This window comes from Tinamus guttatus, unplaced genomic scaffold (assembly GCF_059628265.1).
Source record: "Tinamus guttatus ecotype Peru unplaced genomic scaffold, ASM5962826v1 Tinamus_guttatus_pri_ptg000198l, whole genome shotgun sequence".
Lineage (NCBI taxonomy): Eukaryota > Metazoa > Chordata > Aves > Tinamiformes > Tinamidae > Tinamus > Tinamus guttatus.
In genome coordinates this window covers 1,516,327-1,588,035 of record NW_028288732.1, presented here as the reverse complement: position 1 = coordinate 1,588,035, position 71,709 = coordinate 1,516,327, and the positions used below count along the sequence as shown (strand labels likewise).

The following is a 71,709-nucleotide window of genomic DNA, read 5'->3' as shown; positions in this document are numbered from 1 at the left end:
TTTCATCCACAGCTGTTGCTATTTCAATTTGTACTCATTTTCACGTATAACCCATACACCTTGGAGGTGCACGTACCAGCTGCATATACAGATTTATTCAACTTCATATATTTTGATTATCAGAGTTGAAAACTCAGCGAGGACTTTAAAACCACAAGTAACAAAAAATTTGAGACAAAATTTCACTACCATTAGAGGCAAGAGTGGGGTTTTCCTTGTGTGAAAGAAAGAGAAGGGGATGGGAATGGGCGGACAAGCCGGCTCTGCTGCCTCCAGGCGACCCTGGCTTGCACAACCAGCACTTTGGAGCAGATCAATGGGTCCTAGTGCCATAGCAGCATTTATAAAGTAGTCTGTGCTGAAGATCATTTCCTTTCCAGCAATTATCAAAGTGAGCTCTTTTTTAGTTTTCCAACATACTTGCCCTTAATTCATGTTTTTCCATACATCAGCAAATATGTTGATCGTTTTGCTTGGTGCTTGAAATTCTTTCTGTCTTTTCAGCCTACCATGAGGTCATTGCTGAGATCTCACAGACTCACAGAACGGTTGAGGTTGGAAGGGACCTCTAGGGATCATCCAGTTCAACCCCCCTGCTCCAGCAGGGACACTCAGAGCATGTAGCACAGGGTGGCATCAAGGCAGGTTTGGAAGATCCGAGAGACTCCTATGCAGACTGAACAGAGGCAGCGCAAGCTCGGTGCATGTGCTCCGTTACAGAAAAAGTTGAATCACAGGAATTATGGCTGTTATGTCTATGCTGCTCTACAAGGGCAGCCTTTGGAGCAGCCCCAAGCAGGGCACAGTTCTTATGTCACCTTCGGTCTGTGCATGTGCCCAAGAGTGTGTTTGGCAGGGTGCTACTAACCCGGGCATACGTGGGGCCTGCATACTACGGGGGCTGCATTTTGGTTCCGCTTCCCATTTGTCTGTGCAGACAGCAGGCGATCTGGAGCCTCAAGATGGTGTAGAAATGGCAAAGGACTTGCTAGTTCCTCTTTTTCTTGCCTATTAACTGTAACACTTTATGGAATTGGGGTTACTTCATCGTTTTACACAATAAAATTTGTCAGGCGTCCTTAGGTGATGCTCGTTCACCTGCCTAGCTAATATTTTCAGTTATGTTACTAGGACTTTAAATCTGAAGTAAGCTCCTCTTAAACATAACCTTGCAAGAAAAAAGCCAAACCAACACAAAACACCATTATTTTCAAATTACATAAAGAGTTGTGAATAAAGGTGATCAGCTGGTGCAAATTCAACCTACTTTTGCTAGAATACTTAGGGATATATTGATTTGTATCAGTGAGGATATAATTTGTTGTCTTTCAAGACGGTTTATGCAGCAGCACTATTGTATTCAGCAATAGTCATTCTGATAAAAGAGCATCTACTCCTCTTATCCTGCAGACAGTTGTATGCATATATACATAGGAAAATACTAGCTACTCCAATTTTTTTCAAGTTGGGAGGATAGCAACTGGAACAGGGAAGAAATGGGATCTCCTACCTAATACAGGCAGTTCTATTTTTTAAATTTTGGATCATGCTTGCTTAGGATCAGAACATTTATGTGTGTAATGCGACAACCTTGATTTTTGTACTGCCTCTCAAAACTGTTGAGTTTGTGATTTTATTTTCTGCAAGTCATCATCATTATTTACTCTTAGATGAATAATTTAGATATGTTACTTTTATGAAGACTGGAAGGAAAATTGAGTCTGTATCTCCAACGCCAGCAGAGAGTTTGTAAATTGTATTAGGTTGGAGTTTCTAAAATCCGGTCAGTGCTGTAGATTATTTTATATATGAATGGGAAAGAGTAAAGTATATTTATTCCAAAGCACTTTCAAATTTTAAACCCCAGTAGGTAAACTTTAACTTCTTAATATTAACAACATAGCATTGCTAAGAAAACAAACTTGTGCTCACCTTGTGTTTTTATATTTTCTTTAATTTTGGATGTTACAAACAACATAACCATGGAGGGCCATAATAGCCCATGATTTCTAATATTGGGTAAAGCACAAATATAAAATATACTTGAAGCTCAGCTTTAAGTAGATTATAAACATTTAATATAGAATGTTATCATAATATTCAGAGCACCAAATTGCAGACTTCTGTCACCCACTTTCAGGCATGCTTCTGAAGATCATAGTTAATTCTGCTGATTTATGGTAATGCTGCAGCACTATCATATGCAGCATCAGAAACCACTAACAAGCTTAGTATAAGCTTGGACTGAAATGGTTTGAGGTTTAAATTTCTGTAACGATTATAAACTAGAGGGAGTGAAATCCCACTTCAGCAAAAAAATAAAAGTGTCTTGTTACAATTCAATATTGCATCCTCTCTCTCTCCCCCTCTCATTCCAAACCCCCCTTATTTCTCTTCTCTCTTTAGCTTCTCTGAGGAGCCATATTTGAGAAAGTAATTTTAAATTGTGACTGGCATTTTTAAATTTAAAAATAATCCTTTTTGTATGGTAATGTGCTTTATAATTAGGAGATACAATGTTAGCATTTATTGGAAGTAGAAAAAAAGCTAGGCTGAAAAGTATTAAAATCAACTAGATTTTTTTTGCTCATTTCATTTGAAATGATAGCTATTTATAAAACAAATCTGATGACTTTGCCAACCCTTTCCATAAACATTTTAATAATGTCTTATTTGACTGTTTCAGGGGCGCAATGGACTGCGATTACCAAAAAGGCTGTTTTAAAACTCACTCAGAACTTAAGGTTAGTGGGATGCTAATGAAGGTGTGCAAAGAGAGAACGTTATGAACCAGAACTTTAATGGAGGTAAAATCATAGTGGTGCTTTTGTTTCATAATGAAATAATCAAAAGGTCTGTGATAAATAAGCTGAAAATCTAGTTTTGCATGTTTCTCCTTATCCACTGTGCTCTTCTCTTTCCTATGCCTTCATGAGAGCTGTGCTGAGTAGCCATCTTTGGCAAATGGCCAGCATTATACTAGAAATAAAAAAAATTCATCTTCCTTGCCATTGGGGCAGGCAACGTATTGCCGTTTTCAGATTACAGTTTCCCAGCTCCCATCAGCCAAAATTGTTTTTTCTTTTCTCTGCTCTCATCAAAATGTAAAATTGGCCAAAATTTTCAAGAGGATTTGAAATGCTTACTTTTTGGGCAACAAATTTGATACGATCATGACATCCAAGTTTCAAATCTTAAATAAGCTGCTTTAAAAAGTTATCTGAAGCTGGGCATGTAAGAATTATAACCTCTCCAAATCCTTCAAATTCATGAAAATTAAGGTCAAGCTAAACAATGCAAAGGAAAATGCATTTTCCCTTTTGCGTGAAACTTGTACTGAAGTGATTGCTCTACTTAGTGCCAGCTGTTTGATTTGGCAGAGTTCTAGTATTTTTGCCAATCCTTTAGAAAAATTATGATCATACATTAATCTAAACTTAATTTTATTGGGCCAAATTCAGGTATACCTGTTAATTTCTATGGGACTATGAGTTTTTTAAACTAAGAAAAAAGATGTGCTGACTATATTAATTCCTTGTACTTAATTGAACTGAGCCCCATCTGGTTTGAACTGGTACTAATTGTACCTCCATATTGTGTTTTTCATCCCAAACACTTAAAACAGGAATCACAACTTAAACAGAACTTCTAATTATTTTCGCTAATACCTTTTAGGGGATAAACTGCAGAATTTGCTGTTTTGTGAATCCTGCAGCATCAGGACACTGTACCATAGTTTGTTGTGCAATGAAGAGTGTTGCCTTCATCGGGGCAAATCTGTGCTGCCAGCCACGGTCAGTCCGGCAGCCACACAGCTCCTCGAGCTCGCACACTTCTGTACGTCTCTTACTTAGAGAGGCTTGTGGAGCCCACTGCCTTCCTGCTGAAAAGGTGAGCAAGTGGGTCAGCTCCTCTGGGGTTTGCACCGCTGTCTCCAAGTTGTTCAACTGCTTTGCATCTGATGCTAAGGCTACTGGCGTGGCTAATGGTCAAGGCTTTTTATGCAAAAAAAACGGATCCGAGCAGTTCTGTTCCCTTTTCCCCATCAGCCGAGCAGAGGTCTGAAAAGGAAAGCCCCAGGTTCTGTAGGATTTGGGAGGGCTCATCATCTGCTGTTGCAATACGGACTCCACACGCTACAGCTTTCTTTTCAGGATGTCACTCTCCCGCCTCCACACTCACCACCAAACAAACATAGAAATCTACTACTGTTCTCCCCATGCACTCCATTTTCTTCCAATCTGAGAGCCATTTGTGTGTATAATTGAAAATTAGCAGTGCAGCTGTTTGAAGAGAGTAATTTATCACAGCACATTGTTCGCTCCTGACACTTTAGACCTGGCTCTAACAAGGCAGTGGTTGCTGGGGGTTGAGCTGCAGAAAGTGATTCGGCTGTAATGCCGCGTTTCCCCTGCTTTGTTGCTAATTGTAGCCTCTTTTTCTCCATTGAATTGGGAGTTGAGTAAAAGAGCTTGTTTGCTCTGTGCGACGAGGCTGCCAGGGCCGCTTGGGCTATTATCACAAGATACTCTTGATCTTTTGAAAAGCAGGAAATAGAATTTTTCTCCAACAGGGAAAGTAATTTGCGATGCGTCCATTAGTTCTTCATTAAAGCAAGATTAAATTGCACGGCAAATCACATCTGTGTTTGGATGATTAAAGGGTGGCATTTTAGAGGCCAAAACTAATTACTAGCCAAAATGAATGGGAGTGAAAAAACAGTCATGTTTTTACATTAGATAGTGTGGCTTGTAATTAGATTCAAGCTAATTCCACTATTTCTTCTCATTTAATGAGATGAGCCTGTCCTCATCTTTTTCTAGGCCATGCTAACAGCCCCAAATGTATAATTTTGATAATACTGAGAGTTTACTTTATTGAAATTTCTTAGCTACCTGCCACAAGTGACTGTTCTGTCTAGTGGTGCTTCATTATACATCAACACAAGCTACTGTGCATGGCCCTAGTGAGCATCTTGAGCGCTCTCCGTGCATTTATATGTATGTATATATACGTGGGCATGTATGTGTGTCTATATACACATAGATACGTAAATAAAATGCTCATGATACACGTATATATTAAGCAAATTCAGGAATCTTTAAAGAGTATTCAAAGAAAGATAGATCTTTGCGTATGTGCAAAGTACAAATCTCCATGGAAAATTTCTTTAATTGCAGAAGTTTGGAGGAAGTTGTTCTTCCTCCAGAGAAGAATGAGGTAAATAGTTGCATCAAATGGTGAATGGTTGAAATAACACAGTTAAATCATTTACTGCTCTTTTAAAAAATGAGGTTCTGCTAATTGTTATTATAGCAGTAACTCTCAGTAGAAGCTTGAGAGAGAGAGCTGATTCCAAACGACTGAATAATAATTCATTAACTTCAGGATATATTACATTACTAAGATCAGAAGTTCTTATTTCTCATAAGCAGATGCCAGTGTGGTACTGGCTTCCTGTACTTCATTCTTTTATTGAGAATGAAATAGGAGTGAAAGGCTCCAGATGGGATGAACCCATTGAATTAGGCTCAGGGAATAGGTACTGTCCTGGATTCTATCCCATGAAGATCCTGTGGAAAACAATAACTGGGAGGTATAGATATTCCATAAAATGGCTATGTAGTTACTCCCAGGGACAGACATATATATGGCCAAGTGTCTGCTTGCAGAGCTCCCATGAAGCTGCTATGGGATAGTGAAGGGTGGCAGCTGAAGCAGCTGAAGGGGAAATCCATGTAGAGCAGAGACTACCGTATAAAGATGACTCTGATCCTCCAGTTCCAGAGAGATCATTGGAATTTGGGAGTACGCCCATAGCTAATGGTTCATGAGTGGGCATTTCTTCCTTTGAGGCTCCCAGCTCCATACGCAATAGAATGTTTAGGGAAAAACTTGGAGGACATTTTGCCCTGAGACATTTATAGAAAAAGTAAGCAAAAAAGCAGGCTAGAAATGTTGCAGTCATGAAGACAGACACCTTGAAGAATTTACTACTTAAAGGTCTGATCTGCAAAGATTTACCTTTATTGGCTGTTGATTTGCTGTCATGAACTTACCATTGACATCTTAGTACTTTAAACATGGGTATGTAAATAGATAATTGTGTTCCTCTATTACCATCTTTATAGCAGGCATTTGAAGAGTAAGTGGAGTGTACACTTCCTCCCTCTTCCAGCTTCCCAAGTGTATTGTACAGACCGCCAAACACATTCTAAGGGGAATTCTGTTCCAGTCTGTAATGGCCATTCTTAGAAATTCATAAAGTGTACATGTATGTAGAGTTCTATTTTCATTAAACAATTTCTTATTTCAGCAATATCAAACAGTTCCCACTACCTGCAAAATTCTCTTCTTCTGGGCATTTTTCACTGCCTTGTCTTTGGCTCTCTCACTGTCTGCTCTAAACTGGGACGGCCAACGTTGCGGGTTTGTCTGTTTGTCTGTTTGTCTGGCTGTCTGGGGAAAGATCAGGGTTGTATTCGCTATCGATGTTGGTCTAAGACTTGATGCTTAAATGTACCAGCCATGAAACTGCCCACAGCAGAATACCATAGGGGCATCCAGGCTCACTTATGATGAATTTGATGAGGTCTGGGGTTTTCTTTAGAAAAGCCATAATGTATTCCATGATTGCCACTTTTGTCTAAATTTTTTCATAAGATGATGAAAACAATGCAGTCAGGCCTAGCAAAGCAAAAAGTTAGATTCTGAATTGCCAAAAAAATAAAGTAAAATGTTACAAAGAAGAGAAATCCCCCTGGATCCTAGAGTCTTTTCCTACTTCTCATTTAGGGGCTTCCAGGCATAGGTTAGTTATAGGAGTGACAGTTGGATGTCTTAGTATTTTGCCCCCTGAAAGCTACTTTTCGGAGGTTACTTGCAGCTGCTGCTGGTTGCTTTTGTCTCATGGCATTTCTAACCTGATTTCCATTTTTTAAAGCATTCCTTAATGTTTTTTTTTTGGTTGATAAGAACATGTTTTTAGTGACTCAGCTCTTTGCTATGTATTGTTTGTGTTATCTCTAGAGATAGGCTGCAGACTAATGGACAAGAGACTGGCTACCTGGTTTTAAGGATTAGATAAAGTCAAGGTAGTAATAAAGGCAGTGGAAATCTGCTACAATATTTCAAACTTATAGCACTAATTTATTAGCTCACTCTACATATATCTTATCAAACTCATTATCTCTTTGCAGTAACCCACAGATTATACTAATAAAACCAACCAAAAGGTTGGCATTTGAGTATTTTGTCAAAATCACTTTTTCTTACCTTTGTTCAGTGTGAGGGACTCATTACATTGCACCTGTGTTTGAATTCTCCTAATTACAGGGAACCTTGCTTGCTAAAACAATAAGAGAAAAGTGTCCATTTATCATTGCTTGTAGGCAGAAGAGCGATGACTGACATTCCCACAGATACTCTGGCAAGCTGAAAGGCCTCTTGCAGCTAATGCAAGGGCTAAGAATTCATCTGAAGACAGAAGGATTCCAGCTTGTTCCAAAGGCAGTTTAAATTTCCCAAACTTGGAGTTGCAAATTTCAAAACTTTTAAAGTTGTCTGCTACCTTTGAAAGCTTCCTGCAATAATGGAATCAAAGTCTGTGATAAAAAGCTTTAATTTCTGCTTACAGATACTTAAATGACCTGCATTTTCATCTTCCTAACATATTTACGTATGACAGTATATGCAGCCATGGGTTCTATAATGTTCTAAGCAGTATAATTAGAAATGAAAGATCTGAGAAATCTGGAGAAATTAGTTTTGTATATGGTAGTGGCTCCTAGAGATTTTTTTACTACCTGCCACCCTGAGTAGCAGCTGATGTACATTTTGTTTGACTGTTTCCAGAATTCCCATGGCTGGTGTATGAAAATGGCAGCCCTGCGGGTGAATAACAAGTATTGTCACGCTCTGCTGTGTTTCTACATGAGTGGTAAGCCATAACTTTTGGACTCAATCATCCAATTTTATGCATGCAAATCAGTTGTCCAAGTAGCCTCACCACAATGAGCTCCAAAGTTCAAGATTAGGTAAAACAGAGACCAGAATTTTATCCATAAGCGGATGATCCATAAACTGCTACAATTAGTCCAAAGAATTAAAGAAATAGTAAGAGACCAGAGTGTAACCCTTGACTGCCTTCTTTCTCCAAGTGCACTGAGGTCAATCATCCAAATTCTTTGTTTGTTTCTGATTGTTTTCCAGAGAATGAAACACGTCTCATGGGGGGGAAGATAACCAACAGTTGAGAAATGTGGCTTCTTAACCTTCTCAAACTAGCGAAATAAATGTTTGTGTGATTGTGTGTATAGTTTGGTCATAGTTAGAGAAATACTGGGGGAAAAATGTTTTGTGAGGAAAAAAAAAGGTAAGAGGTTAGTTTTATAGCATGAAGCACAAGGAAAGGTTTTCTTGGCAAAGATGTCGTGCAAGGTAGAAAGAAGGTGGAATACCTTATAAGAAAGCAGCTTCATCAAGAAAAGAGCAATATTTAACAACTGGAAGCAATGAGGAGAAGCCGGCAGCATGTGGCTGTGCAGCTGAGGCTTGTTTTCACTGGCATTATCAAAAGAGAAATGTCAACAATAGACTTACTTGAGTGATTTATCTAAGTCATGATCTTGGCATTTGGTGGCTACACTAGAATCAGAAAAAGTTGATTAGATCTTCCCCTAACAAATTCTGTACTAAGACAAGTAATATTCAGCTCACACTTCTCCTTTAATGTTTTAATGGCCACCACAATTTTTTGTTAGTCACTCATTTATGTTTGAAGTAAGAGTGCAAAGCCCGGGCTGCCTCCATTTGTCTATAACTACTTCAGGAGCTTCAGAAGGCATTGAGCTCATAAAACTACAGGCTTCAAAGAGCGTATTCAGAGATCCCATTCTGCAGCTGCCACTCCTCAAAGGGCACTTTTAAAGTATATATGTCTTTATAATAAAATGTTTTTTAAAATATAAACCTGACAGTGGGGATAATTGAAACAAAATCTCCATTGGCTTCGATGACAGTAGAACTGGTTCCATAGTTTAACATTGATATTTCTAAAAAAGTGTTATCTTTAAGTGTATTCCTAATATAAAGAAGTACAATTCAATTTTCCCTCTTAATTTTCTGGAAATTCAGTATGTCTTTAATCTCAACCTTTAAATGAAGTTAATGTATTAGTTTTTGCACCATAATAAGGAATTGTAGGATGCAAATGATTGTCTCTTCTAAAGCAAAATAAAACAAAAAACACACTGCTTATAAGTAGAATTCATTCTATTGAGTATATATCAATCTGAAAAGTTGATGGAATGTTAAATCTAGATTGTAATTTATTAAAGCATAGAACAGGAATTATGTAATTTTTAATTCTCATTTCATAGGTCTCCAATGTTGTACATATAACATCACAATCATTTGCCAAAAAATAGCTGTGATGTTGCCAATTCAGCTGTTTGCCTTCACAGTGAGATCAGGGCAAAAAGAAGGAGGTAAAAAAAAAAACGTGGGTAGTAGGGAAAAAGGACAAAAGGGCAGGTCAGCTCTAATTTCAGACCTAAAATCTGGACTACTCCCCTTGACTTCAATGGGATAAATCCCCAAAGAAATACCTTTGAAATTATTACTTTTGGAGTTTATACACCTGGCCTGCCTAGCAAGCTAGTACCTCTGAGAATTGGAAAAGCCCCGTCAAGTCAGTTTGGACACTGCCCAGCAAAGTGGCGTGATTCAGGTCTCTGGATCTTATTGTAGACTAAATAATGATGTTATCATGAAGATGGCCTTGTAGCCATAGCTAATGGCATTGGAAATAGCCACGCAAGCACAGGACTTCAATGAATTATCTGCTTTTTCATTAATTAATCTGCTTCCTCAGCCATTTAAGAGCCTGCATCTGGGGCATATTCCGTTGATTCAGTTTGACTTCATTGAGTAATTGGCTTGCATAAGGATTCTAGAATAATTCTCACCTTCGGTATTCTGGAGTAATTCCTCTATGTAAATACTTTCTTTCCAATTATAAGCTACTTCATTCTGACATAGTTACTCTGCTTCAGAAAGCAATAGTTCATCTGAAATAAATGCATTAATGTTCTAGAATAAAAGTCTCTACAACAGAAAACATTCTGGAATAGCTAAATTATAGGTATATGAACAATCCCCCTTCCCCAAAGACAATAATAGAGGAAGAAATTAGAGGATTGCACTATATCTACCAGCCACTTCCGATACTAGCAATCATTTAATTGGCTTTCCAGACTGTTTTTCTGTATTCCTGGCTATTCCCGGAATGCATCGTACTGCTTGGAAAAGCACGAGTCTCTTAATGGTCTTTAGAGGTAATGCAGTTGCCAATCAATAGCAATTAGCATTGGTGCAATGTGATAAATATATATTTTTCATGGCTCTGTACTTCTGAAACAGGGAGTAAATTATGGGCTTGCTGGGAGTCTTGTACAAAACCCTATTTTTAACTTGGCAGAACCACTTAGGGAAGCCAGTGTGATGATACAGCGTGATGCTGTGTCCAGTGTTCTGGACTAGACTTGTGCTTAAACTAGAGAATTTACTTCTGTCTGGAGATGCAGCGGACTGATTATTTTTTGCTAACTGGACAAAAAACTAGACAAAACCTAATTCTGCAAGCCTTAGGGACATGCCTTGGATATCTCTCAAGATAATCTCAAGATAATTGGAATTTAAGGAATCAGAATTGGAAGGAATCCCCTGCTATACTGAGTCCAGTCTCCCACAGTCACAGGTAACCAGAGACAAAATTCACAAAATACTCACTGATAGAGCGGGCAACCCAAAACACACAGCAGGACCCCACATGGTAAAATGAGACTTTTAGTCCCTAACCCAAAAGTTGGAATTCTGCATTAAACCAGGAAAGACTTGACTTTGGGGACAGACGGTTTATTTTGAAGCAAATGTGGATACTCAGAAAGCCTGTATATTACATACATTAAAACTTTGCTCCTCTGTAAGACAACCCCAGCAGTAAATAACAAATAGGAATAATTCTGACAAAATTCCAACTATTCTGCCAAAAGACCAACTATTTGGTGTACAGCAGATAAACTAGTCCAGACAAAGCTACTGCAGAAAATTGGCTTGACTGAGTTAAAGAACTCTGAAAACTTAAAGAGATACTGAAAATGTATTTCTGATACAGTTAGCAAACAGTTACAGACTTGACCCACATTCATTAGAAATAGATATGTTGACATAACTGCACAAAACAGAATTAGGCAAATATTTAGAAGGAAGGCCAAAGTATTTTTCATAAATGTAGGACAACTATAAAATACTTCCAAAGTGCTCCATGGTACTGAACACAATATTGTCTGGCTAAACTCACATAATTAGTTAAGTTTTGTCTTACATTTTGCTGTGTCTATTTCAAATTTAGAGAGGGGAATATGCACCTGAGACATTGCCTTTCTCCCATTCATTTCATTTATCTAATATATTGTATTTCCTTTCTCTGCTTTGTATGGCTTGCTCATGTAACACAAGAATGTACTTGGTAAGGTCTAAAAGCAAACACGTGCAGGAACAAACAGCGTGAGGACAATGACGGCTGCTGGTCCTGTTCCTTTACAGCCCTCCTGGAACCTACTACAGCTTCCTCTAGTCGCTGCTGGGACCAGTCCCTCTAAATCTTTCCTCCCTCTAGTTCCCTAATCCTAATCTCTTTCTCTAATCCCTCACTCCAAACCCCTAATCCTAGTTTGTCACTCTAATCTATCACTGTAACCCCTATTCCCTCATTTTAATACCTCACGCTAATCTCCTAGTAATAAACTCTCATTCTAATCCCCTAATCCCAATCCCTCACATTATTTCCTCTCTCTAATCCCCAATCCAAATGCCCAGTTTTAATACCTCACTCTTACCCCAATCCCTTGCTGTAATACAAAAGTCCTTACACATTACTCTGATCCCTCATTCTAACCTCCCTCAATCTCTCACTCTAATACCTTCCTTTATGACTTAGATTAAGACATGGATTTAGATACTGTGATTTGAGACTCTGCTTGTTCTTCCAGCGTGGTACTCTGCACCGTGGTGCCTGGCTAGAGCAGCAACAGTCATGCTTTGAAAATAGGTCTGTCCCATCACCTGAGGTGCTGTTCAATCTGCGATGACAGAGCTGAGGGCCCAGCTCAGCAGCAGGTATTTTTGGGAAACGGGATGCCAGGGCAGAGCCCTTGCTGCTTATTCCTCCAGTTTGGGCTGATGCCTGAAGGTGCAAAACCTCTAGGTGGAAATCAAAACAAGTTATTCTCTGCACCGAGTATCTCCAGGAGCTGTACCGTTTCTGTTGTCTGTTTCAGACTGTTAGCAGTTCAAAAAGTTTAATAAAAACACAGATTACACTACAGTGCTGCTATCCTGCAGCCAAACATGAAGCCCAAGCATTCTGTAGTTTGCTTTTTAAGCAAACTAAGCCAAAAAAAAAAACCACTCTTCATCATCTATTTGCGATCCTGGTTAACTGGGAAGGTCTCAGATGACTGGAGGCTTGCCAATGAGATGTCCCTCTACAAGAACGGTTGGATGGAGGATCCACGGAGGCCTGTCACCCTAACCTTGGTATCAAGGAAAGTTATGGATTAGTCATCTTAAGGGTGACCACACAGCATGTGTGCAACTACCAGGGGACCAGGCCCAGCCAGCATACCTTCATGAAAGGCAGGTCCTCCGTGACCAACCTGTTCTTCTTCTACGATCAGGTGACTGGTGTAGTGGATGAGGAAAGGCTGGGGATGTGGTCTGCTTAGACTTCAGTAAGGCCTCGGATGCCGTCTCCCACCCCACGCTCCTGGAGAAGCTGCCAGCTCATGGTTTAGGCAAGGGCACTCTTTACTGGGTGGGAAACCAGCTGGATGGCCGGGCCCAGAAGGTGGTGGTGCATGGAGTTAAATCCACCTGGCAACCAGTCACGAGCAAAAAATGAACGTAAGAAGCACTTCTTGTCTTTGTCTATCTACTTTGCAGAGGTCCTGTCTACCACTCTCCCATTCTGCTGTTTTCAGGACCTCTCTGAGTTGCCCTCTCTCCTTCACTGTGTCAGTAGCTGCAGTGGCCTCCCAGTTCTGTGTCCCACCTTCCCATATGTGTTCCACCACCAGGGCCTCCAGACCCTTGGCGTTTCCTTCCCGGCATCATTTGCTCTTCATCCTTTCCACATACTGGGCTTTTGTGGCCCTTTGTCTTTCTTCAGTCCTATCTTTCGCTGCATTAATACTTCTTGTATTTTTACATTGAGAAGAGAAGCTGAGATGTGTTGTCAGGCTGCTGACAGCTTTGATCGATCGACAACTGCAGATCTTAGGAAAGCTTCTGGTTCTGCCAGCTGTGTATATTCCCTGTTTAGCTTTCTTTTTCATTCGATTCTACTTAAATCTGTAAATACCTATCCATTTATGCCTAGGACATTCTTTGAGAAATTGTGGATCTGATTAGATGTATTATTCAAAAGCTCCCACTTACAATCTAGAAGACAAATGACACCAACCTATGAATAAAACCTTACTTCATTTGGTTACCTGTGTTATCTGCAGTCATCTTCCTAGGGCGAGCTACCTGGAGGATACACAGAGGCATGTGCCACTTTCATGTTGATATTAAGGTGAAGTCATTGTGAGAAGAGCTATGACTGGTTTTCATAAACGTAGTTTGAAAAGACAAAACCAGGACATTTTACTTCATAGGTAGCTGAAAGAAGGCAAGGGGCACAGCTAGAGAAACTGAGAACCAAGAACAGCCAGCTAGAGAAAGTCCTGTGATCCAAATCCAAGAAAAGGGATTTTTTTTTCGTGAAATGTGCCATTAGAGGTATTGAGGAGGCCTATGTATTAAATTCCTGAGTATTGCGTATTGTAATAGCACTGTCAAAGAAAGATAGAGAATGTGCTACTGTTTCCACCAGACATGACAAGCTGAGGATTCCCAACAAAGTAAGCGCAGAGGCCACCCGAAGAGGGATAATGAAAGTGATTACATCAGCAAAGAGCAAGGAACAATCCAGGTAAAGAGTCGGTAGATGTTTGATCTTGGAGGGTTGCTGTTACCTCCAGTGCAGTCATCCAAAGCTGTCTAAAAATTAAATAGGCTAAAAGAACAAGAATGTCTAGCATTTCTTCCAGGAACTTCTGTAGTTACCTACTAGGCATCAAAGGAGAATTCTTTTGAACCTTCAAATATACAAGGAGGTCACATGCACTGCTGACTGCAGATTTGGTAACCTATTATTCATTATTTTCTTTTACTGATTGTTTTACAGTTCCCAAGGCATTTATGTTGCTCTCTGTGTCACAAAGGAAAAAAAAAAAAAAAAAAGGTTTTATAAAATCCTGTTTTTCTACAGGAGAAACACAGCAGCTTTCCATTATAGTTGTTCTGAACAATAGCAGCAAAAAAATGTTTCCTGTGTTGACTGTGATGATCACTTCTCATATAAATATTAAGTCCAGTTTTCATGATGAATGTGTCCAGGAGAAAAGCATGTTAAACCGACCTAAGATATTTTCTGTACCTGTGATCTTATTTAAAGATTGCCTTTAAAAAAAAAAAAAGGCAACAATTAAATATTTAGCTTAACCAATCTATTATATTCTTTTAAAGAAGAAGATTATATTTAACACTTGGATTATAAGGACATTCAGGACAAAGAGATAAGTCAAAGGTAATGATAAAATAGTGGAAAAGTTAGATATTACTTGTAAATATAAGTAGCCACTAATTATATAGCTGAGGTTAGAAAATTATATACTTATTTTATAACTCTAGGTGGCAGCAGTGGAACAAAATAGCAAGTATGTATGATTATGATAGTACTTGCTCACTGTTAATACAAAACCCATTAATTCCATGCAGCTGATGGTGTTTCTCGGTAATACTTTTATACTCTAGATGGCAGCAGTATCACAAAATACACAAAAAACGTGAGACCATGCAGCCAGTTTAAGTTTCTGAAGAATAAAGTTGGAGACTTAATGCAGATTTTCCACCACAGAAACAGACAAAACAAATATTTAACAAATATGTTAAATATGATGTAGAATTAAGGATAAATTACTTCTGAAGTAATAATATACTTTAGTATTTAAGGGTATGGGTTTTATTGATGGGAACTGATGCACAGAACTGATGTGCACAAAATGTAAATGACAGCACTTCTGCAGAAGAGAATTTTAGCTTTTATAATATAAGACAGTAATAGTAATTATAAGAGTTTTTTAAAGATTGTATGCAGTCTTTGTAAGTTTTTGCATCTAGTAGCTCAGAAGGACTTCCTCTTCTTAATTTGAATCAAAAGACTGAAGTGAAATGCAGACGTTTGTTTTTTTACCAAAACTGCGTGTAACGTAAAACAATTTTTCATGATGTTTAAATTCAAAGCACAGTAGGTGCTGGTTCAGGAGCAGGATGATGTGGATTTAGAAAGGAGAGGGACTGAAGGTGGAACCAAGTACCCTCATCTCTCTTGGTTTCTCCTATCCTGATGCAGACAAGGTCCTCACGGACAAAAGCTCAAGCAACCCAGGAATACTTCCGTATTCAAGTAATTACCCACTGGATGAGGTTACAGCTTTTACATAACATAATATCCTAGAGGGAATGATTTAAGTAAAGCCAGGTTTTCCTTCAGGTGCTGTTGGTATCTAATCTCAGTAATTTTGTTGTTGCTATGCCCAAAGGACTGCGTATCCACCAGAGACTGATGTATGATATATAATGATGTATAATGTGTCACCGAGTTTGAGTATTAAGACAAATCTAAAGCAGGCAGAGATTCTCCTCAGTAGGTCAGGAAAAAAAAAAAAGGTGGTGGGGGGGAGGATTGACTTTGCTACTGAGATAGAGGATGGATTTAAGGAGAATGGGGCACTTTTTGGCAGGCACAGGTTATATCCTAGTGCCATAGGATGATTGTACTACAAAGAACAGAGGTGATTTCTTGGAGATCTTTTGGGAGATTTTTATGCTTTGTTCTAATGTACAAATCCATTGGCTGAGTGAGAATGTGACTGACTGTGATCTGTATCATCTATGAGCAAAATGTTTGAGAGAACCAAATACCAAATAAAGGATCCATCAGGTTTCTACCTTGACCAGTTAATATTCATTGAATCTGGGAAGGTTGTGGGACTGTTACTGAAAAAAAAATCATTAAATTATTATCACTAATTTTAAAAAAAAATCATCAGATCATCAATGCAACAGACTGAATATAAACTCTAAATAATTAAATAGAAACCCTATAATTATAAACCCCAAACTATTTAGTTTGCTGGACCTGTAATGGAGAAGTAGTTAATATTTTGATAGAGGAACAAAAAACACTTTTAGCGCCTAAATAAAACCTTTGGGAAAGTTATGAAGAAATTTCATTTCTTTTCCTCTATGGTGGCTAATGCTTTCCTTTTCTGAGGGGCAGAGAAACCTATAAAGTTTTCTGGAACTTTTCAAAGGAAAATTTCTGTTGTTTATATTGAACATGCCTAACTCCATTTTCAAATCCTAAAATTAACTACAACTAGTTTGGTTATCTCCTCCCAAGGCAAAACAAGAATAAAAACAGATAAAGGAAAAATAAATACTGAAGACTGTGAAGAGTTTGCAACTTTTCTGTCCTCTGTTCTCAGAGACCTTGGAATAGGAGTTGAAGTAATCCAAGAAGCAGGTGGTGGTGCTGGTACTGTGGTTCTCACTAACAGCCTTTCTCCACGATGGAAAAAGAAGCCCATGCACTGGTAGACTGCCCTGAGCATCTGCAATTAGATGTGCTGAGGCTTCTAGTTGTCAAGTAAATAGCGGATGACACTTGAACTGCGAAACGTGTGCCAAGCTTCATGTCTTTTGAGATCCTACATAACTTTGTGGTTGCAAGCCACATCTAAAGAGCCTGTCTTCTAAGGATGAGGCATTTAGACACTTGTTCTATGGCAACAAATAACCTGTGAGGGGAAAGGGATTGCCCAAGGAGAGAGGCTTCCCATAAAAATGGTATTTTTTTTCCTATTGAAATGACATTTCTGTTGAACTTTATGCTGTGGGATTAATTTTGCATGATGTGGACACGAGCATTCGATGCAGTGCAATGCAATGATGTTGCATCCTTCACCTGGGCATCATCCCTCTGTTCCTTCTTTGCATTGACCGGATTGTTTATAGGTTTGACAAGTCTTGATGCTGGAGATCCCAACTGCTGCCAACTAACATTGCTCGTGGCATGAGGGCAAGGGGTGCTGCTGTTTTCTCCATGGCAATATAGTAGCAGTAATATTTTATGATCGGCATTTAATTTGTCAGCTGAATAGCAGCTGTAGCTGGCAAGAGCCTAACCAGCAGGATTTGTTGGTTATTTCTTGTTTTGGTGCGGTGATTCCGAATGCTTTTTTAATGGGGAATTCCTGGTGCTGAAACTACAATAAACTTATCTACTGTGTGAGCTATTATTGCATGAAGGAAGGACTGAAGATGTGTTCTGGGGGTATCTTGAAGTGGAGTAATGCAGGAAAAGAAATGGTGCAAGAAGCCTATAGAATGTATGTGTTATTTGGGGAGCAAAAAATGCATTAGCACGCAGACATTTTCGGCATATGACTGAGTGCCCAGCTCCCTAGCACCATACCACTTCATTGAAGGGGTTCTCTAAGCCTCTGAGGTGCTATCATTACCTAGAGATGTAAATTATTCCTTGCTTTGTAAACTACTGTAATGACCCAGCATAGAGGTGCCTTAATTTACTGAAATGAGACAATGACTAATGATGTTGAAAAGCACTGACTGAGACTGTCGCAGAATCCTTACGGCAGAGCCTTGCTGCTTTAGAGTTTTCTCCAACTTTGCTGAACAACTTTCTTTTTCTTATGATTTGTAGATCATTTCTGTATTTTCTAGCACATAGGCACTCTGACTTGCAGTCTCTCCTTGCCAGCTGTGCCAAGTAGTCATAATTCCTAAGGAAAGTGGCTCAACAGCACCTCCACACCAGCCTCTTCTGTAGGTTGATGCTCTGAAAATGTCACTGCTCCTATTAGTATTTTATTAAAGAGATCTTTTCTAAATAGCTTGTGAAGTTTGTGTAGTTAGGACAACTTCTGTGCAGATAATTGAAACTTTACCCTGGTATAGATAATTGTGATGGAATCTTCAATTAGAAGTCCATCCAATAAAAGTTACCCAGATTAAATAATAAATTGCTGGATCAGAAAGAAAGAGGATCATCTAAGTGCTTGCACTAAAACGAATCTCCTGTAGTATTGATCAGCATGAGCTTTTTGTTGTAGCAAAGCTTTTCTGCTCATTCGAAGTCTTCTTCATGTGATGGTTGCTGTTTTTCTGATAATACAAATCAGAGACATCCAGCGTTGGTAGCCTTGGGAGTTGGAAGCCCTGTGGCTTATACTTCTGCCTCCCTTCTACAGTAGCAGTCATCTTCCCTCTCCCAACAAGCCAGAGTCTTTCCCTGAAAGTGCCGTCTGCTAAAGCTGCTGTTGCTACAAGGCTGCTGCAGAAGGAGGAGAGAACCAGAGAAGGGCTTGGCAGGAAAGAGGAAAAAATGGAGCTAGGATGCAAGTATCTCATGGGCTTAAGGGCTATCTGCTAGACCACAGTTTCTGATTTGTGTTTTCATAAAGGAAGGTCAAGGTTTCCAGGCTGCAGAGATCAGTTGTACTATGGCTCAGATGATGGTTGTCTTCAGTCCCCAGTTTCCTGAAGCTCATATATATATCACCCATTGCATGGCTTGGGTTAAGCTTTAATGAATGTCATGGCTTCTGCTAGAATTTAAATGTTCTTTAAAGTTCCCTTATGGATGCACACATCAACACATTAATGAGTTACCCCAAATCCCATCAAATTCAACAAATGTTACAATGATGTAACATTAAAAACTTAATTTCTTATTCAGGAACCAAGTTTGAACAATATGGCTTGAGGTCTTCAGCTCAAACTTAGGAGAAAAATCTTATACTGAAAGCAATTTTTATCTTTGAAGCATGAACAAGGTACACACATAACATAGTCTCAGCTGAGCAGGCAGATTCTTAGTTTGGTTTTGCTGATAATGAAGAATCAGTTCAGCATTAATCTTAATATAGACTTCACTCTCTTTGTAACCTGCAAGGCCTCCAATATTCCAGAGTGGAAAGCTCCCCCAGCACTTTCTTTATCTTAATTTTATAAGCATCAGTGTTAGTGATAGCTTCAGCAATATATACTCTGAACTTTGGGATAGCAACTGGCACGTGAAGCTAACACAACACACAATGTGACCGTGTGTTCCTGCAGAGTTTACCGACTCCTCTCTCAAGGGTTTGCATGTCAAATGCTGGTCATGACATTTTAACATTTGCTTTTAGTCAAGAGATAAACATCTTGTTTTGATTAGGAACAATTTATATGTATATACACACACACATATAGCGTTATGATACTATTTCTATTCTGAAAAGGCAATATACAGAGATGTTTTTTCACATACAAGTTCACTCTTCAGTGTTATCTGCTGTCTTTTAAATGCATTTTAGTCCACCTAGTATTTCAGGTGAGAGAGAATTTATTATTGGTGATGAAACACTAGAAAAGCAAGCCTTAACTACAGTTTGAACTCCAAGATTATGGTTTCAAATCTCGGGTTGCAGGTTTTTCAGACCTGGTGATTAAAGAAATATATCCTTTCCTTCTTAAACTGGTTGAATTTTGTGTGGAAATCATTGACAGACAGTGGTAATAAATCCACTATGCAGAGAAGGGTGTATTTGTAGAAATTCAAGCAAGCTGTGTAATCACATCTATCAAAAAGAAGCCAAAGCTTTGATGTCAACAGGAGTCCTTCAGTGGACTTGGATACAGAATTAATTTCTGTAATCTTAATTATTTTTCTTCTTGCTTTTTTTTTTTTAATTACATCATGAAATGGTGTTTTCCTAAGAGAGATCAAACAGATCAGGGATTTTCTTTTCTTTTTTTCTTTTTGTTGTGTTTTGTTTTGTTTTAGTGGGAATATTTGTTAGTTAAGTTACTAAGAAAAAGTGAAACACCCGTCTGTGCAGGGAGGCAATGGAAGATATGCCTCTCTTCAGAGAGGTGTGAGCAGCATATTGGTCCTATGATGGACGCACAGAAAATTCATCCAACATCCTTGCCTGTATTATTTTGATGTATTATGACAATATAATCTTGTATGTTAATAACAGATTATAATATGTATATTAATAGGACAGTATTTAGCCAGATTAGATTTGCTTATGTAAATTCTACTACCTGTGTTTGAAACTGATAGTGGCCCTTATATGCTCGTACTCATAACAGGCAAGTGAAGCTTCACACACATGGGCTTTGGGGTTTAGGGAATCTATCCATGCCTGCTTGGGTCTTCCACTCTTAGGATTCCTAGAAAAATCTATTCCATGCAAGATGCTAGTGTTGTTCTAACCAACGGGTTGGTAATACTGGTGAGATCACTATTAGTTGGTTGTGTAATGTATTGCTTCCACAGATGCAGTTTAAAGGACTGTTTGCCTCCCAAAACAGGGATGAGCCAGGAAGAACTGAAACTTTTTTTAAAACACACACACACACACACAACACACAAAAGCTGTGTTATATGGAGCTTAAACAGAAAAGCAAGAGTGACAGGATTTCCATACAACTAAAAGATTATCTTCTTTAAATGTGTAACTCTCATGTTTGCTCTTTATGAATAGATTGTTAGAGTATATGTTCAGCTCTCTCAAGAGGCATTTAGGACTTCAAATACAGTAATAAATTAATTTTCAAGATAGACACAGTAATGAAAGATTCCATTTCAAAATACTGACACAAAACTTTTGAGGAATTTTCAAACATGAAAAAGCGTAAATGACAGCTTTATTTATTTGTGTAAATGAACACACCAATGAAATAAGATACAAGATTGACAGCGTTGGGAAAAGAAGCTCTCTTTGTTTCTATAAAAGAGACGTGGCTTACAGCTGTGCTATTACTTGCTTTCTTCCATGTCACTTCGCCACCTCCGTCTCCTAAGAGGGCAGCTGCAACAAAGTGAGGGCAGGTTAGAGACCTGGTGTATGCAATCCCTCCTTTTTCTTCTGAGATAACTAAGGTTACTGTTGGCAACAAGGAGATGATGACTTGACACCCGTCATCCAAGAAAGGTAACTATTAGTTTACTCAGAAAGGCAATACTGAGCTACCAGACGGGAACAGTTTTCTGTCCCTGTCTGTCGAGGCTGGAGCTCGGCTATCCAGGCCTCTCTGACAGAAACTTTATGCTGAGAGCACAGCAGTCTCAAAACCACTGAAGAACCATTTACTTGTAAAGTATAAGAAACATCTGCCAGAGCTAAAAGAAATGCTTAGCTATATATTGAGATGGTGGATTCTTAGGCTCAGATTACAGGAAAAAAAAAAAAACATTAGCAGTGAAAGTCACAAGATTTATCCTAATTTATCAGATTATTTCCTCAGAAACTCTCCTTTTGAGCTGCTCTTCAACAGAAGAACAAATGTGTAGACTTCAATGCTTAATAAAGCTAAAAGCCTCTCCCTGGGGTAATTGAAATTTTTCTATCAAAGGGTGGATAGACCTGGTTGCAGCTGCAACAAAGAAGAAACATATAAAGCCAAGTGGAAAGCAGTTAGACAGCATTGGTGGTGTAGGACCATTGAACAGGGTCTTGCTAATTGGAATCTATAGCACAGGACATTCAACTACATGCTGGGCAAATGACCCTGAAAGTTTCAAGTCTATCTAGCATAAAAAAAAAAAGTTCAGATGTAAAAATAATCATACGAATGATGGATTCTGTATCCTTGAATGGGCATAACCATCCAGAGATCTGGGTAACCGGCAAATTTCTTTTTTAAATAAGGCCCTTTGAGTCCCATATATGCATCTACTTTCACAAGCATTTCAAAACCCGTCTTCTAATAATTTCACACAGAGCTTTCAGAGAAGCAATGTTCAAAAGAATGAAAGTAATGAAACACAGCAAAGTTTTACATTTTTATTTCTGTACTTTGGGAAAATTTCTATTGAAGACAGAAGGCAGCTCAAATTGGAATTTCTTTACTGCCAACAAAAATGTGTAACTCTTGATCTAATGGAAAATTAGAGAGATTGAAAAGCAGAAGTAGACTTAGGAAAGATTTCAGTTACAGCAGGATGCAGCCCTTAATGCATTTGTAGTTCAAACTGTGATGTCTAAGGAGATCTAAATTGCTCCAGAGTGTGGAATTTAGGCACTTTGAGGTTTTCTTTTCTCAGAGGAACGTGTATGGATCGCTAGGACCCCAAGCTTTATTGTCACATATCTAGAAAACATAGCTTTTATTTTAAAATAAAATGCCATATAATGATGAAAGTGCACCGTTCTTAAAACATTTGTTGTGTGAATTAAAAATTGACGAAAATTGTGCCATACTTGTGATTTTTTTCAAAGTCCCTAGTCCTCCAATGAGTCAAGTAATCATATTCTTATTTTGTATTGAAAAAAAAGGATTATTGACATTGTTATTGATATGCAAAGATTCTCTTTCTTAATATCTAAAGTTTCATTCACACTCTTTAGCTCTGTGAGCTGAAGTATTTTATGCGCCACAGCTTCACGAGGAAAGAGTGGGATTACACCTGCACTTCACAGTGTGGTGACATGCAAGGAATGGCAAGAGGGCTGGGCCGTTGGAGCCGCTTCTCCCACGCCGGGAGCCGGGCAGGGCTTCCTGGCTCGGCTGGAACACCCCAGTGTTCAACACAACTTCCAACACAAATGTTGCGCGTTGGCGACGCGCGGCGCTGCGCGGCGTGGGCAGGCTCCCCCGCCTCGACAGCGAGAACTGTGTTTGAATCCTTGCACCAAGTCAGGTGAGAAAGAGGTTTGAGCTTGGCTCTTCCACATACCACTGAACATCATGTTAGATATGAATTAGCCTCGTAGGTTTACACTGTTGAGGCCTTCTGCCACCATTTCTTCTTCCCTTTTTTTTTTTTAATGAGAGAAAGCATGTGAATGTCAGAGGCGGAGCTGTATCTATAATCATGTATTTTATATATGCCCCAGAACTGCTCTTTCCTCCTTGCCGTTCCTCATCAATCACCTGTGTTTTATCTTGCTGTCCTCCTCTCTTTCCTCTTGTTTTTCACTCATCATACATTTCTTTCTCTCTGCTTCAAAGCCACCTTCATCAAATTTGAACTTTTCTTTCTTCCTTTTCAACTCCTTTCCTTCTGCTATTCCTCCTGCTATTCCTCTTTTCCTTGTTGTTCTTGTCTTTCCTCATTCTATCATGTCTCATCCTTGTTTCTATTTCTTTTCTTCCATATTTCAGCTCTTTCCATTTAATCCTTGTCTGCCCTTCCTTTTGACGGCACTTTAATGTATTCTGTTTCTGACAATTAGCCATTTCTTCCCCACTGTCTAAAGTAGCATTTTAAGTGCTGAGCAGAGGAGCTCCTTTTAGAAGTGCCAATCCAGCCCCGCAGGAACCAGTCCAATGCCACAGAGAACCAGTGGGCATGTACATTTGTGGGGCACAGGGGCAAGAGCAGGTGAAAGCACCCTCCATTTTTAGGACTCAGATGATGAGTCTTGTTGCAACAAATCACTGGCAAAATCAGGAAATGCACTTTCTAATATGCCGGACAGATAACCTCAAGCTTTTGGTATCAGACCTTAAAAAAAAAAAAAAAAAAGAAGCATGCTAAAGACATGAGGCTGTGAGCACCTGTGCAATAATCTTAGAATCATAGAATCATAGAAGGCTTAAGGCTGGAAGGGACCATTATTGACCAGGCAAAAAAGAATGGGCAGCTTTGAAATATTCATCAGAACTGTCTACTTTAGCACCAAAGTAGCTTCACGAGTTCCCCTTTTCATCTCATCAGGTAGGCTGTCAGGGGAAATACCATGCTATTAATGTAATAGTATTTTTAGAAGGCTGGAAAAAATAAAGGCAAGAGTCTAGATTTCATCCTATCATCATCAGTAGCAAGTATGATACAACTGGAGCACATGTGCCAGAATTGTCTTTAGTGAGACAGCAATCACTATAGCTTCAGAAAACATATTTTAACTTCTGGGTAACATATTTACTGAAAAACTCTCTGTCCCTTTCTGCCTCATTGTGTATATGGAGTGTTTCTGATGCATTGCTAGCTACTTGCTAGCTGCCAGTAGTCTCTTTGCTCTTCCACACTGAACTTTTTCACCTGGGTTAATCTGTACATCCTCTGCTACTCCAGATATGTCTTTGTTAAAATGCTGCTGTTTCATTTTTTGATGTCCTATGGCCCTGAATTCCTGTATTTCAGATCATGTACCTGTGATAGCAAAGTGCCTGGTGCTGTGTCTCTGGCAAACCTTCAGGCAGGACTTGAGTGCCCTCTCTTTAGAGCACTTTGTCCAGTCCAGCCCTGGAACGCAGGTATCTACAAGACACTGACAGCAAACTTCAGGATGGTCTTGATGTCAAGACAAAATAGAGGCAATCAATAGACTCGCCTCAACATAAAGGATCAATATACAAGCAGTAATAAAATAAAAATAATATTTTCCTTTCCTACTTTCCATTTAAAGTATTCAAAAGCCAGGAATGATTCATCGGGGTTCACTATCGGGGTTCCACTACAAAGGTGGAAGGATATATCTCTGAATGCCTGGAGACCAAAACTTCCAGGATTGTATTTCTAAAGCTCATGCCACGACAGGCCTTTCCACACCATTGCAGATTACTGGTGATTTTACAATAGCTGTATTAAAAAAGCCATGCTGTTTAGTGTGTGGGGGAAAGAACAAATATGTGGGTCTTAGTAACATCTGCTACACCATTTTCGTAAAGCCACTAATTATTTTTACATCCTGCCTGTCCTGGCAAGCAATTATTTAATAGCACTTGAGCTTCCATGACAACAGCAGTTCATCCACCAACAGTCAGTCATTGGTGAGCAGAACGTGGTTGCAGCAAGCTTCATTTTCACACACCACAGGGACTCTTACTATGGTGTTTGCAACTGCAGATCCAGACTAAGCTCTGTGCAATTTGTAGAAATATACTCCGTGTCCTGACATTCTCCTCACCTGATCACTCTTGTTTTGCATCCTTATCCTCTGCCATCACTCAGATCTAGTTCACTGAACTCAGAATTAAGGCTCCACTGACTGAGGCTGCTTTTAACTCATGTCCGGTAGAAATAACAGCCGGATTTAATTTTCCAGCATTTCCTCTAGCATAGCTGTATCATATTGGCATCCAAAACTGCTGAGGCAGATTAATCTGCTGCTCAGCTGCCAATTCACATGTGACATCCTATTCATATTAAAGACTATCATGATCACAGTTCCTAGCAGGGTGTCATCCAGGCTGCCTGGCAGCCTTTTGAAAAATGACAAAATAAGGCTTGACTATGGCATGGCAGCAAAGGAATCACAATGTATGTTAATGTGACTGGAAGGTCTCCTGTTCCCTGTTGGTTCTGGTACATCTTCCACTGTACATCAGGATGGAAAATCCCGAAGCAGCAGTGGGCTGTGGGCCTCCATCCAGAGTGATGCACGGTGAGACTGAATAGCCATATGTTTTGTACTGGCTAGCTAGAAGAGCACCGTAAGTTAGCAAAACAAAGCAGTAAGGATGTGTATGTAGAAAGGCACAGTGATTTGTTGTTGTTGTTGTTTGTTCATTTAGGCCAATATTTGTCCTACTTACGTTCAAGCACTTAGCTCAATTGCCTCGATAAGAAATGTAGGCTTTGTGAAGTCTTTCTGTTGTCAATGAAGAGAAGCAGGCATTTTTTCTCAAGACATTTTCCCCCCATATGTCTCTTTCCATTGATGTGAGATGAGGGTAACTCTGATCAGTAGTGTAAACATCTCAGTTAAGAGCTTAATAAAATGTCTAAAGAGGTGGGATGAAGTTGAGGAAAAAGGCAATTTAGCATCGGAACTGTATGGAAAATTTCTTAAGAGTGTCAGGAAGCAGAGGGCCTGTCCTTACTAAGTTTTCAACTTAAACGTTGTGGCAAGAGGAGGAAGTTAAAAGACAGAAAAGTGATATCAAAATATAAAGCCTATATGAAGATGTAAAAGTGACAACCATAACTACATAATATCATTGACCAGATTAAACTAGTGTGGTTTCAAAGCCTGCTCACTTTGACCAGTGATCATTATCTTTTTAATTGTCTTAATTATTTCACTTTGTTATTAAATTCATATAATTTTGGAAATGGAATCAGATGTACTTGTATTCAGATACACATATTTACTTTCTTCAAAAGAACTAAGACAAGAACAGTAAGTTTATCAGTGTAATATTACAAAGTTAAAATGTAGTATATATGATGAAGATTATCCTGATAGAATTTATTACAAGAAAACCAGCCTAACAGATTAATGTAATGGTGGGCGTTAGCATCAGTAAGCTCGTGATGCTAGGTTCAAAATTACATTGCCTTTCTTTTCTAGGGAAAAGTGAGGGGGGAAAAACAGCAGGAAAAACAACAGGAACAAATTTTATTTATTCCTAATAAAAAAGCTATTAAATTACAATGAAACCCTATTATGGCTAAGGGACAAACTGAGAAAAACAAGAAAGTTTTATTTAGTTGCATTAAGTGAATGGTTTAACTACGTTGTTTGGATTTGTTAAAACACTCTTGGCGAGCCTACCTGAGGATTCACCAACACGAGTACACGTTTGCAATGAGTTGCCTAATCCTTTGGCACAGGCAGGTTGTCCTTTGCCTGTTCTTAAACTCTTCTGTAGGGTTTAAGATTTTGATGGGCAAGCAGTGGAGAAAAGTTTTTCATTATTTTTTCGATGTGCATGCTGTTGTATGTTTATGGTAGGAAGGCGCAGTCAAAGCAGTGATACTTGCCATGATGTTTGCTTGGCCTGGAGCCCACGAGGTGCTCGTTATTGCGAGTGCGGATACAGGCTTCGTTTTGACTCTCGATAGCTGTGATATGAAAACCGTAGTTCTTCAGGGAATGGGGCTCCTAGGACTGTGGAAGGCAGGACATAACTCGGCTTAAACTCTCCTAAATATAATTCTATCTTATCTAGTTTAACTAATCTGAGCAGTATGGGAATATTTGTGGTGAGAGAAGTAACGAAGACAGGTTTTAAGTGAAATATGCTAACTAAAATGTATTTTTAAACACTAATACGCTTAACTGCGTGGCATGCAAACATGTTAGAACATAGCTTAGAAAGAAATATAACTAATGCAGCTTTAAATACAATTCAGATATACTATTTAAATCACTGTAGGACAAGGAGTCCAGTGACAGTGCAGCAACGAAGTTGTTCACATCTTAATGACAGTATATGGAAATCTTTGTGTATTTTATTAATATTTACTAATTCAGGGCCATGTATTTCTTGTGGTGGTAAGCATTCATAAATCACAGGGGTGGATGTCTACAGGCTTAACTGAATGATGAATGGTAGAGTTGCATCCTCATGTTCTAATGCAAGGCCGCGTTAGGTTATTACAGGTCCACGTGTGACCTGTATATGCTTTGTTCTTCGTATATTATTAAAAAAACCCACACAAATACATTGCTCCAGTCTGTATTTTTTAATCCAGAGGAATTAGATAATGAATAAAATGTGGTTTGGCTCACCAGTCCGTGTTGGAGGAGGCTACATAATTAAGGGAAAGCGGGAAGTGGAGGGAACCTCACCATGATTTCATGCTACCTCAGTCGTCCCTCTCTCATGCTGGGGCTGCTCTGTGGCTTGGAACAAAGTCAAACACAGCCTGGCCATTTTGATCAGCTCAATCCATACTCACATTCAAAAGAAACAGAATTACAGTGATGAAAATTAGCAAACCAACTGAACTCCATGAAAAGCTGCTCTATGAATGGATGAGCTTCAGACCAAAGCACAAAGTCCACTGAACAGCCCCATTGCCCTTTATGTTCATTGAAATTTCAGGAAAATGATTTTGCAGCTTCCTTGCATTGAGGTAAATTTTCCCCAATAATGGTAGTGTCTAGACATTCTCATCAGTCCATGCACAGAAAGGCCGCTCAAGATGAGGGTAACTATCCCAGCATGGGGGCTTTGTGCCAGAATGATCATTGCGCCCTGTCGCAGGTGTTGTCTGGAGCTCCTCTCTGCTTTCAGAATGACATCCAACTTTTTGTTCTATTTTGCTTGCTTTCCTATGCTACTACTGACAAAATTAGGAAGACCAGGCAGGGAATGGTAAATCAGAAGCTCATCCAGTTTGAAAAAACGAGACTTAGATGTTGCCTTTCAGCGTAAAATTACTTTCCACGTAGTAGTCTGTTGTCTGAATGTGTAGTTTTATTTTGCTGAGCACGTGTATTATCTTGTGAATTTTGAGCAAATGAAACTTGGATCCACATTACTCATGATTGCTTCAGCATAAAAGCAGAGTGTAGCCAAAAATGATTTTCTTCTAACACTGGCTCCTCATGTCTTCCTTATATAATTTAATTAACTCAGTGGCTTTTTCATTTTCAGAGTCCAGTAATAGGAAATAAAATATAATAGTAAACACCTTCTGCATTTTGTGAATTATTAATTTTAATCCTACTAATCCTACAGGGATTTTTAACCCTGTAACCGTGAAAGATTTTAGGTCCGCTGTGTCTAGGCACAGAAGGATAAATGTGTGCTATCAGTTGTAACGCACCCAAAATAAACTAGCACCGATGATTCTCCCTTTCAAGACAGGTATAAATGATTATGAACATTTATTTACAATAAAAATACACTTATTATTTCTCCTTGCTCTGATTTCAATACCAGACAGAAGGTTTTCAACTGCACCGCTCAAAAATGTTTTTACATACACTCACTTAGCAACACCTTTTGTGGGTCCTATTTTCAGAAGCGGTGTCTGCTTACAGTACTTGCACATGGAGCTCGGTATGGCGTGCTACGCACAAATATTCATTCATTTGTAAAGGTCAGGAATGCATCTGTAAGTGGCTGCCAAAAATAAAAATAATAAAAACCCCTTTAGTTCAATATTCAAATACTGAAAAAAAATCATGGTGAAAGATAAAAGGAAAAATAACAGAAGTTTCCTTTATTTTTTTTTCTATTGTTAGAAACCAGGGGCCCTTTATGCAGCACAATCAGAGCTGCCCATCTGTATCAAGCCAATATGCCTTAATGTTCGCTTGGTGCCGCAAAATTTGTCCCCAGATCTAATAGCACAAGTCTGTCGGAGCTGGCTGACATCTCCCAAATTTACTGCTGCTACCTAAGTGCAATATGCGGCATAAAGAAAACATACAAGCAAATAAAAAAATAAAATATTGGAAAAGTATCATTTTTAAAAGAACCTCTCCGAAATCCCCTCCATCTTGAACGATGAGGTATGCATAGTCTGTCTACTTGTATGTCATACAGTGCTGTCACTTGGTAAGACCTAGGAGGCCAAGCTGATCTCATCTCGTAACGTCCTCCAAACATTCCCCAGTTCGCTCTACGGAGGAGGCCGAGCAGTTCACAAAGGAGGGTCTAAGAGCGTTTGCCAAAGCTCCTGAAGCTGCAAGTCTCTGGGCAGATCTCTCATAGGTATCAGCCTTCTGCCAGAATTTCAGACTGTGCCAGTCAGCTAAAGTTTTTACCCACTTAAAGGAGAGGCTGGATGAATTTTTTATCGTTATTGTTATTTTATGGCACAAGTAAGCATTTTTCTTCATAGTATGCAATAAAAACCCCAGGTAATTACACTTTGGGTATGCAAGCAGAGGCACAGGTCTGAACTTATTTGTAACCTTGACTTTTGCCTATTTTGGGGGAAATGTATTAAGAAAAATATATAAAATTAAACTATTGATTAGCTGAATAGCAGTTCCCAAGGGCAGTCAATTTATGCACCTTTCTATGCTGAATATAATTTTATGTAAAAAGAATTCTGTTGTGAGAAGTTACGCCGTTAATTTTCTGGTTGTTTCTCTTTTTCTTGAATTCCCTGAATCACTTCTCTGTGAAGATGGCTGAAGCTTTCCTAGCTTGGGATGAGATGAGGCACAGGGCATGGTAACAGACTGTAACATTAAAAGGAAGCAGCATGACAATTCCATTCTGATGTTCAGTATAGCACTGATGATAAGATTTCCCTGAATTCATTTTTTGTCTTAACTGGAGCATATCCAATCTGAATTTTAAAATTGCTAGTGATAGGGATCTAAAGAGCCCCGTATTAATTTTTGTCCTAAATGGGTACTGCAGACTACAGGCAAAAATCAGTCTTTTGAAAATACTGAATTGCTCCTATATTGTTTCCCTGTGAGTTAAGTCCTTGTTTTTGTGGCTCTTTCTTGAACCCTCTCCAGTTTCTTCCTGTATTTTAGACAGTAGAATTGGGGGTGGGTGGAGAAATGTTTTTTGGAAGTCTTCCGAAGTCTTCTATCTTTATATTACCTGTGATATATAACTGTCATGAATGCTTTTTCCATCCTAAAAGTAGCATTAGCTTTACTATTTTTTTTTGTTTTGAAAGAACCTCCCTCAATCTTCCATTTTAACCTCTATCCAATTTACTAATTGTAACACACAGTGTATACCCTTTTGGAGTCTAGTCATGTTGCATCTTACATAACTTGAATCTTCCTTTCGTAGTTTACCTTGCTGTGTTTGAAGACAACAATCATAAGCCTGTATTTTGGTAGCTTAAAGAAACCAACCCCTTTTCTGCCCTTTCTGACCAAGTGCCCCAAGGCTACGCTGTCCTGCTAATTCATTTACTGTCCTTTGGGCATGACGAAGCTTCCTGGCTTTCCCTCCTGCACTGCAGAACAGTTTGAACTGAGCGTTCAGAGAGTGGTTCTGCTAGACTGATTCATGGCACTATGGGCAGGGCGCATAAATGCGAGGTGATCTAAAACCTTTGCCTTTTGCTCCCTGACGGGAACTGTTATGTATAATATATGCGACAGTATCATTGTGAGTGTGGCAAAATGAAAAATAAATAAATAAATAAAGGACCTTAAGTAGTCTCTTAAAAAACATGGCTATTATCAGAGGAAGACTGTGGTTTCCCAAACCTGAGTAGACAGAAGATCCTCCCTTTCCTTCTTACTTCATTACATATTTAAGGTAATTTAACTTAGTAGCTACTTCTAATCTATACTAAGTGGAAACTGCATTTCGAACAGCTTCATCTTCTCCAAGCTAACTGGAGCCCTTTTATACTCCCAGTTGCGCCCAGTTGTAGCAATCTGCCTCAGTATTAATCTGTAAATAACCCTGTCGCTGTAAGAGCCATCACGTGCATACTTTCAGAAAAACAAATTTAATCAGGCAAATTCAGATGCAGATTACACTGGCTCAAGCGGGTTCTCGTTATCATTATTGACCAGAACTGTCTGCTCTATTCCAAATATGGACATCTTAGCACCTCACGCAGCTCTCAACTATTTTCTTCCTGATATGTGTCCTGGTTTTATTCCTGAGGACAAAACCTCACACGCGGTTTGGTTTTGCTTTTTAAAAAACCCTGTGTGCCGTTTGTTAACAGTTAACATGGAGAAACTGTTTTGGAAGCTAAATAAACCCATCTCAGGCTGCTTATTCATGTTGAAGCCATGAAAGCTTTTGGCATGCAATTTTGGTAGTGCTTCACACTGTCGGCTTTCATCGGTTATTCTGGAGGGTCCCAAGCATCTCTACCATAGGAAAGAAGGCATCTACAGCTTGGGAAGCAGCTCCTCCCTGCTTAGGCACCATTTACGACATAAATTATGGGTCATTTCTAAAGATTTAGACAATATTTACGCTAGAAGATATCACCCACATTCCTGTGAGATAAACATGATGTGAGAACGCAGATGTTCTTGCAAACAGCATGGGAAAATGGAAAATCATGTAATTGCTTTTTTTTTTCCCCCACTACCTCATACCCAATGAAGATGTGAGTTACAGAGTGAAAAAAAAACCCACGGTGTTCTCTAGAAAGGGCAGAGCCCGTGGCTTTTTCTTTTTTCAATTGTGTCTCATTTCCCTTTCTCTTTCACCACGATGACTCAAGGCTCTCCGGCCCAGTGGGCTCAGCCCTGTAGATGAGCCCCAGCTCTCTCCTAAGGCAGCTCCGTGACGAGCGTGGGCACCCCAAAACGGTCAAAACGCGGTTATTTACTGCGGTTCCCCTTGGATCCGCAGAAAGGGCAGAGTGGACAATGTTGTGCGTTTTTGATATCGACTACCACAAAGCCCAACGGCACGTGGCGGAGGCCCAGGCCGCTCACCGGCCCGCCATGACTAAGCTCCCGCGGGCAGCGCTGAGCCCCGGGGCCCGGCCCTGCCGCGAGGGCCCCGGCGGCGGCCGCAGGAGCCGCCACCCCCTTCCCCAGCGCGGGCGGCCCGGGAGCCGCGGGCACCTGCGCCTCGGCGGGGGGGGCGCGGGGCCCGCAGCGGCGCGCGAGCCGCACCCGGCCCGTCCCACTGCTGCGGAGGGGGGGACGGGGGGTGTCGGCCGTTGGCGCTGCCCGCAGGGGAGCGTCGCGCTCGGCCGCCTGGCGAGGAGACCCCCCCTTCCCGGCCCGCCGCGTGGTCTTCGCCCGGCGCTCGCGGGGGGCGGGACGGGGCGGCGCTGCCGCCACCCGCCGGCGGCGGGAGGGGGAGGGGCGGCGCGGGCAGCTCCCCCCCGTGGTGACAGTTTCTAGAAGCACGTCCCGGCGTCCTTTGCGCCCGCAACATGGAGGAGCTGACGGTGGAAGTGCGCGGCTCCAACGGGGCCTTCTACAAGGTAGCGGCGCGGGGGAGCCGGCGCCGCCGCCGAGAGGCGGGGGGCGGCGAAGGCAGGGGAGGGAGTCGCGCCCAACCGCCTGGGCGCCGCTGCCGGCGGCCGTTGGGGCAGCGCCAGGCGGCGGCGAAGGGGGGGGCGGGCTGGAAGGTGTCTGGGTGTGGCGGGGGCTGCGGGGGCCGCGCGGAGGGACGGGGGGCGCTGCGGGAAGGCGGCGGCCGGGGAAGGGGTGATGGGGCGGGCGGGTGGCGGCCGCGCTCGGGGCGGGCGCGCGGAGCCGCGCGGCGGGGGAGCCGTTGGCGGCGCGCGGGGGTGGGGCGGATGCGCAGCGCGGGGGGCGTCTTTAGCTATTCTCGGTTTTGGTGGGGGGGGGTATACAATTTTTCTGAAAAACTGCTGTGGATTGGGGTTGAATGCGGTGAATTTGGCCGAAAAATAATATATTTTTTGAATAATTCTTTAAAGACTCCGAGTTTATTTGTGTCACCCGAAAGCTTCCTGCACCATCACCCTGCCTGGAATGCCAGGATATTACAGGATCAATGCAAAATACTCCCAGCTGTCGCCCGTCAGTCATTTCCCTTAAGCCAGGCTTCAGATGTTTAAGAATCCCAGCTCTTTTTATGGCAAGAGCCTTGTGCCCTCCTTCCCAGGAGGCTGGTTGCAGCCTGCATTGTGAGCGCTCTGGGTAGCGCTGTTCAGAGCGCCGTTAATCTCGGGATTCTCCTAAGACATCGTGCCTGGCCGCATACACAGGGTGACACTGCACGCCTGGCTCGCAAGGGGTGGGGTGGCGGCAGCAGCAGCTCCCTCCCCCAAATTTCTTTTTTCTTCCAGCTGTGCGTTTGCCTTGGAATTTGTGTGGCGGACATAGGGAATCTAAAGGCAGTTGGTGCTTAAAGGATTGGAACCAGCTGACCTCTGTTGGGTGGCTTTATTTTTTTTTCCCCCCCATTTTCTAACTGCCTATCTATCAAAAGACTGAAATAGGGGAAACTCCTAGAGGGGAAGAATGTAGTAGGGTTAAACTAAATCCACTTGCTATGTGGGTTTGTTAGATTTTTACCAAAAATCAATTTATATTAAACTTTATAAATTAAATACATTCTCAGTGAAATATCAGTACTACACAAAAACACACCTCAGGATCATTTGTCTTTAGAAATGAATACACCCCAAAGACTGTTTTTTTATTTATTTTAATCCCCCTATCCATTAGTAAGTCCAGGATTTAGAGATACTTATTTTAACTTTTCCAGCCTGTGGTGCTGGGGCAACTTTGTAAAACTGGATTAGTTGATTTCTTCTGCTTAAAAGGAATGTGTGACTAATGGGAGTATTAGAAGGTATGCTGAATTCTTGGGTTGAAAGGATCTCTGTGCATAGAATTCATTATAATAAGCCTGGTTTAAAATCTGCAGTGATAATGCCCTCTTCTAAATTGTTGAGAATTGTGAGGCTTGGATTAACACCATCATGTGTTCAGCAGCGAATGGTGGTTAACAGAAGCGCATCTTTAAATCAAAAATGGTCTTAATGGCTCTCAGATGTATAAAGTGGATGTTTAATCTAGTGGCTGCATCTTCACAGAGAATCTGATCAGGCTGGAATATTTGGACCCAAAATAACCAAAGACCCATCTGATCATAAATCAATGTTAAAAGAATATGCCCCCATTCTTCCCCAAACTGTATAAACGAAACAAACATTATTTCGAAAGATTCTTTTTGGTTGTTAAATATAATGAAAAAACTGTCATGGCTCCATCTTGTGACTCTTGCTCTTGAGGCTATGGGCAGGATTTGAAACAAAGTATTAACTACCAGCAATTTTCTGCTAAACTCAGGGAGCGATGGAGGAAGTTCCTTCTAGTGAGTATCCTACTGGGGATGTTGAAAGTGATATCCTCATTTATAGGAGTGAGAGTTAGAAATGAATTGCTTTCCCTCGTGTTGTATAGAAGGTGGCAAAATGGTTTTTTTGGAAGGGAAAAGTGGAATTTAAAAAAACAGGATGAAATTTGAGGTTTTCACCAAAAGTGAAACCTCACTGAGGTTTGAGGTTTTAACCTGAGATTCTTTAACGCTCCATACCTCTTATTAAAGGTGAGAAGATTCCTGCTATGCCAAGATAAAAACCTAAATCATTATGTAAACAATTACATAAGAATTTTTTAATAGCTTTTAATGGGTTAATAATAAGGTCTGCAGTTTAGTTGTAGAATGAATCTTGTGATTAAACCTGTTGGAGTTTCAGCACGTCTCAGAAGTTGCTAGAGGAAACTCATAAATGATAGTAAATTATATCCTTTTTAGGTTCTTCTGTTTCTTTATTGTTTGGCCTTTCTTTCAAGAAAATTCAATTTTAACATCGAATCAGTCATCTGTATGTTACGCTTATTATAAATTAATAAGTAAATGATGGTCTTTAAAACACTTGAAAAGTCCAGATATTTTTCTCATTGCATAAATCCACAGACAGTAAGGCCTGAATTTTTTGATGGTTTGTCTTGTGTCTGAAGTGACATGGGCTAAATTTAACCTTGAGTTATGTACTTCCACACCAGTGTTAGGCTTCTTCTGGAATGAACAATGCAGTCTGCAGAGCAGGTCTGTGTGAGGGTCTTCAACAGTAGACAATAGACTGTATTTAGCCAGTCCCTGCAGCTTCCAGATCTTTGTATACATCATGATACTGAGCATCCATTGTTTGAGAAACCAGGTAACAGGGATAGGGCACAAAGTGGGTCTGGCCTTGTGAAGAAGGTAGGGTTTGTGTGGCAGAAGAGGGAGAATAGGCTGGTGAGCCCTACTGGTTGGGCATCACTTAGACACTTTGAGGATGAATAGGTCGATGCTCTCTAGTAGTTGAGGAAAGTGCTGCAGGTTAGTTTTTGCCTTGGGGACGTGAGAGCAAACTTACTAGGTGCAAGGAACTGGCCGGGGAGGTGATGAAATTTGGAGCATTAACAAAGGTGGGAAAGACTTTTTTTTGTTGTTGTTTAAAAAAAAAAAACACATTTGGATTTCTTTGAGGATATGCCAAACGGTGAAATGCAGCCTCATCCTGAGCTGACTGCAATGTTTTCAGGTGCGGTATGTTTGCTTACATAGCTTGGCTTGCAGATTCAGAGTTTACAGTGAAATGATACCAAGATAGATACACTGAATATCAGATAACTTACCTGCAGGGAATCCTTCCATGGCATCTAAATGACTATAAGATTTACATTTTAATTCATCATTATGGGATTTGCATGTGAAAGCTCACTTTGCAGTATGTGGTATGCCCTTGTGCTCTTCCTGTTCTAGAGTGGTAGCTGCTTGGAGAATTCAGAAGAAGATACAAAAGTACATGATAAAAACATGGATTGGGATTGAATTCTTGACCTTCAGTTTACAGGTTTTAAAGTGCTTCCTTCTTGATCCGTTTCTCCTTTGAGAGGCCTGGTGGTTTTGTTAACAGGAGTTGGAATATGCCTCAAGGTAGAGAATAGCCAATGTATTCCTAAAAGAAAAAAAAAAAAAGATGAAAGAAGTACATAGCATTTTTTCTCCGCAAGTAGAATATAAAAGCGTGATAACCTGTGTGAGGGAAAACTGCTAGGTATTGATAAAAATATTGTGGTGAATGGAATGACTTCCTTTTTAAGATCTCTTGTCATGGTCAGTCTTTATTAAATCAAGACTCATGGACTGGGAAACTTCAGACATTTTAAAGTTTTACTGATCTCTTGGAACTTGTATAGACTGCTGTGTGAAATGTATGTAGTCATTGCTGTTGAAGAACTATTGCTTGACCCTTTTAGGGTCAGTCTGAAGAGAAAATCTTTCCAAAGTTTTGCCCTTTGGGAATGTCTTACATATAGAGAAAGCACTACAAACAATTTGAATCATTTTAGTGCTTTATAAATAAGCCTAAGCCAGGAGATTGAGCCAAAATTTTTGCATAGCTCTTATTGAAAACCCTTGAATATTTTGCTTATTTCCATTCACTACTGTAATTATTATCTGTCATAAGTTAGATTGAGGTTGTTGAAAATGGTAGTTCTTGAATTATTTCTTACATGATTTTTGTTCTAATGTTTGTATTTTGCTGCAAGCTCATCTGTTTTATTGACTTCTTGTGTAAGCAGGTGCAACTAAACATTTCTAACGAAAAATAATTTTCATTTTTTAAACTATATATTTTTTTGGTCTTGTGATTTGATTGTTTGCAGCTTTCTTGCAGTAGCTTTGATATCCGAGTGGAAGTAGTATGTGATATATCCCCTTGTAATAGTTACGTGGGGCTTTTGTGCTACATGAAATGGTTGTCTAAGTTAGTTGCAGATACTAACAGTTCTTGGTTCTTAAAGGGCTGGTAATTGGATATAGGCTTCTTGACCTTTATGTCACTGATTCAGAAACCCTCCATGGTACTAGATGCCAAAGCATTTAGTATCTGAAATTTGCTCAGCAGTAAGGTGTATGTGACTGAAAAGTCAACGTGGTTACTATCTTTGGAGGCACTACTTGTAGCTAAACTAACAGCATCTCATTTTTAGTTTGGACTGTTGTGGCTGAGATACAGTTAAGACAAGACAGTGGGATGAAGAGGGAATCTAAGACTGCTTCTGTCTGCTGTACAAGTTTTTAGGACTTTTCCTGGCATTTAAATAAAGCAGTTTTCTCTGAGGTCTTTCTGTAAATCTTGGTTTATTCATTATATTACCAGCAGATCCTAATCCATGAGCAAAACGCAAGTGAAAAGGAAACTGTGTGTGAGAGAAGTGGCCTGGGTTATGTTAGACCCTTCTTTTGTTATGAGATGATGAAGTCTTGGCTTTTGATGTAGACAATCCTCTTCTAATTTCCTTCTGTGTTTGTTCCGACATGGCCTTGTACCGAGCTTGCTGAATCTGTGCTCTCAAACCTAGGCTAGTCCTAGCTGTTTTAACTCGTGTCTTGTGGTGGGAGCCTGGTTTCTGCCAACTCAGGGGCAGACGCAGGTCTGTATGAAAGTGCCTGGCGAGCCAGCCAGCATGACATTAATAGCCTGTAGTACAGTATAGTGTCCTGTATGTATCGTGAACGGGGCTGCAGCAAGCAGGGCATACATGGACTTTGAAGAGGTGCAGCTTGCAGTGTAATCTGAGTGACTGACACCAGGGTCTGGATGGGCCTCATCAGAGGCCTGGCACAGTGAAGTCACATATCTTCCTTTCCTGTCCTCTAAATTTTCATATATGGGGTAAAACGCTTTTAAGGCTTGTTACATGTAAATTTGCTTGATATTAGAGATTGCTGTTTATGATTCCAATATATTTATCGATGAAGTGTTAGTGACTTGCTAGTTTGCTCTACCCTGTCACTTCTGTTTGGAATGAGACATGTAAGGAAGATGGAAAGAACTCGAATTTTGGCATTGTCTATCCTTAGTCATCGCTGTGAAATAGAACTTAAGAAATGGAGTACTTTTCTCATTAAAGCAAAAACTAAGAAGATACATTGCTAATTTCATAGAAAATGTTTTTGTCATAGTATCAGATACAACTAGTACAAGTGTGGAGTACCAATAAATTTATATAGGTTACCTCTTTGATTGAAGTACCTCTCTGAAATGCAGAGTTAAAAACATGAGCCTTAGTCCTTTGTGGATTGTATGTTCAGGTTTTTCCCCAAAATGCCTTGTAAACTTACAGTAATATTTTTAATGTATAAATAAATCTGCTTTATTCTGCAAAGTATTTTCTCAGGTTCAGGACAAAGCTGTGAACATTTTTCTAATTGTCTTTAGGTGTCAAATTACTTGAAGATTGCAGTAAATCTCTTCCTGATGTACGTGAAGGAGATAAGCTTTTCTTGCTCCCTCTATGAAAATTACCTAGTGTTTTCCAGATCAAGTGTTTCTTCGAAGAACGCAGGAGAACCCATGTTTTTATTTTCTAAGGATTATGAAATATACTTATGTCCTGATCTGTAATGGGGTCTTTAAAGCATTAAGTAAATGATAAGAGCGATTAGAAGAGCTGAAGATTCATTCCTATTCTGCAAACTTTATGTACGCTTCAAACAAGCTTTGCCACCAAAACATTCCAGATAGAAATAGAGGGGACTAGGTTATTTTTTAAAAGTTAACATCAGCCCTTATTAGTTTCCTGATCTGATTTGTTGCACAGGCTTAATAAGAATAGGAACAGGTGATTAGGAGCAGGGGTGTTAGGAATGTGTGTTTTGGTGCCTGTGTTCATTAGAATTTGTTGACCTGCAGCCTAAGACATAGTCCTCAAACTCCTTGCACAGAGGCCTTCTGTTCAAAGGAGGACTCTTGTGATTGTATCTGCTACAGAATCATGTAAGGGAATCAACAGCAATGAAGTGCTCACAAAGGCTTTAAGTCCAAATTAATTTCATCTTTTTTTCTAGAATAAGCTTTTTTAAAATATAATATTCAGAGGTGTCATTTAAATTGGCAATTGAATGAGCTGCAGTTTCCAGTTTGTCTTAAACCATAGATCCGTGGAAATTATGCAGTTTCTTACGCCAGAGCTTTTATTGATGGTGGATGTACGTGTGATACCTAGAAGAAGAATCTGCATCCTGTCAAATATGAGATGCACTCTTGAAAACCAGTGTTCTGAACAAGCTGCAAATCTGCACAGTAGAATGTATTTAACTGCACAAATGGAGCTCTTGCTGTAGCTATTACCTTCTTTATTTCAGTCACTGTTGACTAATCTAGCTATATCTGTGATATGACTGAGTAGCATAAGAGCTATTTCAAGGTTCATACATTCATTCAGACTATAAATAGTCAAAGGTGAGTGTTTAGTATCTTACAAAATTTATAAGGCAAGAAGATTTTAAAGCATAGTATAATACATGTGTTTTTTTCCTCAAAAAATCAAAATACTTTGGAAATTTTCTGGACAGTTTCATATGATGTAGTGTGTTATTCATGTGCTAATAATTGCTAGAGGTGCTTAATTTTTGTATTATTTTCAAAAATGAATGCAAATGTTCTACTCCCTTGCCTGAGTGTTTGCCTGTTGTTATGTTTGGGGTTGTATGACTGTCTACTGTCAAGTCACTTGAGAAGCCCCATTTTAGCCCCACATGATCTAAATGTAAAATTTGGTGTGAATACCACTTGGAGTTCTTCCTACAGAGAATATGTTTTGTGATGCAAAGAGCGAGAGTCCCTAAATATAAAAATATTCAGGGAAAATGATTTAAAGTATTGCTGTTTTTTTTTGTTTGTTTGTTTGTTTTTGAAAATCAGTGGTGTTATTTCTTCTAGATTTCAGGCAAATTTGTTTGACATCTATTATGCTGTTTTTATATTCGAATTTCAGTTGATGTCTAGTAATGTTGAAGGTAAACGTCAGGGCTGTAAGTAGCAAAGAAATAGGCTGCTCTTTTTAGTTTTGACAGGCATAAATTTTGGCAGTCTTTTTGGCATGCTTCGTGGTGGTAGTGGTTACTTCAAGTTGTAGGACGAATGAACTGAATAGTACTTAAGGCTGCTGTGCATCTCTCTTTGGAAGTGTTTTTCTTTTCCAGGGCTATGGAGGAAGTTTTCTGTTAGGAAGAATTAAACTTTAGTTTTTTGTGTTATAATTTTATATGTCTACAATTAGGTGTTGGTCAGACCCTTTTGGGTTTCACAATAACATTTTTTTTTAAATAATTATATGATTTTATATTTTACTTGTATTTTTGTGACCTCAAGTTCGTTTGTGTTAAATATAATATTGTACCTGCTTTGAGTTGAAAAATTCCTGGATCCCATGTAATCTGTACTTACTTTTTTTTAATCTTATTTTACAAGTGTTTCTGTGTTTGAAGCTACCACTTGTGCAGTGTCAGCTGTGAAGTCTGCCACTAGTCATATCCTTGCACAACTGATTTGCTCTACACTCTTGGGGTGCAGTTGCCAGTTAATTCATGGGATATAATCTCTGAAGCACCTTTCCTGGAACTTCTGTTCATGCAGCTGTAGATCTCTTACTCCTTTAAAACTAGTTTCCTTCTTGGTCTCTTATGCTTGAGCTAATACCATGCTGCAAAGAAAGTGGAAGTAGTATAATTTCTGTTGTTCCTTTGTATGTTCTTTTTTTGGCATTGGGCCTCCCTTTCTGAACGAAAGAGGTGCAAAAATTTTGTTTATGCATGCATGTTTAAATACAGGCATATGTATCAGGTTGTTTGTTTTTAGGTTTTTGAGGTAGTCGCTGCGTGCTTATAGAAGTCCATTGTTTCTTCCAAAGAATGAAGGGGGATTTTTTTTTTTCCTCTTTTGTTTCTGGGAAGATGATAGTGTTTTTTGTTTGTTTGTTTTTTTTTTTTTTTTTTCTCCTCTCTCTCTCTCTATCTCTCTCTCTTTGTCATAGACTTTTAGGTAGTTCTTCCCTCATCCCATGAAGTCCTGCAGGTCATTTGCCATATTGTCCCCACTTTTTGGTATATGGAACCTGATATCACTATGTATTGTCTGTAAGGCAAACTGGTTTAGCAGACCCTATTGCCAGCTTTTATCCACCAGCAAACTGTTAAGAGCGTTCCGAAGGAAAGCTTGGGGTTCAACTTTCTCAGAGAAGAACATCTCTAAGGTGCTACTTAGCACTGTATTTTGCATTGAGCTAGCTGTCCTGGGCCTCTACCTCTCACATTATTCCCGTTAAACAGTTGTGCCTATCTGTGAATAAAAAAAACCTCCCAAAGTTAGTTTTGAGTTATAAATATGGTAAAGACCAATTTGGTAATGTGAAGCAATTCACATGCATTTCTTAGAATGACCAACTCTAATATTTTAGCAACCTTAACACAAGCAGGGTGATTGTGCTTTGGAAATTGGAATTATTATTTGGAAGTTGAAATGACAGTTTTGGTAATGTTCTCATTTCAGGTTAAACTGCAGTTCCTGTAATTTTTTAAAATCTTTTTTATTTTGCATGTATTCATCTAACAAAAATGTTTCTATTTTAGGGATTCATCAAAGATGTTCATGAGGATTCACTCACAGTTGTATTTGAAAACAAGTAAGTCTTTCACAGAAGAATTAATCATTTGTGTATCTTTTTTGTTTTGACCTTCAGTGGAAGTGGTTTTCATTAGAGGGTCTAATTTTAGAAATACAGACTCACTATTGTATTCACCCTCTCCAGAAACTGCTTTCATGAATGGCTGTTGTATCAGAAATTGATGTATCAGTTACTGCTGTTGATAGTCATTTACATTTTTCTTTGATATCTTTAGTAATGCCCGTAAATTTGACAGCCAAGCTTTGTTTTTCTGTGTGTCTTTTTGATTGGTTGATTTTTGTTTTTCTGATTAATTTTGGGTGCCTGATGTTCTGCTTTGGCACCTGATGCACAGAAGAAAATCACTGGAGTACTTTAAGCAATTTATATTTATCTAATTTGGGGAATGCTGTTCAAAGTCCAGACAAAGAGAAAGTATCATGACCATGAGTGTGTGTGGGTTTGTTTGTTCACTTTTTTTTAATATCCTATTTAAATAAAATTAGTTCCCAAAAAATTATTTCTGAGAGGTAATTTTTGAGATGTGTAACCCCTAGAGAAAGTATTGTCCATGTGGCCTTCTAAATTTAGTGCAGTTACTACATTAACACAGCAGTGGTACTAGAGACCTGTGGGGACAACTCCTAAGGTTATCCAAGGCAGGGTGAAGTAGAAATGAATATTTACTTCTGAAAGTGCTGTTTAACATTCAAACTAACACCATGGACGGCCTGAGAGATTCTAGGAATAAATAAAGCTACTTTGGGATCCACATTCTTTACTGTTTCCCTTAGTATGTGGAGTTCCTAAAATTCTGTCGACTTCTGATGTGAGAATAGTTACTAGAGTCTGCCAACACCCTTTAGATTAGTCTGAGCGTTTCTCCAAGAAAAAAATGATGGGTAGTAAAGGTAATCCTGGCGATGATGTGTGTATGCATATAAACAATGTTATATAATCCTAGGGTGTATATGTGGATATGCGTGCCTGTGTATATGTGTAAAAAAGAAATAAAAGAATAATCCTAGGGGTAGTCCTATAAAATCCAGTCTTTGTTTCTGTCTAGGCTCTTTTTTCTTTTTTTTTTCTTTTTTTTTTTTTCTTATGAAAAATGGTTAGAAAATTAAGTGGCAACCTTAACTTGCCCAAGCAGGTGATGGTGGAAGCTGCTTCTGCCTCCTGCGTTTTCATGTGCTAAAACAAATGGGCAGAACTTCCCCCAGAAGGACCAGAAAACCGGAGGGGCCCTTCATTCTGTTCTCCACCTGAGAACATGTGACATATCTTCAGTTTAACATTCAATGCCTGTGTTCTTGTTCTTTATGCTAGAGGCTTTTTGGGGCAAAGCATATATATTTTTTTTTTACATTACAGTCCAAGTAAACTAAAAGAAGTGCCCCTGGTTCACAGCAGGGTCTAACTGTTGGCAAACATCTCTACTGCTTACTATCCGTGTCACTGATGTGCTTTATAAAATGTTTGGTGGGAGCAGCCATATTCTAAATAGGTTGGGTTACTGCGTTGATACTGAATGCCTCTTTTTTAAACGAAGACAGGTTTTTCGAGAAAGTATATACACCATTCTAGCCAACTTCTGTGATGTAAATCTGATAAATTACTCTCTTTCCCAGTTAAATTCATAAGGGCTTTAATAGAATCAAAGTTAGAAATAGTGTAATGTCCCAAGTGTATATCACTCTACTGACAGTGATCAACTCTAGCAAAGTAAACAAGTCTGCTGTGCTCATGGCTGTCTAAATTGTCAGTTTGCATTTCTGCTGTTGTTACTCAATCTTCACCTACTGTAAAGTTCCCAGAACGTGTGTGCTAACAGAGACTGGTAATGATACAGTGTTGTAGCTCTGGCAGTTACTGGTTTGTTGGCAGATAGACTTCATTTTTGTGAGTGATGTTTTCGGAATTAGTTAGTTGGAGAATGAATGCATGAGGCTCAGGAAGAACTGGAAACTTTTATTGCTGTGTGTTAGTGAATATTGAGCGTCGAGGCACAACTTCACAGGCCTGTTGGAATTTCAAATGGCCACATTGGAAGAAAAACTTATTTTTGCTTGAAGTGGTTTCTTAACTCATTATTTGTACCGATACTTGGGGTGATTTTTTGGCCTATCGGGCATTAGCCCTATCTGATTTCTGTGTATAATTTGCAGTCAGTCAGGATTACCTTTCTTTGATTTTTCATTAATGAGTTCTTGTAATTTTGGACTCTTTGCCATGAAAATTTGTATAGTTATTCTGAAAATTGAACCTTCTCTACTCTTCCACTGTTCTAACAACAAAAAACCAGTATCAGAATATCATTGTATAGATGATAGCATCAAGTCTCTATTGGTCCCTGTGCTTTTCATAAATTGACTTCCTTCAGGTGATTAAATATAAAAGTAAAACTGGCTTACAGCAATTTCAAGCCGGTTTTGCTGGAGATAAACGTCTCTTGAAATCACAGCGCCTCATTATAAGCAGCATATAATTTGGAAGTTTTGCGTAAGCTCCCATTTGCTAGGTTCTTCAACAAGTCGCAGTTGAAATTCTCATGAGAAATCCAGTCAGCTCAGTGAGCTGGAGCGATTTGTTCGCATCGTGTTGTTCAATTATGATTATTACTTGCACAGATTCAAAACTCAAGTTTTATGTACTCTGCCATTAGGGACTTCATTTTGTCCTGAGGTGTTACGACTTGTCATTGAAGTGGTAACGCTGAATTTAGTGACCATTGTAGTTAAAACAAAGGGAAATTAATTGCGAGTGATGTTTCTTAGCAATTTCTACCATATTTCATAAATAGAGATTTAAATACCATTTTATGACCAGAATAGCTTCCAACTTCAACAAAAGTTATTCATAATCCTGATTTTTTTTTGACATTATACTGTAATTAGAAAAGAAATGAAATATGTTATGACAGTAACTGGAGCATCTTGATTAAGTTGGACACAGTAGATGTGGATCGTCATTTCAGAGAAAACTTACAGATGTATTTATTCATCTTGTACGAAGTAGCAGAAGTGCTATTTGTGCTTGTTACAGACCTTTCCACTGGCTTCAGCTGCTCTGTCTGCCTGTTTAAAAAATACGCAAAATGTTTGTGCTTGTACCTAATGACAACTTTTTGATTAAGAAGTCAAAAAGTATGTTTCGAACTGGCTGTTTGCCAGACGGTTACTGAGGAATGGTAAAAAGCTTGTAGACAGAAGTAGATTCTGTTAAGGTTTGGAATCAGATTTCCCTGGAATACTTAAAAGACCTGCTGTAAGCAGATGAAATGTTAGGCAGGTGTTGAATGAATGATTGAGCTTCATGGCTGGACTGCAAAGATAGTGTTACATCTGTATGAAGACTTTGACTTGAGCAGTTGGAAATTCTTTCAAGTGTATCATGTAAGAGCCTCCTCGCTGAGAGGTTATAAAAGCTCTTTGGAGGAGCACAGGCGTTTTTCATATTTTGAAGTTAATTTAAAAAGAAAACCGTTCTGTCATTAAATACTCTTCCAGATTTTATTTTTATTATCTTGACATTTTTTGTTTGTTTGTTGCTTTGCTTATAAGTTTTATTTTTCAGCACTGAAGAAATAGACGTGATGATATGTAAGAGTGAGATGGAGCTAAACTGAAAAGTTCCAAAAAGAAGATCCTGTAGGAAAGCAACAGGAAAAATTGTCGTTGCCCCCTTCCTCCAATTCTTTTCATCATAAGCTTAGTGAGACCTTGGTGAACTCATGGAATAATGTATAATGTCTGTTCAACTTCCAGTTGGCAGCCAGAGCGCCAGGTACCCTTTAATGAAGTCAGATTACCACCACCACCTGATATCAAGAAAGAAATCGGTGAAGGAGATGAAGTGGAGGTGAGATTATTCAGATGTTGACTCATGACAGAACTGACCATCCATTCAGGGCAATGATGATGATTGTAGGTACATTAGTGTAAAGGTTTAAGGTAAATCTTAAAGATTTAAAATGTGTCTAGTGGTGGGTTTATGAGGCCAGTGCCTCAAACTGAGAATTGACATAGAAAGCTGATGTCAGTAACTAAATAAAAATGTGTTAATTTTCTGCTAGTCTTTTGAAAAATGTCAGTTTTTGCTTTCAATTGGCCTTTTTGTAAAATTTCAGGATTTTTTTAGAGAAAATTAGTAATGGATTTTTTTTAAAAAATTAAACCTAAAATTTAAAAATGCTGGAAACTTTTCAGAATGCAAAGAACTTACGGAATTTTCCACTTTGGATCTGGACTGCAACAGTCAGAAATATTTTGATGTATGTAAGCTCTAACTTGATTTTTAATTCCGATTAAGTATTTGATAGGAAAATGCTTGTTAGGAGATTGTGTGAATTAGCATTTTACACAGAAGGAGTGTTAATTAGAAATTATGCTTTAAATAGTGAAATTAGAAGGTACCTCTTCTGTCTCCAGTTTGTTACAGTATCTTTCATAATTCTCAGACACTAACTTTCTGACATCCTTAAAATGGATAAGTTTCTTTAAGATACCGCTATAATTTTAAGCCAACAATCTAAGGAACAATGTGATAACCTACAGGCAAATAACTGTAGGAATGTCTAAGGAGTGATTGAAACCTGATGAAACTAAAGAAAAGCTGACAATTTTGCAAAGAATTTCTTATATATCTGACCTTGCATTAACTCTGTGGGATTTTTTTGAATAGGGAAGATGCAGTCAATCATATGACAACTTGGTTCATTTCAGTATTTCTAGGTACATTGAGGAAGCCAAAGACATAATGGAAACTTGAATTGTGAACATCCTTCTATGCACAAATGTAGTGTGTTAAGACAATATTTGAATTTACTGAGGAATTGGCATTGTTGTTGTGTTGCTCTACTTATAATGTGTTGTCAATAAAAGTCAGTGGAAATTACATGAACACTGTTGTGCAAAAATAATGAACATCTATGCAATAAGCACATCATACTGGATAGCTCTCATTTTATACAACAGTGGTTTGGCATTGTACTGACTGTAGTGTTCTGTTTTTTGAAAATTTGAAAAGAAATTGAGGTCATCTTTCCCTACTATTCATCCAGGCAATGGAATTATACATACATGTACTTTAAATGTTTTTTTTTGGTTTTCCATTCAGGTTTATTCTAGAGCAAATGACCAAGAACCTTGTGGCTGGTGGCTGGCAAAAGTTCGAATGATGAAAGGAGAGGTAAATTATTTAAACCTTGCTGGTTTTATGCTGTTCTGTGAAATATGGAAAAAGTGAAAGTTTCCTGTAGTGAAGGAATTCTGGGTGAAGTACAGCCAATGCAGAAACATGACAAAACTAAACTAGTTACAAAGTTACAGATTTGAAGTTAAATGTATACTTTTGTGTCTGTGTGCCTGACATCATCTGTAAGACTTTAAATTGTTGACCGCAAGAAAATACAGCTTCTTCATAGGAAGGGTAATACTTTTTGTTACTTTCATGGTGTTGAATTCCTAAAACCTAACAAGACACGATTGAGACTAAAATTATGATGTCTAACTTCTGATACTGTTTTTAACAGCTGTCAAGAAAAAGTTCTGCTGAACTCCATAAGGGCAAGATGGTGGTCTAAAGATAATTTCAAACAAACAGTTATCAAAGAAGGATTTTATGTTCTGGCCCTTGTGAGAGAACAGAATGTTAAATAAAGAATATTTACACATACTGATATAACTGAATTGTTCAGTTGGTTCTGAACTGCTTCTCTTGCATTCCCCAGAGTCTAGAATTTTCTTACTTATTACTTTGCTATTACATTTCGTTAGAAACTGTTTTCTAGATTGCTCAAAGTAATATTCTTAGTATATGTAATTTTGCTTTACTACTTACAAAAAGTAGTAAAAGAAATGTTTTAAATCATATATTTAAATTTGCATTTGTTAAATTCTTTGTTCTCCAGTATTTTTGGTAGGGAACATGAGTTTCCATCCTCAAATGGCTGGTACCTTATTAGCAAATTTGTCCTACTAGGAAGTGCTTGAAGAAATCAGCTTTTATTTGTCAATCTTTAATATGGTTTAATATTAAATTCCTTATGTTGTTTTGTTTGGTAGCAAATAAATGGGAAATTGATGAATCATATTTCTGATGATTTGCTTTGATTTTTCTGATAGCCAGAATTTAAAAGCTTGTGGTAATTGCTCTTCTGATTTCAGTTGCCTGTCATTTTGTTTTTCTGTTATATCTATTTTCAGTATGCTTCAGAGCAGTTTTATATGATTAGGGAAGAAATAACCCAAATATAAAACTTAAAACTGGGAAATAGTATGTGGATAAGTATGTCACAACTTCAGTGATTTTCACACATTTCTGTGAAGAAAGCTATATTTGCTTCCCTGTCAAGTATTTCTTTAGGAAAAATCGAGTTCTAGTTAACGTTCTGTGTTCTGGAACCTCAGCTGAGTTGCTCCATTAGATACTGGAGAGTGGTGGGAAATGGAAAAATCAATTAAATGTGTTTTGGGGTGGAGGGTAGAGATTGAAATTGTGCTGGTGTGGTGCCCTGCTTATTCACGTAGAACCGTAGCACTGTGTCAGCTTAGATTTATGCCTTAGTCGATATGTGTTGTGCATTTTTTGGTGGTGGTCATGTTAGGGGGTCTTTGTCGTTCTTAATTGAAGTTCTCAATTTAATTACAAAAAAATAATTTCTTCCGCAGTTCTATGTCATTGAATATGCTGCTTGTGATGCCACTTACAATGAAATTGTCACTTATGAACGACTCCGACCTGTGAATCAAAATAAAACTGTCAAAAAGAACACCTTTTTTAAGTGCACAGTGGATGTTCCTGAAGATCTCAGAGATGCGTGAGTATCTCTGCACTCTTCAATGTAGCTGTTCCTCATTTCATTAGCAGCATTTATGGCATGTTTTCTGAGAATATTCTTTCAAGTATGCTACACCTGTAAATAAGCTGAACAGCAGTACTATGAAATGATGAAGCAGTAATTTATGTTAGTAACTGCTAGTGACCACAGTTTAAATTATGTCCATGTAAGGGGATGGGAAATTGCAATTTCTGAACATTCTTTGCCATGGAATACTGAAATATTCCTGGTTCTCATGCTGCTGCTGCATGGTCTGTATTGATGTAGCTTGCTGAAATAACACTTAACCGTTTCTCTTTAGGTGTGCTAATGAAAATGCACATAAAGACTTCAAGAAAGCTGTAGGAGCGTGTCGAATTTTTTATCATGCCGAAACTGGTCAACTAATAATATTGGTAAGTAATCTATCACTATAATTCTTGCATGAATTTTCAGTATGCTGTTTTGGGGATGTATACAGCCATCTTTACTTTTGTGCGGAAAGTCACGTAACTTGCCAAGTTATGTAAATTGTGAGAGATTTTAATGTAAGTTGATGTCTAAAATGCATCTTCTATGGCATTCCATTTGAAAGGGCTGTAAATATGTATACAGCCTAAATCTAGGAGCAACTTACAGTCTCTCTTAATCTAAAAATAACAGCGCCCTTCATAACAGTGCAGTTCTGAGTGCAGGTTCCTCAAACTGGAGTTTTCTGGAGCAATAAATTGCTCCTGTGCCATATTACACTCTGCTCTTCAAGCTGCAGCTGGGTTCCCTATCAAATCTACCTCAGTTCACTTGCATTGAAACCTAGATTTGAACTGGCAGGTAGACAGTGTGGATGAGCAGGGGGCTGAGAGCCTGAATCAGGAGGAGGGATTTAGCTGGGTGTTAGAAGGTAAAATGACTTCACCAAGCACAGGAATGCTTAGTTGCTTGTTGCACTTAGATTCTTCTGTAGCTGTTTCGTTTGATTGCATAGATGTTCTCCAGCATTAGTTTCTTTTCAATTCTGTTTACTGAATATTCAATTGTCCCCTTGATCTGACTCTCCAGACTTGGATTTCCCATGCTTATTTCTTTACCTCCCCTACTGATGCAGTGAATGACACATGTCATGGTAAATCGATAGTTTGTTTTATCCTAGGAACATCATGGGGAAAGACTTAATGTGTAGATCTAGTAGCAGAAATAAAATTTGTGTAAAAGATGCTGTGAATGAGGAAAACAAAATTGCTAGTTTGTGAGATATTGTTAATTTTTTTTTAATACTGTGTTTTGAGGAAAATCAGCATCCATGTGATTTCCTGAAATCTAAATCATCATCTAAGCTAAACTCTAAACAGGAATAAGTTCCTATTTTTGTCCTCTTGGTGTGTATCGTCTTAAAAATGAAACTTCAAATCCTTTTTGTCTTGTAGTCTGCCAGTGAAGCAACAGTGAAGAGAGTGAATATATTGAGTGACATGCATTTGCGCAGCATTCGTACCAAGCTTATGCTCATGTCAAGAAATGAAGAAGCTACAAAACACTTAGAAGTAAGTCATAACTTTGAGTTTGTTGCTTGAGAGTGAGCTTCTAGCCGACCTTTACATGGTGTGCATGTGGATGAACCTTGTTTTGTTTTCTCTTCAGTGCACAAAACAACTTGCTGCAGCATTTCATGAGGAATTTGTAGTCAGAGAAGATTTAATGGGACTGGCTATAGGAACACATGGCAGTAACATACAGCAAGCTAGAAAGGTTCCAGGCGTTACCGCAATTGAACTTGAAGAAGATACTGGTACTTTCAGAATCTATGGAGAGGTAAGGGAGAAATTTTCTATAACCTTAATAAGCACTTCCTTTTTTTCCCGGAGAGTGGGGAGAAATGCCTACAGCTAAGAAAAGGAAATAGCAGAGTTCTCTTTTGAGTGCCCATATGCATACTCAAGTTGCAGGAACCTGTGCTGCCGTACTTGATGTTAGAGACGATATTGCAGTGGTGGTGCCCGCAAGATGTGTTCTGTCCTAAGCAGTCCATGTGCTGATTCAAGGTTAACTGCACGTTTATTTGCTGTGGTCTTGCCTGATTACAGTTTCTCTTTAGAGTTCCTCTGTTATCCTTTGATACCTTCCCTTGAACTAGCCATGTAAGTTAAGAAATGTAACTCCTCATCCTTTTATTTTGTAAAATTAATGCTGGTTTTGGCAAAATAATGTGTGACTTTAATGATAGCACTTTATTTGATGTGCTTAAAGATTCTCAAGAACGTTAAAATGTAGCTTTGTCTTTGTATTCAAAGTACAGTCTGTCCAGGAGCTAAAACAGTAGTAACGATGCCTCTTTCATTGGGGGTTTGTCAAAGCATTCCTCGAGGAATTTTATCCCATGGTACCAATTCAACAGGGGCCAAAAACACCTGGCTCAAGTGTTAGTGCTTCTAGAAATCCTTGGCCATCTACTGTTTCAAGATTCCTTGCTTTTGAATTATTCTGTGTCCTTGTCAGGGTTATGATTTGTTTTGGCACTGGAGAGCTGCATTTTCATTGTGGTCTAAGAGCCTTATGTAGTTGATAGGGTTGAAAGAGGACAAACTTGCATTCAGAAAATGATAGGGGTTATTTTTTGTTCTGTCTTTGTCTGCTCCTCCCCACAACTCTGGAATTAGGAGGTAGGAACCTCCTACCTAATTTCAAATGATTTGGTAGCTGAAATTCTTACCCTCTTTCTGGAAAGAAGCTTGTTCCCATCACAAACTTGGTGGAGTCCCGGTAGATGAGTCTGTACTTGCAGAAGTACAGACCCCTCCCCTTCCCTGAGCAAAAGGATTCAAGTTAACTGTTACCATGACCCTCATAATATAATATGAAAAATATCCTCATAAGGAGTTACTCCTGGTTCACTCATGTACTTACTTTTGTACACTTCTGTATATCCGTGAGATTTATGTCCCTATCTTGAGAATCTTCAACACCTCTAGGCCATCAGGACCTAGAAGATCATTCTTGACTTAGTACTACCCATGGAGTCATGTCCCACACCTTGTGAAGAAGAATCTGGCGAGTTTAAGGACAATAGGATATGAAGCCTGTTCCAGTTGAGCTTTTTAACTATGAATGGATGGATTATGCATATGAACACTGATACCTGTTGACAATTTTTCTTTTTGTCTTCTGAGTTACTGTTCAAGAGGATCTTGAGGATACTTTGCGCAAACTGACTTCATGTACTGTGTTTTCTTGGGCTGAGTTAAGTCATACAGGTTGAACTTGGGCTAAAGTTTTGAGGGCTTGTGGCCAAGTTTAGCTGTGCATAGGGTGTGTTGAGAACACCAGTTACTGGCAGCTCTTGGCTTTGTACTTCCCACTAACTGACTGCTTGTGTGAAAGCAGTTAGTTTTTTATCTGTTCTTGTGAAAAACGAAGTATAATAAACACACCTGTGAGGCAGGGCGTTGTGAGCTGTACAATTAATTATGGTCTATTAGTAGAGTTAATTGAAGGTGAAAATTCCTATTGTGTGTCTGTTAGCATCATTTTAGTGTTATTTCCTTGTGTGCAGCAGAGCCCCTGCTTCCTGTGGCTGTGTTCTATTCTTTCTCCATGCTTTATTCTTAGTTCATCGTTTTGGAATCCAGATGGACCGTATTTCCCTTGCTAACATTTTGACCTCTGCCAGGAGTTGAGACCTGTAAATTTTTTTTGTTCTTCTCAGACACTCTTTAGTTTGACTGTAAGTGCCAGGAGCACACTAAGGCTTCTTTTTCTTTTTTTTTCTTTTTTCCTTTTTTTCTTCTTTTCTCTTTCTAAAAGATGATAGGTGAAAGAACTGCGGCATTACTGTATAAAAGAAATTGTGATCGAAAAGATGTGCTACTACTGACTTAGACGATGATGCTCAATTTTTAATAATTCTACTGTTTTGCTGTTTCTAATTTGAGGCAGTTTTTCTTGTTTCAGTATATGTAAAGCCTCAATTAACAACTTTGTCATTTAATAATAAAGCTATAAAAGAGCATTTGCAGGAGTTCTCCCTACCAACTGATAATGTTGCCTTATCTTGGAAAGTATTCTGGAAATGAATCATGTTCAGAAACCATTATTTTGGAAGAAAAAATGTCATGATTGTCATATCCATTATGAAATGGAGGTGATACATGATTCGGACAGACTCTTTAGTGCAGTATGCTGTTTTTGAAATTAAAATAACCATGTGTTGTATACTGTTCTTCATAATGACGTTTGCCCTCCACTCCAATCCCTACTAGGCTTCTCCTTCCTAGATCAATAGCTGTGTAAAGAGTATAAATGTTAACAATAGCTCACAGAGCTGTGATCATGAACTGTGGCTGAGGAGTGTTTGGGGCAAGTCCCCCTACGGCTGTGGGTGATGTTTTTTGTTTGTTTGTTCTTTCCCCTTTTCACCCTTCCTGACAGTGGAATCATTTTGGAGTCCCCGATCTTGTTCTTGCAATGGGCCACCTTACTTTTTCCCCCTCTTATAAGCAGAAGTACCATAGAGATGTGTATCCTTGCTCTTAGTACAGGTTAGTTTACTGAAGAGATGGCATGTTGCTCATTGCTAGTAACACAAAGCAGTAATGAATTTTAATGATGATGCCACCACAACATCTGCAGTGGGATGAAAAAAGAAATGCATGATCTGGAGTTTCCTTTAACTTAATATTCTGATAGGAATTCCTACAAGTCAGTTTATTTTCAGTATAGAATCTTTGTGATATTTGTTGTTTTACACATAGACTCTAGATTTTGTCCTGATTTTGGAGAAAGAAATTTCATTAGACAGTTGTTTTTTTTCTCAATTAATGTCTACCAGAAACTGCTTCAAGTTTGTGATATCTGCAGGATATTTTTAAATCTGAATTTTCTTGTGATAAGTTGCAGGGAATGTTTTCAAATGTCTTAAAATAGCCTGTAGAAAAAATATATTCATTACTTGTGCTTTGCCACAGAATTTTGTTTCTGAGCATTTACTGGGTTATTTCTCTCTATTTTGTTTAGTTCTAAACTTGATGAATTTTGCCTTTTATATATACATATATATATATATGTATATATATGTATGTATATATATATATGAAAGTTGCTGTTTTGAAGACTTGCAGCTGCTGGAAAAGTTTTATTTCTAACATAATTGAATTCACAAACTCCTTTTTTATTCATTTCCAGACTGCTGATGCGGTAAAAAAGGCTAGAAGCTACTTGGAATTTGTGGAGGATTTTATTCAGGTTCCCAGAAATCTTGTTGGTATGTAGTATTGCTAAGACTTAAAAACCTGAGGGAAGCGAGCCCAAGAGAGCTGTGCATGAATGGTGATAACTTACTGTCAATTTTTATCCCCAAAATGGTTTAATTATAACACTTTCAGACTTGTACAGTCTGATTTTAATGAGAATTTCAGATTCTAGTAGAATCTCTTGCTAAGTTAGCTACTTGGAAATGCTAAGTGTAATTTGTAAAATCAAATATGAAAGTACTGCATTTCGATAGCACGAAAAACCGCAACAGTTCTGGAGTCATTGCACCCTCCTGGGTTCAGAGTGATTAGATGTGGAGTTGAGATGGTGTTGAGCTGTTGTATAAAGGGGTATTAAGAGTTTCATCGTCAATCTAGAAATAGGCATTTCCATATTACAGTCTTATGAAGGGACTTTTCTCTCAAGCATGTGAATACCTATGAGGAGAGGTTCTGTCTCGTAAGCCGCTTAAAGATAGCGTTTACCTGCATTTGCCCTTCTAGTGAACAACAGTCTTTCCCTAATTCAGTCTTCATAAGGTTCTCTTTCTATTTCATTGCCTCATCCTCTTACTAACCTGCTTGCTGTTTGTGTCTGGCAGCTTCCTTCTCTACGTTACCTGCCCGTAGGCAAGGCAGGGATGAGCTCAATCTAATCTATTTTACACATTTTTTTTTTGTTTTTTGTATTGCGTTCTGGATAATGTGAATATGCCTATGCAGAAATTACAACACTGATCTTAGAAACATATCTCCTGAAAAATGGCCTAGACTAGCTGTATACTTTTATAAAGCAACTACATAATTTAAATTTATAACAAAAGTAACTATCTTGGTGAGTTCTTTTATGGTTGCCTGTGTAAACAGAAGAATATTTAGCTACATTTTCTGATGACATTGTAATACAGGCCTAGTTCTGTTTGAAACTTGAGTGTGTAAGTGATCAGTACTTGTATATGCATGCTTGCATATACATTTTGAGTATCACGCTAGAAGGTTTGGCTTTGTTTTTCCTATAGCACAGTAGAAGCTCAATTATGTTGTACCTAACTGAAATACTAAGACATGTTATTTTGCACATTGTTTCTGAATTAACCATTCTGCCTTCTGAAGGAAAAGTTATTGGAAAAAATGGAAAAGTGATTCAGGAGATCGTAGACAAGTCTGGAGTCGTGAGGGTGAGAATTGAAGGAGATAATGAAAATAAACTGCCCCGTGAAGATGTAAGTACTTTATTCTTTCTTCCTGTAGCTGTATTCTCAATTTTTCTTTTTTTTTAATATGATGTTTTATTTTTGTTAAAAGAATACAACATTGCAAAATGTTTATAAAGTGGAAATTTTTGTGACATGGCTGAAATAAGATAAAATAATTCAGGACATTGGAATGGAAGCAGTGTTTCGTCTTTGCATCATCATGCAGTTCATAAATAGGCATCTTGGTCTGTGCAGCATACTTGCTTCCCTCTCCCCTATGGCTAACATAAAACAATGATGTTATCCGTGTTACAAAAAGCACTAAATTGCTATTCCCTGGCACCCTGGCATAAAAATTATCTAGCTGAGGTGTTTTAGGTGTCTGTGGTTTGCCTCATGGGGTGGAGCCAAGTTCGTGAATTGTTTAACAAAGGTTAATATGTATAGTTTTTGTTTACAGTTGGACTCATTCTCAAAGGTCTACTGTGATTCTAAAGGCAGTTTTCTAACTTTTGTACAGATGCATTAATTTTCAAGTCTTTTTGGAGTGACATTTTTCTGTAAATTTTATATGAAATGTAATTCGAGAAAGATTTTTTTTTTTAAAGCAATTTTGCATTTAGTAGCAAAATTTTTTCCCCCCATGTGCTCTAATCCCATATCTAATATGGGATTGATACTGTTAATATTTACATATTTTAAGCATATGAAAATATCAGATGAAAATGATCTTCTAAGATGTAATTGACCAACAGACATCTATTGTCTGCTGAGGTGGGAACCCGTGCAGTGACAGTGGTGGGTGTGAGAACTTGATGCATGCACACGTCATCTGTATCTTGACTGCCACAATAGATTGCTGGGGATTCTAGATCATCTTAGCTCCTTAGCGTACAATAAATGCCCTGTCCTCCCCCTAACTTAAGAGCTATCTCTAGTGCATCTTTGATGCAGATCAGGATTCAGTCAGCATTCTTTTATGTAATCTGAACTTTTTTGTTCAAATTTGTCATTATGCTGTTTTGATGATAATGATCTTTCTGAAAATATGATTTGGCATTTTGTTTCTGTAGGGAATGGTACCATTTGTATTTGTTGGTACTAAAGAAAGCATTGGAAATGTCCAAGTTCTTTTAGAGTACCACATTGCCTATCTAAAGGTAAGTGTTAAATTCTGTTTTTTGGAGAAAAAGAAGCTGTAGAAAAAAGTTACCCTGAAGTAGAGAGGTTCTTAAGAACTCCAGTGGAATTTGCAATTATAAAAATGCTAATCTGTAAATTGGGTACTGAAGTTCAGTGCCTTGAACCCTCCCATGTAGATAGGTGTTACAGAGGGCTTTAATTACATGATTGTGGTTACCTAGTACTGCTAGTGTCAGAATATTTGGGCTGTGAGTTTGCTTCGTGTTAGTGGTAGATTGTTGAGAGGCTAATGCTTGGTTATTGTCGGATGGAATATTTAATACTAACACGTTACCTGACTGTATATCTATATGCATCTGTACAACTTGCATGCACTTTGACCGCTATCAAGTAGTACTAAATTTAGTAATTGGTAATGAGACACGTGAAAATCTGATGCGCTTTGAGTAAGAAGGCATGTAACATTTTAACAAAGCAATTTCTAATGCTATTGAATAAAAAAAAAAAAATTTGGCTCCGTATGGAGTTGTAATGTTGGTTTGACGTAAATAATGGTTTTACTTGAACAGTACTGTTTTGGTAGTTTGCATTTCTTTGTTGATCTGAAAACAAGAAGTGGTTAAAGAAGATAATACTAATCTTAAATCATCTTGTTGAAAGTCTGTTTTTAAGAGAAGAGGTTTGGAGACTTCCTCAATTATTCTGCAGGACCTACAAGTTTAAGTTCTGCTGCTGCCAGTCAGCTTCAGGGTGGTGTTGACCCTTCTAAAGGGCGGTTGCTTTTTATGATGCCTACATGCTACGCTGTGTGTGGGGAGGGAGGAATGGCATTTCTTCATGAGCACTGCAATATTTTTATTCCTTTTTACGTAGGAGGTGGAACAACTAAGACTGGAGAGGCTTCAGATTGATGAACAGTTGCGTCAGATTGGTATGGGTTTCAGACCTTCCTCCACTAGAGTTCCCGAAAAAGAGAAGGGCTATGCAACTGATGAGAGTACCCTCTCCTCAGTGCAAGGCTCCAGATCTTATAGCGGAAGAGGGAGAGGTCGCAGAGGCCCCAGTTACACATCTGGTTATGGTGAGTTTTCTTCAACTGTGGAACAGCTGTTGAGTGTTCAGTGCTCTTGAATCCATAACTGGTTTTACACTTCTTAGCGGTCCCACGTAGCTGAGTGAAGGTAAGGTGGAAAACTTTAATGGCAGTTCTGTTTTCACTTAAACATTTAATTAGGTTTACATTCCTGTTAAAAGAAAACTTAAATTGGTGGGAGAGGGGAAAGAAACTGAATTCTAGTAAGATGTCCTTCAACAGTAGTTATATCTTACCAAGTTTATCATGTCTGTTAGTCTCTAGCAGACACAAGCAAAAATATATATATATGTATAAAACAAGTGCTGCTTTTCAGTTGCTTAGTCTGTTGTGGATTGTAATTTCAAGGACTCATGGCATGTTTTTCAGGTGAATTGTGATGGTAATTCTGCTGTGTATTACATTGTGTCTTGTTTTTCATGAATTGTTTGACTAAACTGTAATGGATGTTCTTCGGTTTATGTATATACACAGTGTGTATTGTCCTTTGGAAACTTGAGAGAGAGTTTCATGTCAGAACCATACAGATATAAATATCTTTGTTCCAGAACACTTAGATGCGAGATTTTCTGAATGGTTAACATAAATGACAAGTGGGGCTTTTTTTCTTTTTTTTCTTTTTTTCCCTTTTGTTGCTTTGTTCCTTCTAAGTAGTGAAAAGCTGTGCGAGATTTGTTGCTCAGGAAGGATGAGGTATTATGTACATTGTTTGAACGATTTAGCTGTATATGTTAAAATAATACTAAAATAGCTACCAGAGATTGCTTAGCAACATCCCTTAGTTATAAGGTTGCAAATATTTATATATCTGATATAACTAGCTGTGCTGGTTGAAGAAACATTGGTGAGAATGCAAAACCAGAATATGATCTCGAACTTCATCTCACGTTCTCTCTCTTTTCTTGTACAAGGTACAAACTCTGAGCTCTCTAATCCCTCTGAAACAGAATCTGAGAGAAAAGATGAACTTAGTGACTGGTCCTTGGCAGGAGAAGATGACAGAGAGAACCGACATCAACGTGACAACAGAAGGCGTCCTGGAGGCCGAGGACGCAGTGTGTCTGGAGGCCGAGGACGTGGGGGACCTCGTGGTGGCAAGTCATCCATTAGCTCTGGTAGCGTTTCAAATGCATTTAGAGTTCAGGTTTTTATTCCTGGTAACTTCCTGTGTAACCTCTCAGTACTTGAACATACTCCATTTTTACATAATTTTATAATCTTAATATGTTATATTTCAGTTATGTGTGGTAGTTTTTTTGTCATACACTGTGTAATTCAATTTCTGTTCCTCTGTGTTCTACTTGGGATGATCTCTGCTTCCTTCATCTACTGCACACAGATAATGACACTGTTAAAGGCTGTAAGTCTTTGGCATTCCATAAATGGTCATCTTTCCATTTAAGCTCGAGTTTAGATACAAAAGAACAAAGAAACAGTGGTATGTGGGAACTAATGTTTTATCAAAATTGGACCATGCCAATCTATAGCACTTTAATAGTAGCCAAAAGGACTGTCCTGCTGATAAAATGAGAAGACTTATGTTTACAAATTAATCAGTTTTAAGGGAAAGTTCTTTAGCTGTTTCTTTTGGAAATCATAGTGATCAAGTAATGTGATTGCCACATAGTGTCTCAGAATATAACAATAAGAGAGAAAGCAGTATGAAACCCGAAATACTGAGGCTTTGTGTGTTATAAAATAATTTTATAAAAAGGTGAATGTTGAAATGTAGAGTTAAGTCAGCATTTAAATTATATTTGACTGCAGTATCTTAGATGGAAACTTTTTTTATTATTATTTTTGCATTTAGTGCTTAAAGATCCAGACAGCAATCCTTACAGCCTACTTGATAACACAGAATCAGACCAGACTGTGGATACTGATGCTAGTGAATCTCACCACAGTAGTAACCGTCGTAGGAGGTCACGCAGACGAAGGACTGATGAAGATGCTGTTCTAATGGATGGAATGACAGAGTCTGATACAGCTTCTGTTAATGAGAATGGTTTGGGTAAGTATGTCCTTCATGTAAGTTTAGCAAAACTTATTTTTACTAGTGCAGAATCGCACTTCTATTAAGGTGAAGTCTGTAACCTGTTGATGGAAGGAAGACTCCTACCTTTGTGGTTCTGCTATGAGTTATCTGGCTTACTGAGCTGCACTACTGTTCATGTCTCTTGTATAAACTGTCTGAAGGATATACCCGTACTTTTTGTTTCCACATAGTACTACTGTTTTCAAAAGCCCAGTACTGCTGGTTCAACGTGCTATTTTGTCCTTGCTAGCCTTGATCTCAGTTCCAGAAAGCTTCTTAAGTAGCTGTTTGTCTCTGTACAGCTCTTGCTTAAGTACTTTGCCTCAGTAAATCCTCTTGATATGCACTGGGACAAGATATGTTGTGTAATAGCGTAGAAGCTCCTTTTCAATGGTTATGTGCCTAGAATTGGTCATATATTTACTGATTTAATCCTGAAACTCTGAGGGCATTAAGTTTTTACTTAAATGTTTTAATGAGATGGGAGCAAAAATGTCAAAATATAGTTTTTTGATTATTCTATGATTTCAGTGTAAAAATAATATTTAACTTTCAGCCTGTCTTATTTAGCTGTCTTTTTAGCCTGTCTTTTCAACAGAAGTGATTTTTAAATATCCCATCCTGAAACTGCTGAAGATGTTTTTTTATCATCAGAAATAGTTCATGGTAAACTTTGCAATTGCAGATGATAGTGACAAAAAACCCCAGCGACGCAATCGTAGCCGCAGGCGTCGCTTCAGGGGTCAGGCAGAAGATAGACAGCCAGGTAATTCGAGTGAAGCTGTGGGTAATACCAGGTCAAAAGCATGAAAGAATGTTGTCTGCTGTTTTACATGTACTATATATAGCTGCATAATATAAAAAGGTTACTCAATAACTAATAAGACTACTAGATCAAGATGAAAGTCATTTCTTACACTAGGAGAACTTATAAAAAAATATAACCTAATGAAACTAATTTTTAATGTCTAACTATTTGCTTGGAAATACAATTCATGCTTCTGATCCAGTTCTCATTAAAGTCAATAGTCCAACTTCTGTTGACTTCAGTGGTCCAGGATCAAGATTTTTATGAAGGTTCATGTTCTGCACTCACTTGCATCTGTGCACTTGCATTGAATGTGACTGACCTTTTCAGCACTGGCGCAGCGAGTTGGAGTGGCAGGATGTGGCAGAGCAGTGTGGGGGAGCTTACATGGGGTCTGCCAGGCCCGGGCCTGTGTCAAACTGCTGCTCTGTCTCTGGCTTTTGTGACCATGCACACGTCGAGGGGGGAAGGAGGAGCGGTCTAAGTGAAGCTGCATGTTTTCCATGTTCTGTTGTTGTGGCTTGCTGCATTTCCTCTGTGCGCACTAACACTTGAAATGTTCAAGGTGAACTAGCTAATTTTCAGTGTAATGCCCGTTTTAGACGATGCTTGTAAATCTGTGACATATAGTGGTACCAGAAGGTCTTCTAGGCCGACGGGCGCAAAACTTGACCCACGCTTGATTTCCTTTTGTCTGGGATTCTCATAGCATTTGACTTGGAAGGAGGGAAAAAAAAGTTGTTTTGCAACAGATAAAATGAAGAAAAAGGCAAGTTCATTACTTTGGAGCTTTCCATAGCTTTCTGACAAACTGATGGGAGATTAGAGAGAGAGGAAAAAAAAGAATTAAAATTTGATTTTTATCTTTTACTTTTTGAGAAACTAATTTTAGCCAGAAAAGTAGAGATGTTCTTAAATACAACAAACAGTAAGAGCACTGGGAGTTAAGGCTACAGTGTTTGTGAAAAGTGCTCTACTGATCTGATGTTTTCACAAACTCTTAAATGAAAAGTGAGCGCAATTAGTGGAGTGGCTGAACTTGTTTTTCCATAAATGCTGTTAAAATTCTATTATTTGGACTCAGTAAAGCTTCTTCTATAAGCAAGTATTGTATACTAACAATGTACCTCAGGCATTTAGTTGTACTGCTTTACATGTTAGGTTCCTATTTGCAAGTCTTACCTGATCTGGTGTTTTGCTCTTTTTGCATAAAACTCTGTTCTCTATATTAGGAGTTGAGAACAGAGCACCATGTTAGAGAACTCTACATGCAGGAACTTGCTTGCTCTCAATTACACAGAGATCCAATTGCAGAGTCAGTCAGTGTAATGGGGAATCCATACATTGTACTTCATGTGCAGGTCCAAGTCTCTTGGATAATCATTGCCAAATCAAAAATAGTTCACCTGAATGCATGATATACTAAATATAATCGATTGTACTCTTCAGTAGTTGATGCTTGCCAACTCTAATCTGCTTTATCTCATCAAAAATACAAATGTGTATTTAAATTCATAGTCCGCTCTATTCTAAAAATGTAGCTGTCTCTTAATTGGTGTGGTTATGAGAGGGTGGGATGAGACAAACCCTGGCTACAAGAACACCCACTGAGAGGATGAGATCAGAACCCCCCGGCCAGAATCCAGGTAGAGTAGCTGTGGCCGTGCACTAGGGCTCTCTGCTCTCGACTACAAGGTAGCTCACACAGAGCCAGTTCAGGTGTCTCTTCATGCATCACATTTAATCCGCCCGCCCGTAGGCCAGAGCTGACTCTGTGGATTGCCTTTTGAATAACAGGAGGGTGAGTTCTCTCGCCGATTGCTTCACGGAGTAACAAAGATTTGAATGCTACTTTATCGTAAGTGATGCCATGCTTTGAACCTCCCCTCGTTCTTTTTTGTATTTTAACCTGTCTTCATTTTATTAGTGTGAAATTGTTCATTATTCAGGATAGTAAAATTCCAGCAGCGAATGCACTTTAAAGAGGGTGCAGTCTGATGTCTTTAAGCACCTTCCAAACCCAGTACAGAATGCCCCCATTTTCCAATAAGACAAGATACATAGTCAGACCAAAATTATTTCTTCTATGTGCAATTCTGCCTTCAGATTACTACGAGTTAGCACAGGTTTTGGCGGAAAAGGCCTTTTGTAACATATTCCCCAGTTATGCTATAACTTCTGCAGAAAAGCCATGATGCTGAATTAGACTTCTAACATGAGTGTCATCTGTACGTATTTCCTTAAACAGTAACAGTAGCTGATTATATATCACGAGCTGAATCTCAGAGCCGACAAAGAAACCCTCCAAAGGAGACTCTAGCCAAAACCAAGAAAGAACCGGTAAGAGAAAGAGGGGTTATCTCAATGTGTTTCCTTTGTTTCTCTCTTCCCCTGCAGCAATGCAGAACAGTAAAGAAATGCTTGGCTTGCATGCAAATGGTGCTGCAGTTCAAAAATAAATCATTGAAAGCAAATATGGCAAAGAGAAAATGGAATTGGGCAATGACTTGCAGAGTATCACTGCAGATTTTTAGGGAACCAGTGTAATAGTAAAATTGCAGGTCCTTTTTCTAGACTAATGTATTGTCTGATGTAGTATTACAGCATAAAATCTGAAAACTAATACCAGTCTCAAGCTGAGTCTTGAGTCAACCCTAAAAATATATTACAAGTAGAGGAAAGTGGGGAGCAGTTGTGACTTGCGTAAACTATTTTGCAAGACTTAATGTTACAAAGATTTTATATTTGCAATGTTGTCCCTAAAATGAACAAGTGGCATTACCTGTCACTAGAGAGAGCAAAAACTGTTTGATTTTATCTACAAGTTATTCCTGAGTTCAGCAAAATGTAAGAGTCTATTTGTGTTTGACTAACAAAGTCTAATCTTACCACATTAAAAGCCTATTTACAGTATAAAACTCCTTTTCTAAGTTAACTTCATTGGCATAAAGAAATAGAAATTGTGAATAAAACATTCTCAGGTGCACTGTCTCCAAGTTACCTTTGTTTGCATTTTGTGAAAGGGTCTGAAGCTGAAGTGTCCTGTAGATGATAGGATATGGGCACAGGTGAAAAACAGGTGTCTCCTGTTGCAAGGACACTGGGGGAGCTGTTGTGAAATTCAGTCACATTCTACATCTTGCCTGGAATTCTAATATTGTTTTTTCTTTGTTTTGCAAGGCGAAAGAGGTGATTGATGAAAACAGCCCTTCTGAAAAGGCAGTGAATGGTCCTGCTACAACTGCTGGGGATGAATCTTCTAAACTACAGCACAGCCCTGATGAAAAGAAAGTTACAGTGCAAGAGGAGGGGAATAATCAGGAAGAAGCAGTGCTGAATGGTGTTTCATAAACTGAAGTTCCTAGTTTACAGTTCTTTTACATTACATTTAAAATAGTGCTTGTATAAGCTTGCCAAAGATAGAATACGGATCGCCAGTCTTGACACCGCACTTTCAGTTCCTCCATTTTGGAATACAGAAAGGGGAGGGATCCTGAAGAAATCATATGTTAAACATACTTTGACACCTACTGTGTTATAAATATATCATCAGATGTGCCTTGAGATAGTATATGTAACATTTAAATAAACAAAATTGCTGGCTATAGGAAACGTTATTTTGTTTTCAAAATATGGCAAAGATGTGAGGGGGATCCCTAACATAATACTCTTTATGAAAGCATTAGCTGCTTTTGTTACATTTTTAATAATATGCAACCACTTCTTCACCTGAGGAATACTAGAAAGAAATGCAGTCTAAAATATTTTGCACTGAAATGTAATTTCTCCATTAGTTTAGTCTGGAAACTGGTCTGTTTTAATACATGTTTTTTAAATGCTGTATGTAGAGGAAAAATCTGCAGACCACTGGAATACATTTGTTAAATTCTCATAATCTGCAGGGATACTGGGTGACATTGGCAGTGACTGTTCTACATTGAGGCTTTGTTTGGTTTATTTATTAAACTGTACAGTATTTAAAAATCAAACATAGCTTTAGTTAACACTAAGCTGAATTAGTCATGTCCATTAAGACATAACCTGAACTACTGAAAAGATCAATTTCCAGAAAGTTTATTCTGTATAAACTACATATGTTAGTCCTTAGTAGAGTATTTTTATTTTTGTTTTGGTTGTTTGATGTGCAATATGTTTTTTTTTTTTTTTTGTATGCTGGTAGTAAAAACAAAAAATAAACTTTGATCTTCCATCTGTTGACTGTTTCTATTAGAAATTTAAATTACTATTTATTCTTAAGACTTTCAAGCTGTTAACACTATTGAAATTTGTTTGCTGGGCAGCTTGGAAGTTTTAATGCTTTCAGAGGGTTTTTGTTTTTTTGTTTGTTTGCTTGCTTTTTCTTTTTGTTTGTTTGCTTTTTCCAATACAGTCACCTTCCATTTGTTATGGTGCTGTTGCAAAATATCAGTTAATTCACCTGAAACTTATCTTGAATTGGGTAACCTGACTAACATACGTAGAACTAACAGATAGAGTGTTTTTAATTGAGAAGCTACAAGCAGGACAAACTAACAAATCTTTTTAGCTCCATGAGAAAGAACCTGAGGTAGAAAGCACAAATGTGTGGAGGGAAAAATGAAAAAAGCCAGAAAGCAAAAGGTAGGTTGTAATGTTGTAAGCAATCAAAGAAACCACAGGTAGAGCTGAAGTTGCACAAACTTGACGGGGGGCTGGGGAGAAAGTCTTACCTGATGTGGTCAGCAGTGAGTTGATAAAACCTTAAAAACTTAAAAGTCTGACTCCTGGTGCCCACAAACAGAACAGGCGATTTCATCAGAGTGATAGAAATGAAATGCTCTGAACCACATGTGACTTCAGCTGCTGTATGTGGTAAGGGTAGAGGAGGAATGTGCCACCTAGTTTTGTGTATGTATTTCCTTTAAGGAGAGCTTAAGAACTTAATTTTCATTATGACTTAAGTGCTGAAACCCCCTTGACAATGTTTCCCCATGGAGAAAAAAAAAATGCAGTTAAATATTACAAGTCTAAAGTGAACATCAGCATAAGCCTATTCAATTATAATAGGCACAAGAAGAGATGAGAACATCTTTCCCCCCCTTAAAATTTATATGTTTGAAAATGATGACTATTAATGTGTTGGAAAGCATCTACTTGAGTAGTTTGCTACGTCCGTATATACCTTGAGAGATGCAACTCTGCTATTACTCTGCTGCAGTGTTCTGCCCCTCCCATAGCTATTTCCTACTTGTCTAGAAAAGCACCCCAAGTTACCCCCGTCTTTCACTTTATACTCTGCTACTGCTTTGATTCTCTCAATGCAAGTAATTTTCCCCCCTTTTATGTTTTAAGTGCTTTCTCCTAATCTAACTAGTCTGCAGCTCTACAGCTCCATCAAGGGCAAAGTTGCACAGAGGATGCAGGACGAGTTGTCCTTGTCAGGTTGAAATACAGGCTTGCTAAATCTGAAGAAGGGGAAGGTCTGAAAGCCAAGGTGTGCAGTTACAGAGGGTATTAACTAACCTGCCCTACAGCAATTTTATCTCACCTGCAAGAAGATGGACAAGATTTTTTGAAAATGACAGAGGTCATTGGCATTGATTCAGCTGCACTGGACAACAGCTGTTAGAGTACATTCAGCTCCTTGCAGCCCAATAAAAGGTCAGATATAGAGGAAACAGGAAGTCTTTATGTAAAGTTATTAATATAAAAAAAGCCTCAGGATGTGAATTCTGACTTTGCAGTGTAAGATAATTATATAACTACAGTATTTATATTTACAAATTTATAATTTATTAAATGTTACAAAATGAATTAAAAAGTGAAAGTTTCTAGAAAACTTGGCACATTCCAGATCATCAGTAACAGGAAGTAGTTGCACAACCTTGTTTTCACAAGGCACAACTCAATCCATTCAGTATCTTATACTTTATTTCTTGATTTAGAACCAACCATGTAAGTATGCTTATTCTTTCTCTGTAATTAACACTCCTTGATTCTTTCCCACCATTCCCCCAAAACTGTGTTTCTTGAAGACTTTCTTCATCAGTATCCTCAGCAAATGCTCACTTTGGACTACTGAAGAACAGCAGGGTGAACTTGGCCTAACTCTTAATAAGGTAGTGCTATTGCAGCAGCATGTCCATCTGTATCTGGTAGCATGTGAGAATAACTGTCCAAATCAAGTTCCTGGTATTTTACATGGTGAAAATACTGCTAAGTGGTAGACTTCAGACAAAGCATAGCTTTAAAAAAAAAAAAAAAAAAAAAAAAAAAACTTGCAAGCCTCACTCCCTTATGTTCCTCCGTGAAACTGACTACATGGATGAGGAGGGGAAATATCCCCCTGGATTTTTTTTCCCCATTCTTAGTTGGGGGAATCAAGTCAAAGACTAACATTGCATCTTTAAGTAATTTATCAAAAATACTCATTTAAATGAAAAAGCCCACTGAATTATCTCCTACATTCATTTTTTGGCTTGGTCTTCAAGTAAATCTTTAGCTTCGTTGATTTTGGCTGCCACGTATGGAGAGCCACCTACAAGAAAGAGAACCTTGTGTCATGATAGAGGAAAAAATTACCCTTTATTTGTGTGTCATTACTAGTGCTAAACGATGCAGTGAAAAGGTGTGTGACTATTGTTTGAAGCCACTCAAGTTAAAGAGCAAACTGCATTATCCATGTAAGCCATGTGGAAAGACTGCAGGAGTTAATCATGCATTCATTCTGTTAACTCATTCCTGTTAGGTTCTTGCTTTCATTTTAATGGAGTTTTGCTTCTCCCTTTTTAACAATGCAACAGAAGTAACTTGGCACAGCACAGGTGCACCAAAATCATTCATCATGAGATGTGCAGTTTTCTAGCATGTACAAGAAACCTCACTTTAATTTGTTTAGGTAAGGTAAGAACAGGTAATATGCTCATAAGAATCTTCAAGTACTTAAAACTCTTCCAGTACATAGTATCTAACAGAAGTTATTTTGAAGTTCAGTAGTCTCAAGTTCAGTAGTCACTTTAAAGGAAGCTATTTCAAGTGAGGATTAGAAAGTTAAATGCCAAGCACTAATACCTGATTCTGACTCACTGAAGTTAGCAATTTAGAAACAGGTATGCATGTCTTAAGTTACTAACTTTAAGCAAAAATAGATTATAAACCTTCAGACTATTGAATGCAGCAAAACTGTAGAGCATGTTTAGTGTCTTCAACAGCAGCAGAAAGCCCACAGAGACTCTCCAATGAATCCCAATAGAATTCAGGTGTTGGAGAAAATGCAGAAACATACACCAGTCTAGCATTTAGAGTTCTTGTCTCACTCTAAAAAATGAATCGTATTTTCATCTGATATGCACGAATGATAGAACATGTGACACACTGACCTGCCAAATTGCATGTGCTTGCTTCAAAGCATTCAAATATAAAAATACTCTCTCTGGACTGAAACACTCAAAAGATTTTTCACTTTTTTTAAAAAAAGAGTAGACAAGTAACCATGTTTATTCCCTGTATGGGTCCATTAATCTGGGTCAAAAATATTTATTAGGTGATGGATTTTTTACTTACCTTTATCCGGATGATTCAGAAGCATGACCCGCCTATGAGCTTCTCTAATTTTGTTTCTATTGGCTGTAGGACTAGTTTAAAGAAAAAAAGATGACTTGAAGGAAACTTACAAACCTTGCAAGGAATCTCTTACCCATCCACTGAGGGCTTCCATATATGCTCTTTATTTCCTAGTAGTGATGTTTAGCATGCAAGTCCTGAACAGGGTTTCTGAGGTGTTTTCAAAATACCATAGACATATGGTATTTTGGAAAATACAAATCGAAGACATTCTGTGATGGTCTAGTAGGCTGGGGAACATTCACTAACACTTGGAGATCATAAATAAATAATAGGGCTAGGGGCAAAATATTTGAAGACCATTCAGAAATCAACGGAGCTCCTTTTAAAATAAGTCACATTTATGCTAGGAATGCAGTAACTCAGAGTCCTTCTGCTATTCAGCTCCCCCTGATACCTGGGAGAACTGCAGCACCACGCGGCTGCCAAAGGCAAAATCCCACAGCCCAAGCTGTGACCGTAGCACTGCCTATCCCCAGAGGACCTGCTCTCTCGGGTGCCTGCGGGCGTTCATCCTGACCTTGCAAGTTCAGTCGAAAACAAACAGAACCTTGTTATAACACTTTTAATTGAGACTGTATTCATTAGGAACTTTCCAAGGGCTTTTTTGGGGGGAAAAGGAAAACAGTTTAGAATATGTTTATTAAAAAAAAAGGTTGAATACAACTTTCCCCTTGAGAATAAAAGCTCATTATCTTATTAGATAACCTTGTTTATACACATGCACGAAGGCACGCGGCCCCTTTACGCTGCATCCGATTTTCACTGAGAGGGGCAGACAGGAGCCCAGGCAGCGTAACCAGCTCCCACCCAAATAAACCCAAGAAAATGGCAGATTTACCAAGACCTGCACGTGGCTCATGAACGTGCTCGGGACGTGCAGCTGCATGGCAGGCAGTCCAGTCACATTTAATTTAAGCATGCTACCACGCAGCAAAGAATCACAGGTAAGTCCAGAAAATCCTGAAAGTCTCCCCCAGGTTTCCTGACTGGCGCAGGGACAGGGTGACAGGGGGAACGGCACATTCCCAGGGGAAGCTGGCACAGGAGAGTCTTAACCACGGGGGCTATAACAGCCCTTTTCAACCAGGCCAGCAACTACACAACACCACATCCTCCTTTGTGCCCTGTATTTCTAGTAAATTTTCTTTTACCTTACTCCTAGTATTAAAGCTGCTTCTCGTTTAGTCATTTTGGGTTCAAATCCACCTCTGTAATAACCATTGAAGGCCTGAAAAGGAAGATGCATTAATTAAGTAAAAGTAATTATCTAAGTTAAGCTATATTGGGCAAAGCAAGTCAGTGATACCTTAGTAGCTGCTGAACTTTTAAATCTGAGAATATTGTGAATATTCTCTTGAACGAGTAACAAGAAATTCAGCTGAAACAAATATCATTATTTAGCAAGTACTGAGCAAGACGTGACAAAATAACTTCTCTCTTAATTGACCACCACTAAAATAACAGATTAATTATATTTCTAATAACAAAATTATGCTTAGTATTAGCAAAAAAAAATCCTTTCATGCTATGCACAGACAAAACGGTCTGCCCTTACTTCACTGAGCAAGCTGTTAAAAAGAAACGCTATAGATAGAGCAAAAGCTTACAGATTTTGGCAGATTCTGCAGTGCTTGTTTTACTTGCGGCTCCACTTGCTTCATAGCTCTTAACACGTAGCGACCTTAAAGAAATTAGTGTTTAAGTATTTAGAAATCACATAAGACTTAAAAATTTAGTCTGGTAATTTTGGATTGTAATACAGGATAAAGCTATTTTAGATGTAAGAAAATAAAACTTTGATCTTTTAGCTACAGCAAAGCAGTTATTAAAACGCCTCTAAGGACGTCAAACCCCAGCAGCGCCGAGGAGGCCGCGCACAGCTCAGCCGCGCCCCCAAGGCCTCCACCAACCTGCAAATCCAGCCGCCGCTAAGGTCAGGCCCACTGCTACCATGGTGCTGGCCTGCGGGGAAAAGGGGCAAGAGAAAATGACAGAGCCGAGAAAAAGAAGGGAGATAAAGAAAATAAAGGAAAACCAGGCATCCCTCCTGCGCAGCTGCGCGGAGCCGACGCGCACACGGCGCCGGGAGGCCCGAGGCGCCGCGGGGAGGCCCGGGCGCGCCGGCCCCTCGCGCGGCTCGCAGAAACGCGCGGCCCGGCCGCCTCACCATGGCGGCCACGCGCGGGGACGGGCAGGGACGGGGACAGGGACACGGAGCTCCGCGGCGCGCAGGGCCCCCGCGCCGCGCGCACGGCACCAGCGGCTGTCGCAAAGCGGGGCGGGGCCGCCGTCCCGGGGCGGGGCCGCGGGCGGTTGCGGCGGTTGCGGCGGTTGGGACCGTTAGGACCGTTGGGGCGCAGGGCGCGCTGCGTCTGGCCGCGGGGAGAGCGACGGCGCCGGGAGCGGGTTTCTGAGCCGCTTCGTGTCGGCGTGACGGGCCCGAAGGCTGGTAGTTCTGGGCTGAGGAGCATGGAGTGAAAATTTGGAGAGTTTCCACCCTCCTCCCCCCCGCAAAAATAGACAAAACACAGATTCTCCCACCAGTCCCGAGGATGGTCAGTTTTGCCGATCCCAGTGGGAAGCCCTAAGGCATCCCCATAACGGCTCCTGCGGCCGCGCAGGGAGCAGCTCCCGCACGCCCTGCTTGCCCTGGCAGCCCCTGTGGGGCAGAGGAAGCAGCCCTGGGAAGGAGCCTTCCCGGGAACTCGCCGCCTTCCTCCGGGAAAGCGGTCGCTGCTGTAAGTACAGTTTGTGCAAGACAGGCACTATGGAAGTGCAGTAAACATCAAGCCTTGGTAAGGCTGGATGGGAATGGTGCAAGTTTGTAATGCACAGTGGTCAGAAACAGTGTAGTATTTCCACGTTTTTAAAAATTTTGAAGCCAATTGTGGTTACCTGAACCTAGAATAAACTGCCTGGCTATGATTAAAAGTGCGGGAAAACCTGCCCACAAATTCCCGATCAAACACTGGAGGTCTCTGAAATCTGCAGTCCACCTCGAGCTGTTGAACACAGCAACGTAACCTGCTACAGAAACTGGCACTGACTGGGATTTTTACAGGGATTAAAGCTAGGAAAGATCTATCCTTGATCTTCAATAGTGGTTTCTGTCGCAGAAAAACCACAGTGGCATGGACTATACGGATGGCATGTTCTTTATGTGAGCAGGTGATTTCCGTCTTGATCCAGAGCCTTCTCAAACATCACGTACACTTTCTACAGTTAGCATTTTTTTCTCCTATCCTTGTTAAAGCACGTGTTCCATTTCAGTTGTATTTTAAACTTATGCTTGTTTGTTTGTTTGTTTTTAAACAACTATCCTCATGCTTATTGCTCCCTTTTTTATTTCTGGTAATTCAGCCTCTCTCCCTCTCTCTGACCATCCCATTTAACGTTAGCTCTGCTCTTGCTGCATCCTTTTTGTTCCAGATGCATTATCACCAAATTCGGGAAATTTGCGCTTTAATGGAGGCTCCCCTGCTGTGCTGTCGCTGAAGGGAACTGACCACCAGGGCAGTCTGTGTAAATTTAGTATCAGACACTGGAGCCAGATGGACACGCTCAGTTATTTGATTGTTCAAGATTACTACAAAATGAGGGAGAATTACAGGTCTGGTGCTTGTATTTAAATATTAATAATAATATAGTGTCATCTATTAATGACACAGTGTCATATGCAACAAAATTGTTGTGTGTCCATCTGTAGTTCTATTACAAAGTCACAGTTTTGGAGACTGGATAACGAAGCCTTGAGAACATGCAAACCTTTAGCTCTAAGTAACTGCTTCCAAGTGGCCACAACTCATACCTCTAAATTCTCTCTCTGAGAGCTAGTCGCAAAAGTCAGTAGCTTTAGTGACACCTTAAATTCTGGTCAAATGTGTCGCAGTCTTTGTGAGCACCCAGGGGATCCGGTGATGAATATGAAGGCTACGCTGCACTTCTACTACTTGCAGTCTTCACATCCAGCCTTGCTAAGGGTGTCACTTCATGTTTACTGCACT

At 39.1% G+C, this 71,709-nt stretch overlaps 2 protein-coding genes across 7 annotated transcripts; one reads left to right on the top strand and one right to left on the bottom strand.

Annotated features, from left to right (window-relative positions):
* Positions 1 to 32,635: 32,635 nt before the first annotated feature.
* On the top strand, positions 32,636 to 64,315 carry FXR1 (FMR1 autosomal homolog 1). 6 transcript variants are annotated; one of them, XM_088523877.1, is made up of 18 exons: positions 32,636 to 32,761; positions 41,728 to 41,780; positions 45,530 to 45,623; positions 46,881 to 46,952; positions 48,434 to 48,582; positions 48,905 to 48,998; positions 50,007 to 50,123; positions 50,221 to 50,391; positions 53,758 to 53,836; positions 54,939 to 55,048; positions 56,095 to 56,181; positions 57,038 to 57,095; positions 57,177 to 57,245; positions 58,205 to 58,372; positions 59,068 to 59,268; positions 59,978 to 60,058; positions 62,349 to 62,440; positions 63,281 to 64,315. In XM_088523877.1, exons 1-18 carry the CDS (start codon positions 32,711 to 32,713, stop codon positions 63,449 to 63,451), a joined length of 1,917 nt encoding a protein of 638 aa, XP_088380003.1. In that variant the 5' UTR covers positions 32,636 to 32,710; the 3' UTR covers positions 63,452 to 64,315. The 6 variants fall into 6 exon arrangements, with proteins under 6 accessions (XP_088380003.1, XP_088380002.1, XP_088380004.1 ...); XM_088523876.1 differs by having other exon boundaries at positions 58,169 to 58,372; XM_088523878.1 differs by lacking the exon at positions 57,177 to 57,245.
* A 2,137-nt stretch (positions 64,316 to 66,452) lies between these two features.
* On the bottom strand, positions 66,453 to 69,685 carry DNAJC19 (DnaJ heat shock protein family (Hsp40) member C19). Its single transcript, XM_010218940.2, has 5 exons — positions 69,616 to 69,685; positions 69,313 to 69,386; positions 68,857 to 68,933; positions 67,643 to 67,713; positions 66,453 to 66,617 (listed from the first exon to the last, which is right to left on the bottom strand). The coding sequence occupies exons 1-5, from the start codon at positions 69,656 to 69,658 to the stop codon at positions 66,547 to 66,549; spliced, it is 336 nt and encodes a 111-aa protein (XP_010217242.2). The 5' UTR covers positions 69,659 to 69,685; the 3' UTR covers positions 66,453 to 66,546.
* Between the last annotated feature and the right edge of the window lie 2,024 nt (positions 69,686 to 71,709).

Excerpts from the sequence above, each read along its gene's own strand:
- DNAJC19 (XM_010218940.2), bottom strand. The coding sequence starts at position 69,658 with ATGGTAGCAGTGGGCCTGACCTTAGCGGCGGCTGGATTTGCAG. Across the intron at positions 67,714-68,856 it reads GCTTTAATACTAGGAGTAAG|TCCTACAGCCAATAGAAACA; the intron begins GTAAAAGAAAAT and ends TCTTTAAACTAG. Across the intron at positions 66,618-67,642 it reads TCTGAATCATCCGGATAAAG|GTGGCTCTCCATACGTGGCA; the intron begins GTAAGTAAAAAA and ends TCTTTCTTGTAG.
- FXR1 (XM_088523871.1), top strand. The coding sequence starts at position 32,711 with ATGGAGGAGCTGACGGTGGAAGTGCGCGGCTCCAACGGGGCCTTCTAC. Across the intron at positions 48,583-48,904 it reads CCTGAAGATCTCAGAGATGC|GTGTGCTAATGAAAATGCAC; the intron begins GTGAGTATCTCT and ends GTTTCTCTTTAG. Across the intron at positions 50,392-53,757 it reads CTTTCAGAATCTATGGAGAG|ACTGCTGATGCGGTAAAAAA; the intron begins GTAAGGGAGAAA and ends ATTCATTTCCAG.